Source organism: Bos javanicus, chromosome 10 (genome assembly GCF_032452875.1).
Source record: "Bos javanicus breed banteng chromosome 10, ARS-OSU_banteng_1.0, whole genome shotgun sequence".
NCBI classification, from domain to species: Eukaryota; Metazoa; Chordata; class Mammalia; order Artiodactyla; family Bovidae; genus Bos; species Bos javanicus.
In genome coordinates, this window is record NC_083877.1 from 78,883,458 (window position 1) to 78,950,352 (window position 66,895).

At 48.8% G+C, this 66,895-nt stretch overlaps 1 protein-coding gene across 10 annotated transcripts; it reads right to left on the minus strand.

The window, feature by feature from the left end:
* Positions 1 to 6,335: 6,335 nt before the first annotated feature.
* On the minus strand, positions 6,336 to 48,640 carry TMEM229B (transmembrane protein 229B). Of its 10 annotated transcripts, XM_061429195.1 has the most exons (6): positions 48,201 to 48,289; positions 19,758 to 19,939; positions 15,870 to 15,968; positions 15,486 to 15,554; positions 15,119 to 15,273; positions 6,336 to 10,177 (listed from the first exon to the last, which is right to left on the minus strand). In XM_061429195.1, the coding sequence occupies exon 6, from the start codon at positions 10,160 to 10,162 to the stop codon at positions 9,659 to 9,661; it is 504 nt and encodes a 167-aa protein (XP_061285179.1). In that variant the 5' UTR covers positions 10,163 to 10,177; positions 15,119 to 15,273; positions 15,486 to 15,554; positions 15,870 to 15,968; positions 19,758 to 19,939; positions 48,201 to 48,289; the 3' UTR covers positions 6,336 to 9,658. The 10 variants fall into 10 exon arrangements, with proteins under 10 accessions (XP_061285179.1, XP_061285177.1, XP_061285176.1 ...); XM_061429193.1 differs by lacking the exons at positions 15,870 to 15,968; positions 48,201 to 48,289 and adding an exon at positions 48,553 to 48,640; XM_061429192.1 differs by lacking the exon at positions 15,870 to 15,968.
* Between the last annotated feature and the right edge of the window lie 18,255 nt (positions 48,641 to 66,895).

Consider the following 66,895-nt stretch of genomic DNA (forward strand, 5'->3'; position numbering starts at 1 on the left):
CTGGTGCTGCCAATTATAGTCCACATGCTCTCGAACCTTAGTTTGTTATCTGTCAAGTGAGAATTTTAATACTTGCCCTACTTGTCTCACAAGGTGAGAACTTATTTACCCCACTTAGTGTGATATTTATAGGTTTCCTGTGGAAACAATAATGTGTTTGACTACGGGGTGCCGACTCATAACTGGTTCAGGTGTTACAAAATATACAGCATTTAAATGTTATTATTTTTCTGAAATCCAGAAAGTCTCACAAAATCCCATGGGTTTAGAGTAAGGAATCAGGGACCTGTACTAAGTGTTTAGACACATAATTTTATTTAACTTAATTTTCAGAATAATCCTTTAGAGTACGTTAGATCATTCCCACTTTACAAATGAGAAAACTTGTGTGTATAGAGGTTTATGTGCTTTTCCATTGATAATAAGTGACCCAGTTCAGATTGGGAGCATTCAAAGCCCATGATTTTGGCCACCATGACCAGATCAGCACATATTCCACCCAGAAATATGTGGTGGAGTGACATCTGCTTGTATTTGACTTATGAGACCAACAAAGAATATTTCTTCTCATATGTGACATCAACTGCATGCCAAGCACTTGACAAATATTGTCTCATCTGATCCCCATGACTCTGGGAGGTGCAGACTAATATTAGCCCCATTTTCAGATGGGAGACTGAAGCATAGACAGGTTACATCACACATCCAAGTGAGTCAGGGCCCTGAGATTCAAACTCAGGTCTAATGACTCCAAAGCCTGGGATGTTGCATCTTCTGCTGAACAATTAGAAAGGTGCCAGGGTAACACAGAGTGCAGATGGTCACCTTCTGGAAAGAGTGAGAAAGGGCCTGGTTACAAATAGTATCATGAATGTAGAGTGATCTGGTCTTTCCATGTCCTGTTCTGAGCTTTCCCTCCCCTCTCCCTTACCTTCATCTTCCCTCCTCGTGGACAACAAGGTCAGCAGGCATCTCAAGGACATGAAATGTAATCTGGGATTGGGTCCCAAGTGCCTTCAGCAGAGTCATAGGAAGGAAAAGTATGGATAGCTAGACAGGATCACAGATAGGTCAATCAGAAGGAGACGAGGATTTGTTTCTTAGGGTCGCCAAGGCCTGCACAGAAGCAGAAATGATGAGATATTCCTACAAAAGGTACCATCTGGTCCTGCTGGTCAACAGGCCTGAGACCCTAGGGGAACAGACCGAGTGAAAGTCAGCAAAATAACACCTAATGTCATTTTGTTCTCATTTCTCAAGTGATCCAAGGAAGAGACTTGTTCTTTGGTGTTGAAGTGGTCTAGACAAGGTTCTGTCTTCTGCCTTGACCCTTGACTTTGGTCCAGCAAGAGAGACTGTCCCAAGGAGCAGCCCATGGGGGAGCCAGGTGGGCAATGGGCAGTAGATGTCCTTACCTGTCCACCCAGAGGTGGCGGGCAGACTTGTGCCTATCTCTAAAGGATTTAGAGATCTTCAGTTTCCCCATCTGAAAATGGGGCTAATATCAATTCAGAGCCCTAAAGGTTTCCTAGAGACCCTACTGCAGATGAATCCCAACTGGAACAGGTCTGAACCCTGGAATATGCACAAAATTAGAAAGACTGTTATTTGCACTTCTTAGTTTATAAAAGAAGGGCCTAGTTTGGGGCACTCCCATGTTGGAGCTTCCTCAGCTTTTAGCAGTCAACCTAAGTCTCCCAGCAGGTGCAGAGCTGGCAGGCATAGATTGTCATGGGTGAGGTCTCCTGGAGGTGGGGTGCAGACTGGATAAGGGGGTATTAGCTCAAGGCATGAGTAACATCTCACGAATCAGGAAGGAGGAGTGTGAGGGCTAATGATACGATTACAGGTGACAGCTGATGCTTAAAAGAAGTCAGGTGTGTAGCAGCGTTCTTGACTGTCAACATAGAAGGTTCTCACTGCTTTGCAGAGAGTGGGAGAAGGGTTGGTTAAAAGCAACAGAATCAACTAACACAAACTAAGAAGGGATTAATCGGAAAATTGTGAGGGTCACCTACGGTGTCAAAGGAAAGGCCAAAGAACACTTGGAGAAAACAACAGGAACCCAAAGTCCTCTGGGGCTCCAGGGGACAGGAAGGGTTTATTGGACGGAGATGAGCATGTTTTGTTCACTGGTGTGTGTAGGCCTAGCACAGGACCTGGTGTGCTGCAGGGTGAACGAATGAATGAAGGTCTGCTGCGTGGACAGCTCCGGAAGAACTGAGCTACTGCTGCTGGCAGCTGTCACGCTGAGGGTTTCCAGGGAGACAGCTCCCATCCTGAGTCTGCCTGAACTAAATCGAGAGCTGGGGCCAGTGAGAGCATGAAGTAAACAGAGACCAACCATGTTGGCTATAACTGAGCTCATCTGTCATCTAGTTGGGCTAAGAGAAGGGGTAAGAACATTCCAGGAAGAGGAACACAGGGCTGAGGGCCCAGAGGCAGTGAGTGGGGACATGCCAGGGGAACCACAAGTCATTCTTCCTGGACTGTGCAAGACTGAGGTGAGAAATAAGGCCAAACCACAGAGGGTTGTGTAAGCCTCGCCGAGGCGGTGAACTTGATCCTAAAGGTAATGGGAAATCATTAAAGAGTCTGGAGTAGGGAGTGAAGTGGTCAGGTCTGCATCTGAACAGAAAACCCAATTGCAGCTACAGGCGGTCTTGGGATGGACAGCTCCAATCCCAACCTAAATGTCTGAGTTCTGTCCCAGGTTACCTACACTGCACTTCTAGCTCTTACTCTTAATGGAATTCCTCACGTGGGTTTAGGATACAGGGCTTCAGAAGAAATCTCCCTCCTGAGCCCTTGGGTGGCTCCCCAAAAGACCGTGTTGTTGTTGATTTTTAGTCGCTAAGGCCTGTCTGACTCTGTGACCCCAAGGACTGTGACCTTCCAAGCTTGTCTGTCTATGGGATTCCCAGGCAAGAATATTGGGAGTGGGTTGCCATTTCCTTCTCCAGGGGGTCTTTAAGACCCAGGGATCGAACCCATGTCTCCTGCTTGGCAGGTGGATTTTTTACCACTGAGCCATCTGGCAAACCCCTTCCCCAAAAGAGAGAGCCACATTCAAATCCCTGGAACAAGTGAATGTGACCTTATTTGGAAAAGGGGTCTTTGCAGATGTAATTAAGTTAAGGATCTTGGGATGAGATCATCCTGGATTACCTAGATGTGCCCTAAGTCCAGTGAAAAATGTCCTTAGAAGAGGAGAAGACACAGACGGGGAAGAGGCCATGTGACCATCGAGGCAAAAACTGGAGTGATGCTACCACAAGCCTAGGAAGCCAAGACGTGCCAACAGCCACCAGAAGCTGGAAGAGACAAAGAACGATACTCCCCTACAACCACCAGAAGAAAGTCCTGCTGACACCTTGATGTCAGACTTCTGACTTCCAGCGCTGTGAAAGAATAAATTTCATTATCTTCAGCTAGCTAGCTTGTGGTAATTTGCTGCAGTAGCCACAGGAACGAATACAACCTTATACTGTAACTAAGAAGAGTCGGCCTTCATCATCAGTGGACCCTTATAAACCAGAACATTTTCTTTCTGTTTGGAAAGTGTGATTGTGACAGAGGCAAGAAGCCAGACTAGACTAACAGTGTGGCACCGAAAGGACACCTCTGCCCACACCAAGAAAGCATATCACCAGAATGAAGCAATGGACAGGTTGGTGGAGCTGGGTCTTTGGCCAAGGACCAAAGACTCTGGGAGTGAAGCTGGAACGCTGGCAGGGCCCTGCAGGGACTGATGGTTTGGAAACAGAGAGGAGGGCAGTGAGCTGCTGTATGGCAGTGGGCACAGGTACGGCAGGGATGACTGTTACCCAAACAGGATTCCTAACTCCAGGTTCCCAAAGGGGCAGGGGGTGCCCTGGAACATCCAGCCTGGCCTTTAGGGTGGGCTTACTAGGTCTGACATCCTGGAAGACTTCATGCATCAAGAGTTCCTTAAAGCACCCACTGTGTGCTGGCTTTGTTCTACCCATCTAGGTGTCTCACAAAACACAATCAACGTCCGTCTTTCTGGACAGTAAGAAGTCAGCCCACCGCTGAGAGCATCAGCACTTGGCCTTCAGGTCTGTGCTATGTGTCTCTTCCCTGGGGAGTCCTCGCCTATCCCTGTAGATGAGTCAGCTCCTCTGTCAGACTGAGGCTTCTCTTTTGGAGGCCTGATCAGCATTGTACTGATACAACTATCTGCATGAAGGAACATTCAACGCCTGTCTCTTGACAAGCTGTGAGGACCCCAGTAACTAGCCTGGTCCCCAGCTCATTGTAGGTGTCCAATAAGAAGTTGAAGAACTAACCAGGTCAATTCTCAGGCCAACTGAGTTTTCAAAAGGAAAAAGATTTCACCTGGTGGTGAAGACCTTGATGCTGGGAAAGACTCAAGGCAGGAGGAGTAGGGAACGACAGAGGATGAGATGGTTGGATAGCATCACTGACTCAATGGACATGAGTTTGAGAAAGCTTTGGGAGTTGGTGATGGACAGGGAAGCCTGGAGTGCTGCAGTGCATGGGGTCACAAAGAGTCAGACACAACTGAGCGACTGAACTGAACTGGTGGTGTCAGACCCTCTGAGAGCAACTACAGCTAGGGACTCAGGCTTAATCTCAAGAGAAGGAAATAGGGTCAAAGGTGGAAGGCCCCGGGAATAAATAAAGCTGCATGTAGAAGGGAGAGATGGTGTCAGCCCTAAACCCAGGTTGCCAAAGGCCAAAATCTCACAACCCTCCTCCATGAGGAGCCATGAGCCAGTTGGTTTAAGTCTTGGCTGAGATGGTATCTCATACTTTCTTCTTTATAACCCCATCTTTCCCCCGAAATCTCTTCCTCCTGAACATTAATTTCTCTTCGTGGATGGCCTTTGGAGGGGCTGGGCTCTAACAACATCCAGAATCTCATTAAAGCACAAAAGAGCACCTGAATCATCACAAATTCTTGCTAAAGAGAAGGGTCTTCTGCTCACATTGAAACAAAAAAGTGATGTGGTAAATCGCAACTGGAGACTGGTTGCCCCTAGACCTCCTCTGTAAGATAGGGAAACAGCAAAGCTCATCTAGGATGGGAGAAAATTCGAGAATGAGAGTGAGCATTCAGTGCGGTGCCTGAGTGGTCACAGCTGCAGCACCACCAGCAGCAGCAACCACAGCTGTTGTTCTTCTAACCTGTGATGTGATGAGCCAGAAGGTCCCTTTGAACTGGGTAAGGGTGGGGCAGAGGAGGTAAGGAAGGAAAGTTATCCAGAAAGGAAGGTATCCACTGAGTAGAGTACAGAAGGAACTGGCCAATGAAGAAGGGTCTCAAGTCCTTTCAGGCTCTTTGTTCTGGGTCTTACCTCTTGCCTCTTCTCCATCAAGTAGACCTTGTTCCATGAAGCTTGCCTCTTTCTTTTGAGAAACACCTGCTCTAATGAACTAGTCTTACAGGTTTGTTTGTACTAACATGTAAGTGACTGTTGGGGCTTTGCTCATTCGTATAAAGGGAGAAGCTTTCAGTTACAGCAATGAATACCAGCAAGTGAGGGGGGTGCGGGTGGAGGCTGAGGGCCCTCTCCATGATTCAGAAAGCTCACTGCCTGTTCCATCCAGAAAACCAACAGGTATTTTATAGCCTAGCTGCGGCAGTGGGGGGCGGGGTGGGGTGGGGTGGGGTGGGCAGGCGGGACATCTTGGTTTGGTTAAACTGGCTGAGCAAATTCTGAATCCTCCCTCCTCTTCCCAGAAGTAAGAAAGTAGGCAGGAGCGTGGTGGGAGGAGAGGAGGACAAGGGGGGCTAGACAGAAGACAGGTACACAGAGCAGGAAGGGATGACTCCCTCCAAACGCACTTCTCGGGGAAAACAGCACTGCCGGGGGATGTGCAAAATTCTGTTTCTAAATAGCGTGACTCCCAAGGCAACGGGAAGTAAGGGAGTCTGGCCTTCCAGCTCTTTGGGGTACCCTCAGACTCTCTCCATGGGCCCTCCTGCCCCATGAGACATGGCAGGTTATGGCTGGCATTTTGAGAGGAGCTCATCTCATGGGCAGTAACTTACAGCCAACCTGGATACTGCCTGAGCGGTTCCATCTGCCTGGCAGTCTGGGCCCAAAGTCAGGACTGGACCAGACTGTGATGGGGAGTGGGAGGGGCTGGGTGGAGAATTCAGGTTACCAGAGCAGGTCAGCACAGAGATTGTGGATAAGACTGGTAGAGAGGGCCATCTGCCCTTCCTACAGCACGGCCCTGTCCAGCATGCTTCAGGACAGTGTGACGCCAGTGTGTGCAGGGCCAGCAGCCCCTAGGGATGGGGCTCCAAAATATAAGAAACAGAGATGGGCCAGAGTCAGTCCTGGAACACAAACACCAGTATATTTTATCTGCACAAATGTGAAAAGAAAGAGACAACGAGACCAATGGAGACAGAGCAGGCAATGGGCGCACAAACCAGTCATGTGTCCTTCGGAAGAGCTGCCATAGCTGGGAGACAGTCCCACCCATGAAAGGCCCTTTCGCAGAGCAGGGACCTGCAGGTCCTCCAGGCCTGGGGCAGCCTTGGAGTGGAAGCTGCTTTCCTTGCCTGAGGCATAACTCTCCCAGGCCTGGGCCTCCTATTTTTCTGCATCCCCTTGACGATGTCTGCATAGCCCAGAGTTTCATAAATACAGGTTCTCATGACCTCATCCATTCAATGGCTGCCTCCCCAGGAGACCCATGCAGAAGGCGAGGGACCAGGACAAAAGGACTTTGCGGGCACCCCCTAGGTATTATTGCTGTGAATAAGCATAGGCCATTGTGACTCACTGGCACATCAGAGGGGACATGGCACAAGGGACAGGATGCCTAGCAGATGTTGGAAGCGATTCAACCATGCAGGGCAGCACATGGCGACCTGTGACTCAGAGATGCTGCCATGGCCAGTGGGGAGAGGCCCAGGACATCAGAGGTTCATGAAGAGTGAGTAGATTCTCTCCTGCTTTGCAGGGCTGGATTACTCCAAACTTCTGAGTCCTTGGGCACTAATGGATTGGGGCCCAGAAGATACCCAAAAAAAAGCAAGACTTGAGGTCTGGTTGACCTCTGGTGAGCTCTGAGCCTGCAGATCCCGGTCACCTGGAGTGAATGTGAGAGAGAACAGGAGCCTTGGGGCACCTGGAGGAAGCAGAAGCATAGTGCTCTGCATGCTGCCAGGCAGGCAGATTTACTCGGGGACCTTTCGCACTTGGGAGTTTATAGGGCCAAGAGAGATGGTACCAGGGAGCATGTGCAGGGCAACCTTCTGGAGCAGACAGACCCGGTGGGCCATCCAAGGGCTGGCTCTGGGAGAGAATCACAGAGGCCTTGGGCTGGGAGACATCAACAAGCTGACCACCAGATTTCCATCCTGGAGGAAAGAACAAAAGGTGAGTGGTGTGGTCTAAGGGCCCACTAGGGGGCTTGGAGGGGTCAGGGGTGGGTTTCCAGGAGACTGAGATAGCATGGAGCAAGGGGAAAAGACCAAGGAGATGACTACAGGGCAGAACGACTACAGGGCCGTCGTAGCAGATGACTACGGAATGGGGGACCAGGCAATACTCTTCCTCTAGAATCCCCTCCAATAGTAGATGGAAAGCAATTGGCCCCCACTGGAAAGTTGAGTCCCTGGGAGCCCCAAAGCCCTGCAACTGGAGCCACATAAAATCAAAGAGAGGGTTAATCCCTGCAGAATGTAGGTCGTGCCTGGACTTGAGGAGCCTGCCCAGGACAGAGAAACTGGGGATCACCCTTTATCCTGTCCTGGACAGGGTCACTGCAGAACACAACCCTGCCAAAGGCAGAGTCTCCCAGCCTTTCTCCCAATCCGGGACACCACACTACCCACCCCCAGCACCCACACCCCGGCTTGCGCCCTGGCTGGTACTGTCTGCAGAGTATACTTGGAGTAGTACAGCAAGAAGAGGAACTTCTCTCCACAGGTGGTATTACCACTTTTAATGTTCTATAAAAAGGGAAAGGCTAATTTCTACCTAAGAGTCCTAGGGTGGTCAAGAAGAGACCGTGTTCCGCAGGATAGGCTGCGTTCGCTGGAGCCCTCCCCTGGGGGAGGCGGCAGAGCTGGAAGTGGGCTGCAGTTAGGATCTCTCTGTCCACTGCCAGCAATGGACCTGTCAGTGGGGAAGGTGGGGCAACTGAGGTGACAACGCCCATGAGCATGGCAGGCTTAATCCTGTTTAAGGAGCAAGCTCCGTGGGCTCGTCTCTCCGGGAGGGGGAAGGAGACGATAGATCTAAGGAGGTTTTGCTGCAGGGCTGGGGCTATGGCAGAACCAGAACTAACTCATTCCTGCTACGGATGCTTTGAGGACCCTCCCAAAGTCAAAGTGTTAGTTGATCAGTCGTGTCCGACTCTGCGACCCCACGAACTATAGCCTGCCAGGTTCATCTGTCTGTGGGATTCTCCAGGCAAGGATACTGGAGTGGGCTGCCGTTGCCAAAGCTGAAAAGCCCCCTTTTCCTCCCTTAGTCAGTCTCCATGACTCTTCAGCACTGGATACCTGCTCCTCCACCCTCTGGAAAGCTGGACTGTCCCTAGCTGTTTTGAAAATAAACCAGCCGGGTGCCTTTACTGCCCACCTCCCCCTCCCCCTCCCCCTGCAACTGATTTGTCTCTCGGTCCCCATTGTGGATCTGTGGGGCACATCTTAGCCTGACTCTGCGTTGGGGGTGTCATTCAGTTTTCAGCCACTGCAGGGAGGTGAGCACCAGGGGCCCTGCCACTGTCCCTCAGATAAGGGGGAGGGGAGCCATAACAAGGAACTTCCCAGGAATCAGGCCAGTGGCAATAGGGGAGGGAAGGCTGCAAGAGGGCGGGACGGATCTGCTCAGGGCTCTATCTCTGGCAGCTGTTGGGTTGGCTAGGGAGAGGGGGTGGGGACAGGTGGGGTGGCTGACATGGATACAGGGGGCTGCTAGCGGTAAAGGCTCTGAAAATAAGAGAAAAGGGGGAAACGCCACCGAACACACAGGGATTGAAACCTCCCAAAGCCCAAGGTTGGTGGGAATCCAGCACCAGGGGAGAGCCCCAGAAGGCCAAGGGAGCAGCGTGGGGCCCTGGGGGAGGGGAGAGGAACCAAGGGAAGGCCTCCCAGCCCTTGCAGACCAGCAGTCCTGCCCAGCAGCCTCCTAGCTGCCCAGTCTCTTCTTAGGCTGCAGATCAATAGGCCTTGGGGGGAGGTATTGGTTGCAAGCAAGCACCTGAATATTGCCTAATGGAACCAGCCCAAGCCCAACTAAACCAGGTGAGAGGGAGGGAGGCAGCGGCGGCTGTACCCGCCGACAGCTCCTGCAGGCCTTGCCTCCCACCTTCTGACTCCTCAGAGTACCTTCGCCAAGACAGGGCCTGCTGCCTCCAAAGTCACCCACATAAATCCAGTCGCTGCGTAACCACAGGCCTCCCGCCTCCGGCCCCTGAGCTGGGCTGAGATCCACGCACTCTACCCCAGGTTCCTTTGCCGCCCCCAACACCTGACCGTGCCTCCAACCCCGCCCACAGCGGAGGGTCCGGGGGTATTCCGTGTGCTCCCCCATTGGGCGGGGCTTGTGCTGTACAGAGGGGGCAACCCCACCAGCTTGGTACCCTTGTCCACAGGGTCCATGAGAGCCCCCGGGGGCCCCAACCCAGCAGCTCCCCCCGCAACTCAGTCAGTCTTGACGTGGCCATTGGCCAGGGCCAGGGCACCGCTGGGCTCCCCGGGCTCAGCATCCTTGTCAAAGCGGAGGCGGAGGGTGTTGCGGATGACGAACTGCTCCACGAGGAGGGCCCCGCAGAACCAGGGCACAGCGTACTCCAGGGTGATGAGGCCCATGAAGTCAAAGTCGAACTGGGAGTAGTCCCAGGGGCAGGCGTTGAACTGGCGCAGAATGAAGCCGGTGGTGAACTCCCACAGGTAGGTCCAGAGCGTGTAGATGAGGCAGCGCAGCAGCAGCGGGCAGCGGCCACGCAGGCGCAGGTACATGCGCTCCACGATGAGGATGGACGTGCCGTAGATGAAGAGCGCCCACACGCTCGTGACCCCCGGGAACTTCCAGTTAAAGTTCACCACGAACTCCCAGGCCGCCGTGAACATCACCTCGCAGAAGTAGCCGTGGATGGCGTACAGGTACCAGCGGGACAGCGCCGTCAGGGGCTCAGCGGAAGCCATGGTGCCGACTGGCCGCTGGGGATCAAAGGACACACAGGTGAGGGAGGCGCCGAGGGGCTGCCACCGCCCGGCCCAAGGGTCTGCCGTGGCCAGCCGGAGGGATTTCAAGCCTGCTTCTGCCTTTCTCTTTAGTCAGCCATCGTTTTCCTAAGCCTGTTCCTTGTCCCTTACTTCAGTTCATAGTCCTTACCTGAGCCAGGGAGGCAGGAGAAATAAAAGAATACAAACAGCCCCCACTGGCTTCCTCTGAGCCAACTCTCCTCAAGTGCTGCTCAGAGGGAGGTGGCTAGCACACCCCCCGTCTTAACTTCTTAGGATTTATTCGTGGTCAGTGAAAGCGGCGGCTATCCTGGCCCAGAATCACCCTCATTTCCAAGCTACTTGCTCATCTTTTGCCACTGGGGTTCCCATCTCTTCCTTCACTTCTCAAACATCTCCACATCATGTTTCTGAGATCTAAGGAGCCAGTAACGTTTGGGTGTATGTGTGAACATATAAAAGTTACCACTTTACCTTGTGTTAAGTGTACACTGAGTGGAGTTCACCACCAGTCATCTCCAAAACATTTCCCCCATTCCAGACTGAAACGGCACACTCATTAAACGCGGACTTCCATCCCCTCCCCAGTCCATGCAACCACTGTTCTACTTTCTCTTTAGGAATTTGACTTCCACAGGTATCTTATAATTTAAATGGAATCATACAATATCTGTCCTACTGTGACTGGCTTATTTCACTGAGCAGAACATCTTCATGGTTCATCCATGTTGTGGCATGGGTCAGAATTTCCTTCCCTTTTGAAGGCTAAATAATATTTGATGCTGATCTATCTAGATATATTTTTTTTAATCAATTCATCCTTTAATGGGTGTTTTTGGTTACTGTGAATAATGCTGCTCTGAACTGTGCTTAGTCACTCAGTCGTGTCTGGCTCTTTGCAACCCCATGGTCGCAACCTGCCAGGCTCCTCTGTCCATGGGGATTCTCCAGACAAGAATCCTGGAGTGGGTTGCCATGCCCTCCCCCAGGAGATCTTCCCAACTCAGAGGCACAACCCAGATCTCCGGCATTGCAGGCTGAGCCACCAGGGAAGCCCGCTGCTCTGAACATGGGTATACAAATATGTATTCCAGTCTCTGCTTTCAATTCTTTTGGGTATACACCCAGAAGTAGACTTGCTGGATCATATGGCAATTTTATTTTCATTTTCTGTTTTCCACAACAGCTATACTTACTATATTACATTCCCACCAGCAACGCACAAGAGTTCCAATTTCTCCATATCCCTGCCAGCACTTGCTAGTTTCTGGTTTTGTGATGATGGCCGTTCTAATGAGTGTGAAGTGGTGGCTTGTTGTGGTCTCGTTTGTCTTTAAGTGCTCTGTTAAGTGGGGTTTTGGTGTTTAGTTTGTTGAAAGGAAACCAGTGGGCTGACAGAGGAGAGAATCCTCCCTTCTACTTCTTATTCCCTTCCGTTCCTCTCTTTTAAACCCCACTGATCTTCAAGGTCCCATTACATTTCCCCAAAGACTGGCCTGGCCCTGCGCTGGAGACTGTGTGGACCACTCATTTGGTCCTTTATTCAATGCTACCCCAATTTACTATTTTGAGGCACATGCCCTCTTGATCCCACCAGCCTGTGTACTCTTTGAGGGCAGCAACTACCTCCCAGGCCTCTGGCCTGAAGCCTTGGCACAGACCTCCCCTGAACAGGCATCTCTAAATGACGTGCAGTTTTTATGGAGGGTGGGATGAGAGAGTTCATGGTTAAACCGAGAATGGGAAGATAAAACACGAGAACATGAACCACAGCTCTGCCAGCTGCCAGTAGACTCAGGGCTGACACCTCTGGCAATCCTCTCTTCAAAGTGCTAGAGGGGACAGAGGTTAACAAGATGACATCTGTAGGGACTTCCCTGGTGGTCCAGTGGCTAAGTTTCCGTGCTCCCAGTGCAGGCGGCCTGGCATTCAAGACTCTCCAGGATCTCACTCCAATCTATGTTTTCAGCCTAATTCTCACATTTCCAGCTCTCCCTGTCTTACCACCATCCGATTTATTGTTTTCTGTGTGTTTGTCTTCTTGCCTCCACAAGTACAAACCCAGCTTATAGGTTACCTCTGGTATAAAATCTTTTGCATCCTCCCAACCACAAATCCTTTCTTCCTCCTCTGAATATCCACACCAAGTATTTTGTCTCTCTTTGGTACAGATGATTTTGTTTCACTATGCTGATAATTTTCAATCTCCAGCCAAACATCTTTCCTGTGTTCTATACCTATTTATCCTATTCCTTTCTGACCACCTCCACCCAAGTGTCCTATGGGCACCTCATATTCCTTTCCTTAATCGAACTCATTATCTTCTCTCCAAAAGTCTGTTTTCCTCCTATGACCCCCATCTTGATTAATGGTACCACCACGCACCCAGTTAGCAGACAGAGGTCCTTCTTGCTTCTTCTGCCGCATTGTCCCTTTAACCTGAACTCCCTGAAATTAAGGGTTTTGTCTGATTCAGCACTGCATCCCCAGATGCCAAGAATAGTGCCTCGAACATAGTAAACACTCAATTCAAGAATGAAGACATTTTTATCACTCAGCAAGTGCTGCATAACAAATCATCCCCAAACTTGGTGGCTTCAATAAACTCTCATTTATTATTACAACTCACATGCCTGTGGATTGGCAGATCTTGGCTGGCCTCAGTCACGAGACTGTGAGTCATCTAAGGGCTCTGTCTGTCCTATGCTTGGCCGGGATGGCTCTGCTCCACTTGCCTCTCGCCCCTTCCCTGGGCCCAGTGGACTAGCCTCAGCAAGTTCTCATGGCAAGAGGCAGAGGCCCAAGAGCAAGCAACCCAACTGCACCAGTGCTTTTCAATACTGGTTAAATGGTTAAGTCACGCCCCCTAACATCTTACTGGTCCAAGCAAGTCACATGGCAAAGCCACCAAGTCAGCCATTAACTCCTATCCATTCTACCTCTTAAATATCTTTGAAATCCATCTCCTCCTCTTCTTTCCTCTTTCTCATTCCTACTCTAGTTCAAGCCTCATCATCTCTCACCTGGATGACTCCAATAGTCTCTCAGTGTCCCAGCCTTGCCTCGCTCATTTCAACTCACCCAGCACACTGTGAAAGAGTGTATAAAAACAAGTCTTTCTAAAATACAAACCCAATGGTTCTCTCCACTTAAAGCCCATTAGTGGATCTTCAATATCTGCAGAGTAAGGCTCAGCTCCTAGGCATGACTGGCAAAGCCCTTAGTGATACACTTCTGCTTTGGAGCCTCTCCTCCTGCTCCCTCCATTGCTGATTTTGTTACCCGGGGTGCCCTTCCCAACTGCTGCTGCCGCACAGGTCACCCCCCATCCCCGCCACCCACCTAACCCATGGCCCGAGAAGTCATAATCCTTCTTCAAGATCCACGTCCTCCTCTGTGAATGTTTTCCTAAACCCTTGCAGCTCCAGAGCTGTCCACTGCCCTGCCTTCCTCTGCACCCCATTTGCTTCTGTGACAATAGACAGCACTCAGCTTTGCCACAATTTGTTTGCAGGCCAGCACTAGTAGCCACTTGATGAATGTTTGTTTAATACAATATTAAGAGAAAAAAAGCAGGCTTCGAAACAGAATACTTAGTACAATTTTGATTTTGCAAAGGCATGCAGTGTGTGTGAGTCACTCAGTCATGTCCGACTCTTTGCAACCCCGTGGACTGTAGCTTTCAGGTTCCTCTGTTCATGGAACCCTCCAGGCAAGAATACTGGAGTGGGTAGCCATTCCCGTCTCCAGGGGATCTTCCTGACCCAGGGATTGAACTCGTATCTCTTGCATTGGCAGATAGATTCTTTACCACTGAGCCACCTGGGAAGCCCCAGTTTCCTTATATGTGAGAATAATGAGTAACTTGCTCCAAGGTTACAGGGCCAATGGATGAGCTAAGAGAAGTCCACTATTAAGGATATAGCGAATGCTCAAAAAAAGGTGGCTTTCATTTCTGGCACAGAGCCAAGCTTTGGGTCAGCTTCTCCCTCCCACCTGTAGCAGTGTCTTTCTGCCTGTCCTTGCTAGCAGCCGGGCAGCCTTCCATGCCAAGCAAGTCAGGTCTTTGCCCCCACCGAGAGCCCCAACCCAGGCAGCCAAGCTACTCGTGAAAATAAAAATCATACCACAGCCCACAGGAGGACAGAAACTCAGCTGAGGAGGGTCAACAGGAGCTGAAAGCTCCTGTGTGGCTGAGGAGGTTTGATGGAAGGGGAACGGTCCCAGAACCAGCCCTGTGAGGTCCAGGCTTTAAAAGAAATGTGAGTGAAAAGGGCCAGCATTCCTGCACAGTTCCTCAAGCTCTCATTTTATCCTGAACTCCCAACAGGTCCTAAGCTCTGCCCAGAACAGATTGGGACTCCAGTGAAACTCACTGAGGAGCGAGGAGGGGTCCGTGGTCTGAGGTGGGTGGACGGAGGTGGCCTGGAGACCACTCTGCCTCCCACCTGACTCAGGGTCCCCTGAACTCAGGTCTCTCCACCTGGCCAGAACTTGTACCCCTGGCCCCTCTGTCCCACAGGACCCCAAGGAAGGGGCTTCTTCAGATGTGTCCTTCAGCAGCCTCATGTAACTGGTGGAGACATCACTCAGCTCAGTCCCCATCTTGATGCTGATTTTAAGACCCTGCTCTCGTTGCCTCTTGGTCTCATCTTTTGTGGCAGCCAAGAATGGCTTCCTGGCCAGTTACACATCAGAGGCTGCAGCCCCCACCCCCACCCTGAAGCAGGTGACATGGAAGAGATGGACCCCCCCAAACCCTAGGGAGCAGAAGCAAGATTAAAGGAGTAGCTGTCAAAGGGTAAGAGGATGGTGGTGGAGAGAGAACAGGGCGAGCCCAAGACCTGGATTCCATTTTTAGACTCTTCCATGCCTGGAAGAATACAGGTAGGTTGGGGGCGGGAGAAAAATGCATACCTAGGTGAGGTCAGGCCACGTCTGAGAGGTTGTGCCAAGATTGGTCCACGGAAGATGAATGGGGAAAGCTGGAAGTCCTGGCCGGGCCAGAAGGCAGGGGTGAGGACAGGGACGGGGATGTGAGGCGGTGTCGTCAGCCGGGATGGCAGCTCACACTGTGATGGGACAGATGCTAAAATTAGAGGCGGCCAGTGGCCGGGGAGGATTTTCAGAACTCCACTCCCCAAATCCATTTCTAATCATCACCGGAGCTATGCTTAAACTTTGAGCTAGTACAAGCTCTCCCTCCCTCTGCTAGGCCCAACAGCCCCCCATCCCTGCCTGGCCTCCCTCCACCTGAACCCTTTGCCCCAGGCCCTTCCAGTACCTCCTGTTCTGCCCCAGTCAGAATGGCATCAAGAGGAACCAGCAGCTCATGAGATGTTGCTTCTTTCTCCTGCTGACAAACAGGACTGTGACACAAAGATGGGACAGCCCGGCAAAGAAAACTCGGGGCGGAGTACAGCAGAGAGGGTGGGCAAGACTGAGAAAACAATCTGGAGAGCAGTGGATGGTTTCACAAGCAGGATTCGGGGGAACAGCACACAAGTACAAGAGCCCTCGTGTATGATGAAAGAATCTGGGCACAAGGAGCTCCCGCAAAGGACCAGAGCCAAGAGTGTCCAAGGACAGGGCACCACCCCTCCCAGGAAACAGGTGGGGCAGGGGGGAAGGCTGGCTTTCCGAGCCTGGCTCCCTAGGAGAATCTCACCTGCTATTCTCAGAACCTGCTGAGCTTTTCCTTAGGTGGCAGAGAGCAGAGTGAGTAGTTGAGAGAAGTGAAGAGAATACCATTCAAGTCCAAGATGGGCTGGAGGCAAAACCAGATGGGGTGACTGCTCTTGGTTTTGCCCAAAACTCCCATTTTGCCCAAAACTCCCCTCTTGTTGCCAGAAGCTAAGGTACTACAACACAATGACTCTGGGAGTTTCGTCCAGTGGAGCATCTTGCTAGAAAACTGGGATTCCCCTTCCATGCAGACAGGCTCTTTCACTTCATTTACTTCCCAAATTTCACTCCCCATCCCCAGGCAACAAGGTAATTAATACCACTGCTCTGGGGAGATGCACAAGCCTTCCAGGGGCCCCTGTGGGCAAGGGATTTGGGGCATGGCTTGAGCAACCCTGAGTCTAGTCTCCTGGTAGGGGAGTGGAGTCACTGAAGGGTGGGTGGGTGCCCTGACAGCTGGGTGCCAGATGCAAGTTCTCAAACAGTCCTGAGCTTCCCCTGTGGTCATCAGGTTGAAGGAGAGGAAAACCGTGGCAGGGAGGGCCTTCAGGGCCAGAAGGGAAGCAAGTGGGGGAAAATACCTGTGGTCACTGGCTGGCCAGAACGCTGTACAGTTCCACCCTCTCTTGCTGTGGGTGTCCCCCAGGAAAGCTCCCAGGGATGGTCCACCTGCCACTTCCCAAGTCACACTCTTCACAGTACTTTCCATGTGTTAACTCAGATAATCTTCAAGCCCATTTCACAGATGGGGAATTTGAGGCAGAGAAAGGCTACAAAATTAGCCCAAGTTCTTACGGTTGTACAAGGTAGCCGTCCGCTGGGACTCAAACCCAGCTCCAGAGTCTTCCCTCCTGATCAGCGCGCCTCACGGCCCTTAAGCCTGACTGCAGTCTCCTCTAAGGCACTACATTTTCTGAGTTTCTGCTTGTGGCAGGCTGAGATGGTATATGGAGAGACAACAGGAAAGCAAGAAGGACAGGAGCTTCTAGGTAGATCATCAGTGAAGCTCAGGTCTGGTGTCAGAGCTGCTGAAGGCGCTCAGCCTATCCTGAGAGGCCAGGTTCTATTCTGAAGCTGCATTCTGGCAGGAACTACGTGAAGGTCCTCCTGGGTCATAGCTGACCCTCCCAGGACCATCGCAGCAGCACATGCCATTCAAAGACCTCTCACCAGGACATATATTACCCCGAGCTTCCCTGACTGCCAGCCTACCCCAGTGCTGCCGGGAATCTTAGATGCCCCAGCCCTGCCATGGCAGTGCCAGCCAAGAGCAGTGGAGGCTGCCCAGAGAAGCCTTGTGCCTGGAGCAGCAGCAGCCAGAGTATCAGAAACAACCGATCCACACAGAGTGGCCGGCAGGGGAGGATTCAGATGGCCTCGGATGCTAAGCAAATCCCAGCTGGCAGGTGCGGGGGGGCAAGTGGGCCTGGGGCATAAAGTCAGGGTGGCACAGAGGCTCACCAGGGCTCAGGCAGCAATGGACAGCCTGCGGGTGGTGCCTGCAGGCTGCAGGACCCCCCTTCCCAGACCTCCTGAGGCTGCCTCTCTGTTGTCATTCAGATCTCAGCTCATCCATTACCCCTCAGAGGATTCTCTGATCTCTGATGCAAAGCAGCCTTCCCCTCACTCACGGCATGCCATTTTAGTCACAGCACTTTCAGTTTCTGCTATTTTGCTACTTGTTCACTGTCTGTCTCTCCCAATTAGAAGGAAAGTTCCACAAGGGCGGGGCTCTGCTTTGTTCATTCCTGGGTAACCAGTGCCTAGAACAGTGCCCAGCAGTGAGATCCACTGGCTTTATCTGTGAATGAATGAGTTGATGATGAGTGAATGGGCTCAAACAGGTTCAGGTCCTGTTTAGGAGCAGGTATAAAAAGTTAACCAGCTCAGCCTTTCTCTTCAACTCTTTCTTGGGAAATATAGCCTTTAAAATTTTTTTTTATTTCTAGCATTTTAAAGTCATTTTCCCAATTACAAAAATGACATGTGCTCACAGTTGAAATTTAAACATGACAGAAAGGAATGACATAGAAAGCAGAAGTCCCCCATCTTCCCACGTCTTAGAGAAAATCACTTTTAAAGGTATGGTGTGTATGCATCCAGATTTAATTTCATTTTAAAAGAAACAAATTCATGCATCATAGAAAAGGCATTCATAATTCTAGCAACTAGCAGCCATTATCATCTCCCCTCTACAATCTTTTCTCATGTGTTTATTTTACAAGTTACTGTAATGTACTTATCCTGTAACCTGACACTTCACTCATGACATCATAATCATTTTTTTCAAGTTGTTATATTTCCCATGTCCTCCTCATTATAATGGCTGCATAATATTCCACCAAGTGGGGAACTATAATTTACTTAACTGAGATGCTCAACAAAGGGAGAACAACTGTTTTCCATATCCACTCTGACAGTGACACCACAAGAAACATCTCTTTTATGCCTGTGCCAGGAAAATTCAGCCCTTGTCTTTGCTGGGACTATTTCCTAACGAAAGAGTTCTCAACGATTCCAGAAGTGGGATCACTGGACGAAAGGGTATAACCATTTTGTTTTTGTATTTGGCCACTCCACACGGCATGTGGGATCTTAGTTCCCCAACCAGGGATCGAACCCACACCCCCTGTAATGGAAGCACGGAGTCTTAACTACTGGACTGCCAGGGAAGTCCAGGGCACAGCCGTTTTAAGACTGATGAGTTAGGGTGCTCTGGGGAGTTCTGTGTAATGCAGGGAATAGGTCTCTGTCTGAGTGGCTGCATTTCCTATAGTGGTCTCTGCGACCATCCATCCACCCCAAACCCCCTCCCATGGCCCAGGCTTGCTCACACCACTTTGGCTATAAATCAACACAGTAACACCCTTCCTGAAAGACTGTCCAGTCACGAACTGATTTTGTAAGCCTCGGCTGACTGAAGAGTAAATTCTAGCCTTGAATGTTAAACCATCAACTAGCAGTGGAGTCAAGAATTACCTAAAGCCGAGAAGTGCCCAGTTGCCCGTGCCCTCTCTCCTAAGTAGAATCTAAGGGCTCTGGGCTCACATGGACCAGTCCAACACCTCCTGGAAGCCTATCCAGTCAGGAGTGCAAAAGCACCGGCCCTCCCTGCCCTGCCTTCTTGGGGAGCTCTCGACCTGCTGGCCCCGAATCCCTCAGTGGAACTGACTGCCCTATTCAGACAGATGAGCCTTTAGGCTGGACAGCCTCTGGGTAAAGCAGCCAATTGTCATTTTTAAAAGTGTCATCAATGAAAAGCCAGAGGCTGAGGCTGGAAAGAAAGGCTGTGTGAGGACAGAGGAGACTCCACAGCCAGAGGACCCTCACCCTAGAGGCCGCTCCTCTGGACTAAGGAGGAGATGTGGCTGAAACACTGCGAAGCAGTGGAGGACTTGCTCCTCTTGATGACATTTATGGCAGCCAAGACGCCACAAATCCCTCCCCATCCAGTGCCCCGGATGCCCTACCCAAGCCACGTGATCCACTCATGGCTTCTGGGCAGAGTCTGAAAACCTAGGTAAGATCCAGTTCCCACTGCACAGAGGTGAAGCCCAGGGCCCAACGCATTCATGAGACTACAGATGAGAACGAGAATTGGAGGAGTTGCCATCTCCTGAGGGCTGGGTGTCTCCCATCACTTAGCTCAACTGGCTCTGGCCTGGCTTTTAGAAGCCATGTAGCTGTAAGATGGCTCGAGCATGTGATATGGCCTGAAACTGCTGGAAAACCCCCTCTCATTCCAAAACCATAACCCTGTGACAGGCCCTGGGATGGGAAGCAGGCTCAGAAGTGGAATCTCCAGATGTGTGCTCGTGCTGCTGAGGCAGGAAGGGCCAGTGATTCCCCTGGGAGCCAGTAACATACTCACTTATCACACCCTTGAGTGCGCGGCTCTGAACAGACATCAGGATCACTGGCCACGAGTGTCCCGGGTTAACCTTTGTCCCGGTGCCTGGCTGGGCCGCAGTGCCATTCTCAACAGTGTGAGCAAGCATTAGCCCCAGGGCTCAGCTGATCCTTGGCTACTGGGTGGGTGGCTTCCATTTATCCCTGGAATTAAAGAGGAGGAGTTCATCAGCTTAAACTGCTCCAGATCTGAGCTACCAGGCTGGTCAGAGAGGCGACCTCAAGGCAAACAACTCCAGGCACTGGCTCAGCACCAGACTCGCATCACACCCAGGCCTCGGGCCTTCTCCTGGAGCCACATCCTCCCAGCCATCCTGCTCGCCCAGGTCTGGTTAATCCGGTGATGAGAACACAGCAAGGATCCCAGGCGACTCCCACGGGGGCTAGGACTCAGCGCTTCTTGCGCCATGAGTGAATGTGTGCACACTTGTAAATCTGAGTGGGGATATAATTTTAGAATCCAGTTCCCTTCTCAATTTAGCTTCAAATTACACTCTCACCTTCACCCTGTAGTGGGTACATCTGTTCTCAAGGGCAGTCAAGAACCTCACAGAAGACAGACAACATAGGACATTTGTTTTTAGCATTTGGGGAGCCAAGCACAATTACAACTGGAAAAACAAGCACACCAACACAATGTGTGCTAAGCCCTCTCCTTGCACCCCACTCACTCAAATTTAATTCATTCTGTTGTTTTTATTATTATTGCCAGACTGTTCCCATTAACATCAGTAACTAACTACAAGCCAATGTAAATCTGACTTCATAACATCCCTTGCCACACACATATTTTTAATATAGTCCTAAGACTTGACCATTTGGTAGAGATTTCAACATTTATTTTTGTTTCCTGAAGGAAATCAACCCTGAATATTCATTGGAAGGACTGATGCTGAAGCTGAAGCTCCAATACTTTGGCCACCTGATTTGAAGAGCTGACTCATTGGAAAAGACCCTGATACTGGGAAAGAGTGAAGGCAGCAGGAAAAGGGGGAAGCAGAGGATGAGATGGTTGGATGGCGTCATCAGCTCAATGGACATGAGCTTGAACAAACTCTGGGAGATACTCAAGGACAGGGAAGCCTGGTGTGCTGCAGTCCATGGGGTCACAAAGAGTCGGACATGACTGAGCAACTGAACAACAACATTTTTGTTTTAATATGAAGGTGCTGAAGCTTCCACTGAAAATCCCTGGGACACTGCCCCTTCTGCACGAGCCCAAGGACAGAGCGCAGATCCAACCCAGCCCTACAGAAGGAGGGACCAGCTGCTCAGAAACTGAGACCAGTATGTGACTGGGGGAAGCTGTCACCATACCCAGTGGACATCAAGCAGGGTGAACACAGAAGCACCACCTGAGCTGCTGCCCATGGCCCCCCTCCTCCTTCCCTCTACTCACCCCCCAGGCTCTCTGAGCAGGGGTGACTTGGGCCTCTGCTTCCAAAGCTGACAACCTGCAAGGCAGCAGGGAGGGGAGCCAAGAGAAGTGAAAGGGCAGGGCTTGGGGAACTGAAATTCATTGTGTGCGCATGTACTTATGGGTAGGAAAGGTGTGCACCCCCAGATCTCTCCCCAGAGCCTCTCACTGAGAGAACTGAAGGATGAAGGACAGAGGGGGTGAGGGGCTGTGGGTTGCTATGCTCTCCTGGCCTCAGCCCCTCCCCATCTCCTCCACAAACAGGAGGGCCCCTCCCCACTCCCTTCTCCCAGCCTGCCAGACCGTAAGCAGGGGTCACCCTGGCATGTACCTGTCATCAGCATGTCAGCACACCCTCCACCCCCAGCATCACCATGGCCCAATGTCTGGGGAGTTTGAGTCCCCTTCACGGGCACTTCCCCTTCTCTGGGCCCTAAGGAGGCCCAGAGATAGCACAAGTCAAACCCAAACAGAAACAGAAACCAAAGCCCACATCCTGGCAGCACAGCCTGCCTGCAGTCAGCCCTGGGAGCCTCTCACTGGCTGTGGGGCTGCCCCAGATGAAGTGCAGCAGTCAAAACGGGGTCCCTCTGGGGCCCCTCCTCAGGCTGGAGCCCCCCTCCTTCCTCATCTGCAGGCTCTCCCTCTGGGGAGCCAGGGGCAGGTGGGGGTGCTGCACAAGGACATGATGGGCTCCCACCTCTGCCTGCAGCACACCACCTGTCCCCAGACTCCTCCGACACTCCCTGGCCCTTCAACTGGGTCCCAGGGTATAGAGGGCATGCTCCCTTGTGGACAGCATGACCTGAACCAGAAGTTTCTGGAAGAGAGGAACGGGCGAAGAGCCCTTAGATAACTAACATGGGGGTAGAATTTAAACTTTTTCAAGTGTATCATCTCTCATGATTCTTCCCCAAACTCCTGCAGGGAAGGCAGGAATTAGTCTACCTCCCACCCTGTCCACAACCCTGCTGCGTTTTAAAGATGAAAATACTGAGTTTCAGGACATTAAGCGATTAAGCCAAATCCACACACTTGATTCAAACCCTGGTCCTAGGGCTCCAGAGTCACCCCTCTCTCCACACGGCATTCCTTCCAGTTGCTTCCCACCCCAGTCTCATTCTCAAGGCCCATGTCCGCACATGCTCCTCCTTCATTGAGTGTAATCTACTTAGTCTGTTCCGTAAGCCGCTTACTCGAAAACATACAGCTGAGTCTGTCCGTCTAGCTTCTCCTTCAACCCAACCAGATGCCCCAGAAGCTTGAAGGAGTAGAGACCACGTTCAGGTTCAAGCTCTCTCTAACTGCCCTCCTCCGCAGCCCATCACACCCACGCCTCCTTTGAGATCCTGCCCCTCTTCATTCTTTTGACAACATCCTCCCACAGTCCCCCAGTTATTCTATCACGGATGTTTCTACAGGGCATTGAACATCCTCCCATTGAAACATATGGTCCCATCTTAAAACGATTCAGTGTCTGTTTCCCCCTTCACATGGTGAATCCCTTGAATCCATGGACCTTCTGTTGGATGGAGGGACAGGCAAGGTAGAGAAAGCTCCAGCTAAATTATTGGGTGATTGCAATATCCAGTGTTAATAATCAAACATAATGATGCCTGAAAGTGTTAAGTCATTCAGTCATTGTCTGACTTTGCAACCCCATGGACTGTATGTAGCCCTAGGCTCCTCTGTCCATGGAATTCTCCAGGCAAGAATACTGGAGTGGGTAGCCATTCCCTTCTCCAGGGGATCTTTCCAACCCAGGGATTGAAGCCGGGTCTCCTGCATTGCAAGCAGATTCTTTACCATCTGAGCCACCAGAGAAGCCCCGTATGTTCTCTAATCTTTAGGCCACCATCACAGAAGGGTTCTTTCCCACAACGCACGTAAATATTGGTTTACAATGGCCAGGGCTGTCTCTGCAGAGGAAAGAAAGAAGGGTACTTGCTATCCTTTCCCCTACCTCCAAAAGCCATCACCCAGCCTAAGGTGAGGAGAGATGGGGTGAGTGCCTGGGGTCTGGACCATACAGAAGACGTGAGAGGAGAGATGGGGCTGGAACAGCGTGTCCTAGGCATCCTGGGAGACACTGCAGGCTCTCACGTAGGTGAGAGGCCAAGCTCAGGTTCAAGTCAGAGAATACCAATGCCTATTCTGTTATTTCTACAATGTGCTGGCACTCTCAAAAGGCGCATCCAGTTTTCATATACGTAGGATTCATCTCCCAAAGAGGTTTAACCAGCAGCTGCTGGCAGGAAATTCCCACCGCAATGCTCTCTCTCCTCCCCTGTAACTATTTAGGGTAAGCTGGGCTTGCAGGATTGAATCTCTGCTTCTCCGACTAGAACCTCAAAATCCAATCTACCCTCCCCCACAACCCTTCTCCATGGCTCAAAACCTAAGACTGAAACCAGGAAGCGGCAAGCAAACACTATGCCTTTTTCTTTCCTATTCTCTTCCACAGATTCCCTCACTCAGGTGCCCATAAAGTAAAGAGAGGATGCCTCAGAGACCCACTGGAGTTTGCTCTGGTTATGCATATCCTCCCCAGTTCTTCCCTTTCGACCCAGAACAACTGCTTTTACTTGTCCTGTAGTAAGACCAACCCTGAACGCAAGTGGATTTGGCAACTTCCCAAACCAAGGAGTGACCGCTCAGCTGCAAATGCAATAGGAACTCCAAATTCCCCTGGGATGGGGCAGGGAGGCTGAGTGTGGTCAGCTCTCTCTGGGGAGCAAGGAGCCCCAGGCCCTGGGGCCTGTCTGGCATGCGGAAGAAAGGGTGGAGATAGGGGATGGGTTCCCCACTCCACCTGGCCATGTCCTTCCACTCCATTCCCCTCACCCTGGGCTTGGAATTTGGGTTTCCCTGCCTGCCTGCTGGACATCTCACCACCACCACCCACCCCCCGCCCCATCTTCTGTCTCACCTGCAGACCACCCTGTCCTGATAACCTTTTCTTCTTCCTTCCTCCTCCCCACTCTCCAGCCCACTCTCCCTGAGTCCCCCCTCCCCTCCTCCCCCCAGAACCAACCCTGACGGCCTGCCCACATCCCCCTACACCTTAGAGAGTGGTCTCTGACCCTGCGCTCCTTGCCTTCCCTCCCATCCCGCCCCCTGGCACTGGGTGGCTGCTGCTCACTGCCTGAAAGGCTGGACAGCTGCTGGGCTCTCTAATTAGCTGCCTGGCCGCCGTCCCAGAGTGAGGTGTATGTTACTGTACAGAGCTGCCTCCCCTCCCCTCTGCCAATAATCCCCTATGCAGATCCCACCGGGTGGCAGCTGAGGGGCCTGGGATCCTCATCATGTGACCCCAGCAAGGTTCCTGCTGTCAGCTGGAGAGGAAGAGAGGACAGTGGCCTCACAGCCTCCCCCACACACTGAGCAGGAATTCATCTCTCTGGTTTCTCCCTATTACTGCTCACATCCTTAGGAGTTCCCACAGGTAAATCCACCACACCCTACCTTTGGAGCAATGGAGACCCTGCCCCTTCGTCACCTCCCCAGCGGAGGCAGAAGAAGCCCAGGGCAAGGACAAGTCTGGACGTTGTCAACAGCGTGACACCCAGTGCCCTACTTTTCACAGCCTTCTGCAGCCAAGCCACCCCCGGAGATTTCTAAAAAACCAGGGGACTGGGTCCAAGAAGTCCTGTGGAGGCTGGTTTCTTCATCAGAGGTGTCGTATTCCAGCAGTCAACAAATATTGACCAAGCACCTGCTGAAGGCCAGGCACTGCACCCACTGTGAACAAGGCAAGGTTCCTGCCCCCTTGATGCTCGCGGCTCTGTGGGGAGACAGACAATAAGGAAGCCAGCCAGCACATGCTGTAATGTCTGATATCAGGCCATGAAGAAGGGAAAAGGCCTGGTAGGGGACAGAAAGAAACTAGATGCCTGAGGGTGAGTCTTAAGCTTCTCTAAGGAGCTAGCATCGGGCATAGGTCAGAAAGATGCAGAGAAGCTTTGCAAAGGGTGTCAGGAAAAGCATTCCAGGCAAAGGGAACAGAAGTGCAAAGATCCTGAGGCAGAAACAAGCTAAACAAGCTTCGTGTAATTAGGGGTCTGACGTTCCCTGCCCCCAGAGTCCTCTGGTGATCCCTACAGGGTCTACTAGGTCAGGGCAAAGTGCTCAGGTGCCAAGTAAATACAGCCAGCCCACTGAAGACTCTTTCTGTGGTCAGGGGCTGGAAATTGTGAAACCTTCTGCTGTTGCTTGGCAATTGTATTGAACAATAACGGGAAGACAAAATCCTTTGACTGATGGCTTAGAACTTCCACCTGCCTCTGATCAAAAGAATTTAAGTAACTTTACCAAATCCTCTCTAGTCCGGGTGTTTCACCTTAACGAGAAAGTAGATATTCCTTTTTACTCCAGTTAGTTTGTTAGATTTTCTGTCACTTGTGATCAAGAAAATTCTGACCAGCACAGGTGGTTTTCCCTCATCTGGAACGTACCTAGCTGGCATGAGAATCACGTACCTGAGCACCACCTACCCATCTCTGCTGCTGTGAAAACCAGTGGCTTTGGCCCCTGCAGACTGTAAGGGGGCAGAACTGCGGAATAAGAAGGTCAGATGCCCAGCACAGTCAGTGAATCTCAGCAAGATGGCTATAGCTCTGGGGGTTCCAAATTGCCCTTCTGGTCACTGATTTTTTCATTGCCCCTTGACTCACCTGGCCTTTGCCAACAGCACACTCAACAATCTTCTCCAAATGGGACATGTGAAAACTAGTAGCCTAGAGATGAGGCCCAAGCCAAGAAAAGGAAGTACTCAGAGATGAATTTTCTGAAAACTGCACAACTGCACTAGCCAGTCTGATAGCTACATATAGCTATTTAAATTTTAACTTTAATTAACTAAAAATGAATAGAATTTAAAAATCCAGTTCCTTAGTCACTGAAGCCACATTTCAAGTGCTCAGAGCTACATGTGGCAAGTGTTCACCATATTGGCCAGTGCAGAGGTAGAATGTTTCCATCATCACAGAAAGTTCCACTGGACATTGCTCTCGGAATTACCAAGGGTGACCAAAGGCTGGCAAACTTACAGACCTAAGGCTGAGCTTCACTTCCTTGCTCTTGGAAATCTTTGTTTTCTGAACAGACACCCTGCCCTCCTTCTCTCCCACAGACTCAGACCTAGTCAACCAAGGCTGCCATTGTGAGATTGGGGAGAATGAACCCTTGTTCCAAGAGAGTCACTGTCTACTGTCTGAAGAGTGACTTTTATCCAAGAGGCCAGGAGAGGGCCCTGGCCATTGGTGAATGAGACCCGTCCTTGCATCTTTGGCTGTAACTCAGTGTAGGGGCTGCTGCTTGGAGTGTTTTTTAAAAAATACTTCAAACCATTTATTGAGTACCCTCTACATGCTGGCCAGTTGCCACACAGGTTGTCTCGTGGGTCCCCTCCATAAGCCCATGACGTGGATTGACTCAGGAGGCAAGGGAGGCTCAGAGGTTTAATGACAGCTGGAAAATGGGAGGACCAAGGTTTTCATCAGCATTTCCCCTCCATCACTCATGAAAGATGCGGATGTGTGGACAGGAGTCAGGGCACTTAATTCTCCTATGGCAACAGGCCACCTACAGCTGCCCTTTCATTCTTACAGCAAACAATCTCATATGACCTGCCCCTTCCAGCCTACTCAAGCCCACCCAGGGGCTTGGGAGAGATGCCTTCCATGGATCTGCCCATGAAGGCCCAGTTATTGAAAGACACCTTAGAACACATCAGAACCAAAGGAAGGTCATGGTATAGAAGATAAACCCTGGAAGGGGGTAGGGGTCAGAATACAGACATGTGACATTGCTCCTGGGCAAAGAGGAGAAGGGTGTGATCAAATTTTTGGTTTTGGAAAGACATCTGGACCATGGGTTCCTTATCTTTGCATCCTCATGTCCTAGATAAAACTTGACATACAGTAGGAACTCAAAATCCAAGTACTGGATGGGATAAAAGGCAGGGGGCAGGTCCCCCAAGAGTGAGAGGCTTGGCCAAGAGGATCCTGAAGGGCAGGTGCACTGGGGGGAAGACTGAGCAATGAGCTGTTCAGGAGGAGCTGTGGTGGTTGCTGTTTGCTCTGTACATGACCTGATCTGACCATCCCTTTAGGTAATGGCCCAGAGGAAAGGCCGTCATACACGAGGCTGGGCGCTGCCTGCAGCCAGGCGCTTCCTCTGTGGGCCTTCAGCCATGCAACCCTGGTCCCTCTGGACCAGCTTCTCCCAGACAGCTCCATCCACTGTGAAAGCACCGAGCCTTGCAACACGTTCAAATATGGTTCCAAACAGCACTTAGGCAAGAGTAATTAAAGGGAATGTTATCTCAGTCAGGCTCTCATTAGCCACGTAATTAGACTGCTGAAAATAATTAACATTCCTTTTGACAAAGGAAGCAGAGGACCCATTACATTCATTAGGACAGCCTCAAACCAGCCTGTGGAAGGCCCAGAAGAGGACTCATCGCCTCCCAGGCCCGCACAAGGCAGAGTCAGCATCCAGGATCCCAGACCAGGTGCAAGTCCTGCCCTGGGTCAGGCTCCTGGTGAGCAGAGAGAGATGGCAATGGATGCCTTCATGCACATATTACAGATGATCATAGTAAGACACTCACTGAAGAAGGTTTGAAGGAAATGTATCACTGTATCAAGATGGCAGACCAGGGGCAACTATGTACCTCCCACAAGGCCCTTGAAAATGACAGAAAAGACATTTTCCAAGAAGAATAAATCCATTAGAGCACCAAAAAACAAGAGGGAATTCTATCCTCGAAGATGGAAGCAAATGAGAATAAACTGATAGAGAAACCACAATCCCCCCCCCAAATAAAACCATGAAAAATAATAACTGACATTCATACAGCACATATATATGCTGTATGAATATATCTCATTGAACCCTCACAAAAATCCTTTGAGACAGAGACTATTATTTTCCCCACTTTACAAATAAGACCCAGAGTTACATAGCTTTCCCAAGGTCATAGTGCCAGTAAGTCCCAGCGCTAGGATTTGAACCCCAACAGGGTGGCTAAGGATTCTACATTTGGGGGAATGGCTCTGGGAGCTCCAAGTTTGGAGCAAGCAGATTAGGGGTCCAGGAGAGGCCCTGAGTGGTTGGTCATGGGATCTGGAGCGGCCAGGCAAGCAGCCCTTGCCCCACATGTCCACCCAGGTATCCCTCCACCAGGGACATTAGGGCACTGAGGCAAAGGGACACCTAGACAGCTCCTGCATCCCCAGCAGGTACATCCCACCCTCCTGTCCCCAAACAGTGGTGGCTGGCTGGAGAGCATGTAATTGGGATTCATACAGAGGTGACTGAAAACGTCAAAATACAGAGAGAGAAACACAGCCAAGACTCACCAAACATTTGACAAAAACCAAAACATCCAAAGAAGCACCAAATTAGAGAACACAAGTTCTAGCTAGAAAACAAAATTAATAAAGTCAATAGACTGAAACATTTGTCACAGTGTGATTAATATCCTCTGAGGGACAAGAAGGGCTCCTGAATCTATGAACCCAAATGAGCCATTGCCAGAAGAATGTCAAAGATCTCAGAAATGAAGGAACCACACCACGGTTAACTGGTTATCTCTGGATGAAAGAACAGAGTGACTTCATTAAAATTTTTCTTTGTATAGCTCTACTTTTCTAAGCTTCTTACACCACACATGTATCACCTGTAGAATCAGAAAAGTTTTTTTTTTTTAATGCCTGGTATGAGGTAGGTGGTCAGTAAGGGGTAGATCCTGCCACCTACAGCAACCCTTGGCCCCATCCAGGCTGGTACATAACTTGCCATCCCCCAGTTGCTCCATCCACGCTCTCATCTCTGGGTCTTTGTGCACACGGTTCCCCTCCTGGAATGCTCTTATTTCTGTTTTCCCAGATTTGCCTGTCCTTCAGTGCCCACTCAGAGATGACCCTTGTAAATGAACAGTCCCCCCATCAATCTTACCTAAACCACTCTGATCCCTCTCCTCCCAAACCCCTAAGAGCCTCTAATTCTCCAGGGTCACAGGATAACTCTTGATGAGTTGTCCTGTGGGGTCACAGTACTGAAGACTTACATGTCCTTTATCTTTCAGTGACCAAGTCTTGTCTCCCCAACTCAATGGTAGGCTTCTTAAAGGCATCGAAGAAATGACCTTTCTTTTTATACCCTACCGTGCCCAAATAAAGCTGTGAAGCTTTCGTAAGAACATAGTTATGTGTCAGTTGAGTGAATGACGAATGAGCTTCTGTTTCTGGTGGGAGCAGGAAGAGGGAAATTATCATGGCGATGTGGTTACTCAACAGGGCTGGGTGGCACAACCAGGCCCTCCCTTGTGGGTGAGGCCCTCATAAATAGGTCACCTGGCCCCAGACAGCTCGACCTCCCATCCCTTGTGTGGGATCCTGAAATACCTGTAAACCCGGTGTGGATGATTGCTAAGTCTTGGGGCAAAATGTAGATGAGGAGTAAGACATTCATATGGTCTTGTCTCCCCACAGACGGCTTATTAGTAGTGAGGAAAAATCAGTAAACACACAGTGAAGAAACGGGACACCTTGGCCAAGTGATCAAACTTAACATCACACAAAAGTGGCGGAAGGACATCTGGTGCCTCTGGATGTAACGCTGAAAAAGACACAATATCATTCCTGTGCGTCCTAGCCGGGAAGGCGCAACTTGGCCTCTAAACATAAACCAACAACAGACCAATCCAAAGGGAAGAGTCTTCCATTTTTTTTTTTAAGGTGAAAAGGAGGCTATCTTCTCTGAACATGTCAATGTCATGAAAGACAAAGAAAAACTGAGGAACTGTTCTGGATGAAAAGAGACTAAAGAGACATAACAAAGGCCATGTTGGATCCTGAACTGGAGAAAAATGCTGCAAAGGATGTTATTAAGTTAATCAACAAATCTGCAATAAAATCAGCAGATTAGACAAAGTGTCATATTAAAATTCAACATACTGCAGATATTATGAAACAGTATCCTTATTCTTAGGAATCCACACATGAATTATCCAGACAGAAAGGGCCACCATGTAGGCAACTGACTCTAAAAAGGTTCAGAAAACAGAGAAAGAAGGAGAGAGAACATAAATGATAAAGCAAAATGTTAAAAAATATTGAATCTGGATAAAGAGTATATATGTATTCTGTGGGCTTCCCAGGTGGTACTAGTGGTAAAGAGCCCAATCCCTGGGTGGGGAAGACCCCCTGGAGGAGTGCATGACAACCCACTCTGGTATTCTTGCCTGGAGAATCCCATGGACAGAGGAGCCTGGGGTCTACAGCAAAGAGTCAGACACAACTGAAGTGACTTAGCATGCATGCATGTGTGTTCTGTACTATTCTGGCAACTTTTCTGAAGTTACTTCTGAAGTAAGTCTGAAATTACTTCCAAGTAAAAAGTTAGGAGAAAAATAATGACAATGACACAGGAACCCCTGCCATTAGGGGGTGGGATGGAGTAGAGCAGACATAGAGGGTGAATGCAGGGAGGACACTGGTCATCACCTGTCTACCTGGGCCCCAAATTCTAGCCCTGTCAATAGGTACCTCATAGACACATTTCCTCTCCAGTGGGGCCTTCCCCTTCTCTTACTTCTCTACCCGTTTACTCCTCTCTCTCCCCAATATTAGCAATCTTCCAGGAGACCACCCTATCAGGACGAGAGGACAGGATTATTTAGATCTATTCTTGGACGTAGTTAATATTTGCTGGAGATGTTTTCACACTTGTTTTATCCACAAGCCCATACTAATGAGCCAGTGTATGTTTGTGAAACCACAGCCTCCGAAGTATTACCTGGTATTTCAAATAGCTGTGAAAAGAAGAGAAGCGAAAAGCGAAAGAAAAAAGGAAAAATATAAGCATCTGAATGCAGAGTTCCAAAGAATAGCAAGAAGAGATAAGAAAGCCTTCTTCAGCGATCAATGCAAAGAAATAGAGGAAAACAACAAAATGGGAAAGACTAGAGATCTCTTCAAGAAAATCAGAGATACCAAAGGAACATTTCATGCAAAGATGAGCTCGATAAAAGACAGAAATGGTATGGACCTAAAAGAAGCAGAAGATATTAAGAAGAGATGGAAAGAATACACAGAAGAACTGTACAAAAAAGATCTTCACGACCCAGATAATCACGATGGTGTGATCACTGACCTAGAGCCAGACATCCTGGAATATGAAGTCAAGTGGGCCTTAGAAAGCATCACTACGAACAAAGCTAGTGGAGGTGATAGAATTCCAGTTGAGCTATTCCAAATCCTGAAAGATGATGCTGTGAAAGTGCTGCACTCAATATGCCAGCAAATTTGGAAAACTCAGCAGTGGCCACAGGACTGGAAAAGGCCAGTTTTCATTCTGATCCCAAAGAAAGGCAATGCCAAAGAATGCTCAAACTACCACACAATTGCACTCATCTCACACGCTAGTAAAGTAATACTTAAAATTCTCCAAGCCAGGCGTCAGCAATATGTGAACCGTGAACTTCCTGATGTTCAAGCTGGTTTTAGAAAAGGCAGAGGAAGCAGAGATCAAATTGCCAACATCCGCTGGATCATGGAAAAAGCAAGAGAGTTCCAGAAAAACATCTATTTCTGCTTTATTGACTATGCCAAAGCCTTTGACTGTGTGGATCACAATAAACTGTGGAAAATTCTTCAGGAGATGGGAATACCAGACCACCTGATCTGCCCCTTGAGAAATTTGTATGCAGGTCAGGAAGCAACAGTTAGAACTGGACATGGAACAACAGACTGGTTCCAAATAGGAAAAGGAGTTCGTCAAGGCTGTATATTGTCACCCTGTTTATTTAACTTACATGCAGAGTACATCATGAGAAATGCTGGGCTGGAAGAAGCACAAGCTGGAATCAAGATTGCCGGGAGAAATATCAATAACCTCAGATATGCAGATGACACCACCCTTATGGCAGAAAGTGAAGAGGAACTAAAAAGCCTCTTGATGAAGGTGAAAGTGGAGAGTGAAAAAGTTGGCTTAAAGCTCAACATTCAGAAAACAAAGATCATGGCATCTGGTCCCATCACTTCATGGGAAATAGATGGGGAAACAGTGTCAGACTTTGTTTTTCTGGGCTCCAAAATCACTGCAGATGAAATTAAAGATGCAGCCATGAAATTAAAAGATGGTTACTCCTTGGAAGGAAAGTTATGACCAACCTAGATAGCATATTCAAAAGCAGAGACATTACTTTGCCAACAAAGGTCCGTCTAGTCAAGACTATGGTTTTTCCTGTGGTCATGTATGGATGTGAGAGTTGGACTGTGAAGAAGGCTGAGCGCCAAAGAATTGATGCTTTTGAACTGTGGTGTTGGAGAAGACTCTTGAGAGTCCCTTGGACTGCAAGGAGATCCAACCAGTCCATTCTAAAGGAGATCAGCCCTGGGATTTCTTTGGAAGGAATGATGCTAAAGCTGAAACTCCAGTATTTTGGCCACCTCATGTGAAGAGTTGACTCATTGGAAAAGACTCTGATGCTGGGAGGGATTGGGGGCAAGAGGAGCAGGGGACGACAGAGGATGAGATGGCTGGATGGCATCACTGACTCAATGGACGTGAGTCTGAGTGAACTCCGGGAGTTGGTGATGGACAGGGAGGCCTGGTGTGCTGAGATTCATGGGGTCGCAAAGAGTTGGACACGACTGAGGGACTGATGTGATCTGATGCTGCCCAGATTTGTGGTTAGTCCTATTCATACTGCCTGACTTTTGGTCTTTAGACCATGTTCATCCCTTTTGAGATCTCACGCAGGCACAGCCTCTCCCCCCCAAGTACCATGTCTGTCACAGCTGAGTGTGGCCACTTTATTTGTTTTTTTCTTCTCTTTTTTGGCCACACCGCATGGCAGTTCCCCTACCAGGGATCGAACCTGTGCCCCCTGCCGTGGAAGCATGGTCTTTTAACCACTGGACCACCAGGGAAGTCCCAGGGTATGGCCACTTTAAATAACACACCTCTTTAAATAAGGGGCAGGTGATGGAGTCTCTTTAAGCAGCCTCACTGCAGGAAAGGGAATCAAGCAAACTAGCATATTGTGCAACTTCATTTATTTATTAATTCAGAAATCCTCATATGCATCTTTTATGTACAGACTACTCAGTGCTAAGTGGGTTGAAGTAAGAAAGCTGAAGCACAAGAGTGGCGCTGATTGTCTTTAGAACATTGTAAATATACAATCTTGGAAATTCTACTGTAGCACCAAATACGAGAAGCCTAGTAATGATAATAACTTCGACAGGGCCTTTTACTTAAATGAACCTACTTCAAGTTCATCTCATTATTCATGCACTCATTCACATGTTCCTTAAACAATTACTCCGTATCTATGTCATGCCACCAAGTACACAGAAACACCCAAGAGGCAAAGACCACAGGCAAAGACACCTCAGGCCACAGGTGGCTGACATTCTAAGTGATCCTGGAGTGTCCAAATGGCCCATGAGACACACACTTAGGGCCACCAGCCACACAGGGGCACCAGAAGAAATTATTTTAAAGGAGGGCAAATGAGAGAGATTAAAAAGGAAGCTATGAGAGAGAATAAAAAAGAAGCTGCAGTGACTTTGGTATACAAATAAGTTTTGTTGTTTCTGAAAACATTATTTTATATTATAATTTAGAATGAGGTTAATTTATTTTTAAGTACTTAGGAAACCCTAAGCCCTTCCGTGCCAAGAGCCTCTAGAGACCTTAATCCAGCCAAACAGTAAGTACAGGTTGCAATCCTAAATGTCAACAAGGGTTAGGCAGCCAACTCACATTAGCAAAGACTCCAGAACTATTAAGAAGGCAGGACTGGAAGGACTCAGTGAGAGATTTACTGCAGGTGGGGCAGGGGGCGGGAAGGAAGGAGGTGTGAGAGAGAGAGGAGAATGGCACCCATAGTTCTGACTTAGGCAATGGTAGGGTCATTCACTGAGAGAAGAGGATGCAGGCAAAGGTGTGCATCAGAGGTGATCCACAGTGAACTGTGTTTCGATGCTCTAATTTTGAGGCCCACAGGATTCTAGGCTGGAGGCAGGTCTCAGCCCCCACTGGCTGCAGTGGTAGAGAGGAGGGGCCTGCTGGGGAGGAGGTGCAATAGGTGACCTCCCGGGCCCACAGAGGGCAGACAGATGAAGCCTGTGGAGGGGCCAGGGAGGGAGCAGGATGCCCAGGAAGGGGTCCTCCCGGGGAAGTGGGGGCAGGAGAGTGTGAGGGGCCATGGACAACCGCAGAGGCAGGCCAAACGGGGACTGAGGGGAGTCGGCAGCAAAGAGGCTCCTGGGGACCTTTGTGACTGGGACAGTGTGGACAGGCAACTCTCGAGAATTTTGCTTATGAAGGGAAGGGGAGAGAAAAGCTGCTGGAGAGTAGAAGGGATTTTGCTTATGAAGGGAAGGGGAGAGAAAAGCTGCTGGGGGCAGGGGGAGGTGTCCTTTCTCCCTTCCTCCTTCCTTCTTCCCACATAAGAGAGGTGTGTGTGTGTGTGTGTGTGTGTGTGTGAGTCACTCAGTCATGTCTGACTCTTTGCAACTCCATGGACTGTAGCCCATCAGGCTCCTTTGTCCATGGGATTCTCCAAGCAAGAATACTGGGTGGGTTGCCATTCCGTTCTCCAGAGGATCTTCCCTACCCAGGTATTAAACTTGGCTTTCCTGCATTGCGGGCAGATTCTTCATCATCTGAGCCACCAGGGAAGCCCTAAGAGAGACATAAGAAAACCACAGTGAGGGAGAGCTGTGTCTGGGACATACACCGTGGGATACATATGGATGCTCTGGGCTGACCTGAGGTCACGGAGGGAGCACCGTGAGCCACAGTCCCAAAGACCACGGACAAGCGTGTCATTATATTAATAACCCCTTTACAGAGAGGAGACCCAGGCAGCCAGAGTTAAGGTCATACAAGTACTAAGGCGCCTCGACCCGAAAGCAGACCTCCCAGTTCCTGGTCCTCCTGCTCGTTCTTCCAGACCAGTAGTTCCCAGTGGGGCCGCCCCTGGAAATGCGGGGGATGTGGGGGCCCTGTGGGGAGCGCTGCAGGTACTTATTAGTGGGGACCTGGAATGCCGGACGCCCTGCAGTTCCCACAACAACCCACGAAAGAACCCTCCCACATAACTTAGAACATGCCACTGGGCATTCACAGAGGGGAAATGCCCATTCATAGTTATCAGCATCTAGAACCAAACTCCTTTCTGAAATAAACACAGGAGATTTTTGCACAGTTTTAACATATACTGAATTGACCAGGAATACCACTGGAGTGCAAACCAAGGGGATACTGTACTTTATGTTTGGAACTTTACTAAGAGAGGTTCACCGACTGGAAAAACCACATCAACTTCAGGGGCGCCTCTCCTGGTATCTGAGTCACCCACACGACACACTTGTATCTTGTGGGTATTTGTGGCTGAGAACGTAACATTCTCAGTGATTCTATGCACAGGTTCAAGCACCTGGCTCCTTCCTTCTGGTTTCTGTGTCGTTGTGCCCAAGCAATCCATATTGGAATATGTAGTATTGTATTATAATTAATTTTCCCTTTAGTTTTCTTTCAGTTTAGGCATATTGATTTTTAAATTTATGTATACAGGTATGTCATATTATCTATAAATTTTAATTGGGATAATCGGGAGGCATTACAAATAATTGTTCTAATAAAAAGGGACACCATCCTAGATTGTGCAGTGCAAGGGAAATTGCAGTGCTGAGGGAACTGGAGGTGAGTAGAATCAGGGTGGCTTCATGTGATCAACCCCAGACAGGAAGTTCAATGGTCTCTTACAGATACTGACACGAAGTTCCTGAATGATGGGTACACGGTGTGATCAAACCTTGGGGCCCTGAAGACAACTATACAATTGGGGGCCTTTGGGAAATTTCATCTCCACAAATAATTTAAATTATACTATACTGCAGCATTTTCCAGCACGTAATAATAGGTAGAAGACCGCATGTCATCTGCAGGGCCCAGGGAAATGACAAACAGTTGAATGTCTGGAGGCAGAGGTGTGTTTAGATGAAGTCAAAGAACGAGGTGCCAGGCTTGGTCTGGTGAATATCTTCCTAATGGATGAGAAGATGAGTAAACAGTAGGTAAGAGGATGCTTAAGGATATTTATGGAAATGCTATATCACGAGGAATCGTGAACAGAAATAGGGATAGAGAAATGATCTCGGAGCACCTCCAATGGGTTAGAAAAACAGGCCAGAAATACTTACGGCTCAGAATATAAGAGGGGCTGGTTACTTAATGGTAGGGGAAAGGTGACCTCAACTCCCATAGGCATGCCCATCACTTCCAAATAGGTACGAAGCGTTCAAAAAAAGTGTCTTTCTGTGTATACCTATGGCTGATTCATGTTGATGTATGGCAGAAACCAACACAATATTGTAAAGCAATCATCCTTCAATTAAAAATAAATAAAATTCTTTACAAGTGTCCTTCAATCAAGAGATAGCTAACTGATTCATGTATCCTCCCCATCTGAGGTCACCCGGGGATGGGAAAAAAGGAAAGTCACAGCCTGCTGGCTTGGACACTAATGGAGGGCCTGGAAACAGGGCTTTCTGAACTTTCCGCAAACCCTCACAACTCTATTATCTCTCCTCTTGATTCCCTCATCCAAAAATGAAGAAAACACAATAAAACACTTTAGATTCCATCACCGTACATTTTCCTACTGTTCTGCTGTTCTTCCAGGAGCATTTGTGTAATATATATATTTTAATTTTAAAATGTCAGGTTGAAGCAGCTATAGGGATTAACAAGAAGAGTGATTCTCCCTTCTCAGAAGGTGGTAGAGGAACTTGGCTGACCTGGGCTCTGAAGAAACATCCAGGTGTAGGACTTGCATCCAAGAACCAGTTTATAAGTCTCTCTGCAGAGCTGACTTGGTCAAGGGCCAACAGCCTCTCCCCCACTCCCACACCCACCCCCAGGATTAGAGTGAAATGCAAGCACCCAGCAGGCACTCCCACCTGGAGGACACACCAGTTCATTGAGATGAACCAGGAAGCCTTCTTGGTTTCCTGGGTTGAGGCAAGACTGATGATGTACCTAAGGTGCAGAACTGAAGGAGGTGCCAAAAAGAATCTTAGCAATCAAGATAAAGGGTATTGTATGTAATACAATATTTTAAAAAACCAAATTGGTAACCCAAGGCGTGGGCTATTATACTGGAACCAGGACCGAGATTAGGACAATGTCAAGAAAGCAAGGTCGTGTGAGGGTCTGTGACGCTGGCATTGTCCTGCATCCAAAGGACCTCTCCACCTGTTACTGCAAAATAGCACCTCTGGAGAAATACTGCCCAGAACCACAATCTCTGCTCCCAAACCCCTGACATTCAGAATTGTTTAGATTTTTTTTTTAAGGTAATGTACAGCGCATCCAGTAGATTACATAACCCCCCACAGCTGGGTCTGGGGGCAGCATCCCAAACACACGAACATCTCTACAGCCAAATCTATGAATATGCTAGCTCTGCGGATAAAAGAGACTGCCACTGGCCTCATGTTCGTCCAGGTCAGGCTTTGCCATCACATGAGTTTAAAAAATCTTTTTGGTTTTAGAATGTTTTGGATTTTGAAACTGCCGATAAAGGAGTGTGGGCCTGAATAGCATTACATTAGGTCTCTTAAAGAAAAAACATGGCAGATTGGACCCAAAACTTCTGTTACCAACTTGTACAAAAAAGAGAACTCCAAAGGTCCTCATCAGTGACCACCCCGAGGAAGGTGATTTCTAGAAGTTAGTCAATCCCAAAGCAGACTTACAGCCTTCCCTACCTACCAACCAACCAACACTTAAATACCATCTGCATGTAAAAGCTTGGGCAGAGTCCTGGGCTATACTGAGAAATCCAAGACACAGGTCCAGCCCTTGAGAGCTGAACAGTTAGATGAGGCTGAAAGGCAACTATAAACCATTGTATTTTGGAAATCAAAAGGAGCAAATCCGCACCCATACTTTAGGAATGATGAAACCAAAGTTCAGAGTGGGTGAAGGCCTTTCACGTATTAGCAACAGGAAGTGAGTGTCAGGGACAGTTCAGACTGGGGTGTGCTAACTGCCCTTCCCTACGCTCTGCATAAAGGCACATAATAACTGCCATTTTAGTGAGGAAATGGCAAGAGTTGTCAAAGATCCTAGCAGAAGTGGCTTTGGTCAAATACACCTTTGCAGCAAAGATGGGTTCCCTTAAAAGGACTGTAATGTAGGGAGGGAGCGAAGAGGTGAGGGGCCTCCTGGCAGGGAAATAATGAGGTATGGGGCGGGTGCCATGTGGCAGGTGAGCGGGCATGTGGATTAGGCTTTGGTGAAAGGCATAGACGGAGTTGCTGGGAAAACAGGTGGAGGCGATGAGTGGAGAGCTCAAATGCCAGGGTGAGGACTCTGCAATTAGGTCCTAAGGCAGGTCCTAACTCAATCATTTGAGTTCTGCCTTCATGACTATGGCTTTCTACTACCCTTGTAGGAAGAGGCAGATCAGATCAGATCAGATCAGTCGCTCAGTCGTGTCCGACTCTTTGTGACCCCATGAATCGCAGCACGCCAGGCCTCTCTGTCCATCACCAACTCCCGGAGTTCACTCAGACTCACGTCCGTCGAGTCAGTGATGCCATCCAGCCATCTCATCCTCTGTCGTCCCCTTCTCCTCCTGCCCCCAATCCCTCCCAGCATCAGAGTCTTTTCCAATAAGTCAACTCTTCGCATGAGGTGGCCAAAGTACTGGAGTTTCAGCTTTAGCATCATTCCTTCCAAGGAATCCCAGGGCTGATCTCCTTTAGAATGGACTGGTTGGATCTCCTTGCAGTCCAAGGGACTCTCAAGAGTCTTCTCCAAAGAGGCAGATAGAGCGATTTAAAAGAGACCACTCTGGGACTTCCCCGGTGGTCCAGTGGTTAAGAATCCGCCTGCCAATGCAGGGGATACGGGTTCGGTCCCTGATCCAGTAAGATCTCAGACGCCTTGGGGCAACTAAGCCTGTGTGCCACGACTACTGAGCCTGGCCTGGGAGCCACGACTACTGAAGCCTGTGTGCCCTAGAGCCTGTGCTCTGCAACAAGAGAAGCCACTGCAATGAGAAGCCTGTGCACACAACTAGAGGGCAGCCCCTGCTCTCTGCAACTAGAGAAAGCCCACGGACAGCAACAGAGACACAGCACAGCCAGGGAAACAAAAGAGCCCACTCTGGGGTCACAGTCTTTCCATCTGAATCTGGGCTCTGATGCCAACTGTGACCTTAGAGAAGCTCTCTTTGCCTCTGCTTACTCATTTGTAAATTAAAAAATAATACAAGTACCTCCCTTGTAAGAGTTACATGAAAGAGTGTTTTTGGTTATTCAGTTGCTCAGTCGTGTCTGACTCTTTGTGACCCCATGGACTGCAGCATGCCAGGCTTCTCTGTCCTTCACCATGTTCCAGAACTTGCTCAAACACATGTCCACTCCCAAAACAGCACCTGGCATTCATTATAAGTATTCGATAAATGTTAGCTGTTGCTAACGTCTTGATTTAAGTTAAATTTGTAGTTACGTATGTATTGTAGCCTTATCCTAAGCAATAATATTCACGAAATCCTGGGTTTCTTTTGACGTTATAATTCTGATGACACACAAAATGAGAGGTTCAGTCAAAAGTCTTGCAAATCTTAACTAAAGCACTGAATACAGCAGGTCTGATGCTCCCCAGCTGGTGCGAGGGCCTCCAGCAGAACCATTCAGGAAATCTGATATCTGAGCCTGCAACTGAGAGGGCGAGGTGGACTGGCATCTGACTGTACCTGAGACACACAAGGTGTGAGACATGAGCTGCCCATCTGCTGTGGGTGGAGCTGAGGGGCCAGCTGAGCTGGGGGCGTGGGGGTGGGCCCGTGTCCTCAGGTTCGCTGCAGGAGAGGACAGTGTGATTGCTTCCGGGCTAATGTGGGCCACATGCAAGAGAGGCTGGCTCCAGATCAGAGCAGGTCTTATCCAAGAGGACCATTTGGACAGATGGAAAGACCTTAGCCAAAAGAGGCTAGAGGTGAATCGCTGAATTTTCAGGGGCTGAGGAAAGAACAGTGATCTAGAATAGAGGATAATTTGCTCCTTTCAAGACAACTGGAAGTAAACAGTCCCCACTTATGGAGGAAGAGTCTCTGAGAAACCCATGACCGTGGCCACAAGAAGAGACTCAGCATTAGGTACCTGCCAAGCCCAGGAAGCTGGGAGCTGGCCGACAACAGTGCTGGCCAAGCAAGCCCTTTCCTGTCCCTCTCAGCCCAGGGGGAAAGGACTGGATGTATTCAGTACTGAATTGAGACAGTTTGTGACTTAAAATGACCACAGGACCTTCTACTGCCTAAGATTGACCCGGATCATTCGTTATGAGGCCTGACGGAGTTTTCCTCCTGGGGCAGGGAAACAACCAATCCCACTGAATCAACATAAAGGGACAGCGGGAGACAAAATCAAGTCGTATTATGAGTGAATCCCAATGAGTCATGTTTCTTTACACTCATTAGAAACATAGCTATTAAAACAAAATGTTTGTCCCTGGACCAACTTAAATAATTTCTCAATATCCCCAGTGGTATGGTAACCACCATTCAAAATCACTGCAATAAGGCAATAAGGAACTCAGGAAGAAAGCAAGGTAGGCAGGGACAGAAAAGATTGGTTTGGTAGATTCAATGGCAACTCATTTGCTCCCCAACCTTGAATATGATGAAATTAAAAGATGTACCAATGGAGAGCAGAATCCTTGGATGAGTGGCTTGTTCAAAAGGAAATCGAGGCAGCCTGATTCCTTCAACAGAAAAGCTGTGACTCTCTGGATCCCTAGGCTGAGCTTACCATATGATCTTGTTCTTTTAGGAGGAGCTAGGGCTGCAGCATTGGAAAAGGCCCTGATGCAGGGAAAGATTGAGGGCAGGGGAAGAAGGGGGCAACAAAAGACGCAATGGTTGGATGGCATCACCAACTCAATGGACATGAGTTTGAGCAAATTCCAGGAGATGGTGAAGGACAGCAAAGACTGGCATGCTGCAGTCCATGGGGTTGTAAAGAGTTGGACACGACTGAGCGACTGAACAACAACAACAGCAAGGGCTGCAGCGGGGGATACATTCTCATTGACTCTGAGTCACTGGGAAAGCATCGGCCAGTCCCTAGGTCCTGGAGCTTTGGGAGGATACTGGGCTGAACCAGAACCTGTATCTGCCAAATCCAAGCACTGACTGTAAGACATACACCAGTGCACGACCTCTCTGCTGCCTTCACTTGGGGACAGTAGGAGGATGGGGGGTGAAGATTAAGTTTTAAGACAAGATAGGGGTGTACTTCATCATCAGGCGATGATAACAATAAGGGTGAACAGAAGCCACCTCTTGGCTCCCCATTTTAACAAGGAGAAGTGACCCAACCCAGGCCTCCTTCACAAGACTTAGCCCCCTAACTTGCAATGTGGCTTCTTTCTCCTTCAACCTTACCTCTATTCTCTCAGCTGTGACTTCCTCCTGCTCCAGACCAGCTTAGTTATCGCCTGAGAAAGAACCAAATTATCCAGATTGTAACATGTCTGTGTGCATTTAGTTCCCCAGTCGGATCTGACTCTTTGAGACCCCATGGACTGTAGCCTGCCAGGTTCCTCTGTCCATGGGATTTCCCAGGCAAGAATACATTCCCTTCTCCAGGCGATCTTCCCGACCCAGGGATCGAACCCACGTCTCTTGCGTTGGCAGGCAGATTCTTTACTGCTGAGCTACTAGGGAAGCCCCAGAAATCTACTAGATGACCCAAGCATTATTGCCTGGGGGAGATGTTAGAGAATATCTCTCCCGACACTCCTATTTTACAGATAAGGAAACGAATTTATGTCACATGCCCTGAGTCATTGAGTTGAGACAAGAACTGAAGTCCCATGACCTCAGCACAAGGCTCCATTATACACTGTCATGTCAACTCTCAAAAGGGGGTCAGCCCCCCTGCTGCAGGCCACCACCCAACCTCCATTCCTCTTCCACAAACATCTCAACAATGGTAGAAAAGCCCCAGAGTTAACTTTCCTGGAACAAACAAGAAAAAAAAAAAAGATGAGAACCATCTCAGTGAACTAGCTGGTCATCTTTGAATGGAGTAATCAGCGGCCACAAACACTTTCTCAGAAGGACAGGAGGGTCCAATGCTTGCTGTACCCTAGAGAGTATACCTGAGATCCAGAGTCATAATCAGGGTCTCCACAGCTGGACTATAATGATGGGCAGGGGAAGGCCCAGAAACTAGGTTGGAAGATGAGGCCTGGAGTCCAGAATCTGCAAAGGACTTCCCTGGGGCTACAGTGGATGGGAATCCACCTGCCAATGCAGGGGACACGGGTTCAATCCCTGGTCCGGGAACTAAGATTCCGCAGGCCGCGGGCAACTGAGTTTGTGCACCACAACTACTCACCCCATGTGCCTCGAGCCTGTGCTCCACAAGAGGAGCCACTGCAATGAGAAGCCGTGCACGGCAACGAAGAGTAGACCCCACTCACTGCAACCGGAGAAAGCCCACACACAGCAACAAAGACCCAGCACCACCAAAAAGTTAGGATTAAAAAAGAATCTGCAAAGATACTACGATGACTAGAAGAGGTAGGGTGATAGAAGGAAAATGCTGCCCAAATAGCCGGTTAAGCAAGAGAAAAATTTGGCTTGTAAATGAAATGGGGTTTATGAGATACATTCTCACGCTAAGCAGAAAGTCTGTCCTCTTATAGTAACTCCCAGGCCATCTGGTCTGCTTCCCCACTGCAGGGTACTGACCTCTCTCTTCCCGAACATTCGAACACTTGTCAGGATATTGTTTTTCAAAGGAGAATCTCAATTTCCATCTCCTTTTAGCTAGCTGTGTTTAACCCATCCCAGCTTTCCTACTTACACTTTAACTGCACTCCCTGCACTTGACTTTCTCCCCGACGTCTGTTCCACCATGCGATCCAAGGCTACAGAACACAGTGGAATCAGACAGATCTCAGTCCAAATTGCAGTTCGGACTCTTGCTAACTGTGTGGCATGTGCAGAGATTTTATCCTTTATCAAGTGCTCAGCCCAATGCCTGGCACCGAGTGAGTATTCAATAAACAGTGGCTGTCGTCGTTATTATCGCTAGGTTCACAGAAGCCAGCTGGAGCTCCACGGGTGGAATGAAATCTCAGAGGGCTGAAGTGGGCTGTCCAAGGTCACACAGTGAGTCAGGGAGGGATCCCAGATTTCCTAATCCCAGAAGCCTTTGCCAGTCGTCAGCTCCTACACAAACAGCATTATTGCCCAACGACCTCGAAATCTGGGTATCTGATTATATCCAGGTACTACAGCTGATGATTAAATAGGTACTCACCATGTACTAGAAACTTGGCAGACTATATGAAAGCTCTAAGGCATCTACAGATTAGCACAGGAAGGCCATCTCCTTGTTTGTGACAGCCAAAAACACAATCGCAAAAAAAAAAAAAAAAAAAAAAAAACACAATCGCAATACAAAAGTCTGGAGCCACTGTTGCGTTGCCCAGTGGTGATAATATTTCTCATCCATATTTGTTTTCAGAAGGTAGATGAAAGGAAGACCAATGCCCTGGCTGCCCCAATCCTGGCTTTTAGAAAGACTTTTTCAATTGAGAAAGAGAAAGGGAGAAGTCCTCAGGACTCAAAACTAAATGGGTCTGACCAAGGACGGCTATGAAAAACAAGATGGGGGCTGGAAGTGGGCTAAAAATAGGTCCCCACCATTGATTCAAGGAATTGCGGTTATTTTCTTCAAGGTGGGCTTCTTGTTGTACCAGGACCTGTCTCTCCACTGACTGTGCAAACGACAAGACCGGGGAGCCCCAGGAAGCACACTTCATCTTAAAGTATGAATCACCCTCTCAGAACTCCAGAAAAGAATCCTCTCTTTGTGGCCCCTCACTCTCCTTCTTGGCTGGCATCCCTCGCTCCTCGGGGCTAGTGTCAAGGCCTTAGGATAAGATAACCCAGGGCAAGTGACCTTTCTGATGGAGGCAGATCATTCCAGAAACTCATGAGACAGGAGTGCCTCTTAAAAACTGAAAGGAAACAATGAATGAATGAACCAGCTAGAAGGCCTTCATTATTCAAGTCCCACTGCAAAAGCAGTCCCAGTGCATCCTGAATGCAGGGCTTCTGAAGTGCAAAGCAATGGTAGAAAGAGGCCTCTGCAATTATGCTCCCTGATCTAGTAGATCTCCCAATGGTAAGTTAGGATTTGACAATGCCATGTCTGATTTTTTTAAACTGCCATACATCTAGAGGGTGGAGCAGCAGAAAGGAGCAATCTGAGGATCCAAGTCCTGCCACGTAGACCGTCTGCCCTAATTGCAAGGATGCTGTCCCATCTACAATAGCAGCCACATGGAGAGCCAAGAGCCCTGAAAGGATATCAAACTCCCCACTAGGGATTAAGCAGAGTAAAAGACAATGGGGACCTGAATGTTCAGAAACAGGAACTGGCAATGACTTTGGTTACTCTTCAAGCTGCCAGACTTGATTGTGACCGACCCAAAAGGCAGAAACACCAACATCAGTAGAGGGTGGAAAGTAACCTTTCAGAACCATCCTCTGAGGAAACAGGGAGCCAATATCACTCATTCTGTGGCTTTGACCTCACCAAATACCTAAAGGAACTGATGGATGTTAAAATGAACATTGGAGACAGCCTTAGGGTCTGGGGGTGGGAATCCACAGCTGCAGGATGGTGTGAGCAAAGGGAAGGGAGCAGGCTCTCCCTTTTGTCTGCGAATGGCATAGATTCCCTATCCAGCCTCAGTTCTGTCTATGGATGTCAGTTGCAAGGGTGAAAACCCCTTCCATTCTCTTGAAGCACAGCAGCATGGCACATCCCACAGCACAAAGTCTAAGACAAATGTATATCTGAAATCAAACATGTGGGTACCTAAATTCTATCAGTGCATGTCTATCTCATAACAAAAAAGTATAACCAGTGGATCTCCGGTACTAGATTCTAAACACTCTTAAATCCCAGGCAAGAAAAACTTCCCCAACACAGGCATTCACACATACCATGGCCAGCATGCTAACTCACAGTGTGACTCAGTTTCCCTCCACAGGAGCCACAGTCAAGAGTGCCACCTCCTAGCCCTTCCCCAGAAATCAGCTTGGACTTTACTTTTCAAATAGAAAGCCTCTATGATTTCTGAGAGGTGGTGGTGGAAGAAACAGAAGCCCTGGCCAGTCAGGCTGAGTTCCTTCCTGCTCGGAGCATCAGAGTCCCTCTGACATTCCCAGGTGTTGCCACAAAGGGAGTTGAGAGTTTGCCAAGTCAGAAGTTATCCACACCTTAAAAGGAAAGTTCCTTGAATAATTATAAAACAGAAAAACAAAAAAACCAAAACCACCTTGCCTGTAAACTGGGAATGGGGGAGGAGGGCGAAGGAAAGTAGAGAGACAAAAATTTGTAAACAGTCAGACAGGGCCAGGGTTAGATTTCCCTTCCCTCAAGGACAGCCAGATCTGATACGGCTACTGCTAAGGCCAAGCAGCTTCACTTTACTGCCCTTATCCAGGTCTCAATTTGTAACATCAGTGTTCCCAAACATCATCAGAGACCCTTCTGAGAGCATGGAGGGGGATTGTCACTGACATCCAGGCTGGACAACATCTACCAGAAAAAAATCCTACTAGGAAGGAGCTCAAAAGGCTTCCGGAGAGCAGAGGCAGACAGAATAGCACTTGCTGCCCGCAAGTACCTTTCTGATGAAAAAAACTACACTTTTGAAACCAACACTGAGCTTTCCCTATCACAGATGCTGTAACGTAGCCCTTTCCTGCAAAAGGACACCTTTCCCTTTAGAAACAATATGTGAATCTGATACAAGTGAAATAAACACAGTATAAGTATCCCTAGCTCATTAAACATCTTTCATTCAAGACTTCAAGGCACTTAAGTCATTTTATAAATGTAAAAATTCATGCTTCATCACTTTAAAAGGGGGAGTCGGAGGTAGTATCATTTCCCCATCTTACGTTCAGTACATTTGAGAAACAGTCCATGGAAAAGCCCCTCTCTCCCCATTGTAAGTGGGGAGGTCAAACCTCTCTATCATTATCCTCAGTTCGGAAAAGCTTGGGATAAACCCAAAGGAGAACTGAGCCATAGCTAAGAGGGGAGAGGGCCCTAAAAGTGGGGTTGGTGGTGCTCTCCAGTCTCGCACCTGCATGTGACTTCAGCCACAGGTTCCAGGGCCATATAGAGCTATAGCTCAGGGGACTTCATTTTTCCTGATATCCTTTACTGCATCCTCCCTCCTGTACCTTTAAGTGGCCAAAGTTAACACTAAATCAGCTTGTTATTTCCCTCCAAGGACCAGATAAATAAGTTGACCCAGCATCGACTGTTTCCCCAGTTACTCAACTCTGTCCCCAAATATAAAGCCTTGGGGAGGAGGGCCAAGCCTTATCTCAGCCCACCCCTTCATGTGTCCGACCAGGCCCACCTCTGGCCCAACCACTTACAGCATTAGTAGTTCATTTACAGGAGCAGACAGAAGAGTCACCCGGCCAGCCTGCCCCCACCCCCGGCAACGCCACCCCCAATCCCACCCAGCGCATTCTGTCTCCACAAGCAAGCAGATGTAGCTTTGCCTTGCAACCAGTGGATAACCCGATTCTCAAAGGGCTGTCCTTTCTAAGAAGGCAATGGGCAATCCTGCCACAGGATGGAGCCGGGGGTCACATGCAAGGGGCTCAGAGCTGGAGGCACCTTCTTCTTGGAGACACAAGGTCGGGGACTGGGGACCTGGAAACTGGCTCATTTGCTTTCTATAGCAAAAGAGAAAAAGACACTCTATCCACGCCCCCCAATCCCCAGAGGGTGTTCAGCCCTCCCCTTGACCCCTCTCCCTGCTTACAGCAAAGAGAAAACCCCAAGCCTCCCGACTCAAGTCCCAAGGCCAGAATAACGGCTCATTTGTTACTGGGTGCTGAGAAGGCAGGAGACTTGTGAGCAGAGCCCCCAAGGTTACACTGGCGCAGCTCCCCAGGGTCCTGTTCTCTTCCTTCTGGGAGGGCTCCCAGTGGCATCAGAACAACCTGTCACCCTAAGCAGGTTGTACCCGAGGCAACAAAACAAACATACCCCCGAGGAAACTGAAGAGAAAGAGGGAGACATAGTCCAGGGAAGGAAGGAAGGGGGTCAGTTTCGACTGGACATAGAAAGAGGGAAAGGAAGACACCTGGGAAAGAGGCCAACGTCTCCCTCCCCTTGCGGTAATGGTCCCCATCCCAGCCCCGCCTCTCCCACAGAAGACCGGAGATCAGGGTGGGCAGATGGAAAGCCAGCAACCCGGGGGCTGGGCTGGGCTGGGCCCCAGGGCCGGCCCGGGGGAGGGGAGGACTAGGTGTGCAGTCCACCATCGCCTAGTTTTCCCATGCACCCTGGAGACAGGGTTCATCTAGGCACAGCTTCCTCCCCTTCAGAAAAGTCCTCAAACTCAGGAGGGCCCGTGGTTCCCACTCCCAAGCCTCTCTAGCTTCCACCCAGACTGACGCCCCCTCCGCCCTCCCGGGGCTTCGGGGATGCTCTCCGCGCGGAGGAAGAGGGGGTGTCAACCTTGTGCTGCCGGAGATCCCCGGCTGGCCCCTCTCCTCGCATCTCCCAGATGCCCCCTTTGTTTCTGGCGGTGAAAGTTGCCAAGGTGCACCCCTTCCCAACACGCCCCCCTGTGCGCCCATCCCCCGCAGGGAATCCAAGCCCGGGCGCACCATCTAATCTGCGGCTCTCTCTCTAGCCTGGGCACCGCAACGAAATCGAAAGCAAAGAGCAGGCGGGATCCGGCAGCGCCTCCAGCCTGGTCCCCCGGTCGCAGGGTCTTCCCCATCACCGCACCATCGCCCGCGCCCCCCGCAACTCGGCGCTGCCCGCCCCGCGTGGCCACTTCTCCCGGCGGCAGAAAGGCCTCTCTGCGGGCATCGAGGGCACCTACCGGTGCGGGGCCGGGATCGCGAGCCGGGGCAGGGCAGGGCCGGACGCCTGCCGGGCGCAGGTGCGGCCAGGAGCGCCGTCTCCCGGGCTCGCTCCCGCTCCTCCTCCCGCGCCGGGACTCGGGGCGCTCTCCTGCGCCGCCTGCTCCCCGCCCCCACGCCCGGCGTTCGGGCTCCCCCCGCGCCGATTTGCCGCTGCCCGTGCCTCCCCCACGCCGCCGGCCCTCCGGCGCCGCGCCTAGTCCCGCATCGTGTGTCGGCGCCCGCCGCGGCGCGGGGGTCGGAGGGCTGCGGCCGCCGCTGCCCGGGCCGAGCGGAGCCCCCGGCGGCGGCGGCGGCGGCGGCGGCACTCACCCATAGTATGGATGCGGTGCAAACTGCACATGCTCGCGTCTGACAGGCGCTCTGCCTCCGGCCCCGCTTAACTCCTTGCTCGCCCGCTCACCCGCTCGCCCTCCGGGTTCGCGGCCCGGCCGACTCCCTCGCCCCTCCCCCGCCTCCGGGAGTCGGCTGCGCCCCGGGCGTCTGGAAATGCGCCCCCCGGTCCCGAGCGCGGCGCAGGGGGCTGCAGTGCAGAGCTCCTCTGCCTGCCGGGCCCCTGCCACCCCGCCTGCGTGTACGGTGTCTGAAGGAGCCCCGAGGAGAGCACCAGCCGGGACCCCTCACCTCCCTGCTTGTAGGAGTTGTGGGGGCACAACGTCCACTGTGGGTGTCCTGTGGGTCCCCGTTCCCCGAGGGCCACGGGCCACACGGCACTGCAGACCCACCAGATGTCAGCGCTGTGTTTTGTGCAGTCCATTCGTTGAAATAGGCCTGCAAGATGGGTTTTATTATCCCCATTTTCAAGATGGGAAAACTGAGGCCTGTGGAAGTTAAGGAATCTACCTAATGGAGAGCCTGAACTTCCAAGGTTGACAGTTTGGTTTATACCACAAAGATTAAACAGAACATGTTCTTTCTTAAGTCAGTTGGGATCCTTCTATTGGAAGATGTAAAATAATGGATGCCATCTAGAAAACCTGGAGATTCTGATACGTGGATCAGTGGGAAATCCCTGACAGGAGGGCCAAAACTTGAGACAGGCCCCTCAGGTGGGTCCTAGGTCGTGCAGCAAGGCTGGGAAGGGAGTAGGAAGGCAATGCAACTACGTCAAGCATTTGGGTTTGGTACTGGAGCTACAGCCAAGAGGAAAGGACATTTTTACAATTTAGGGGTATCTTTTTGTCAATTATCTGTCTGGAGGGGGCACCCTTTGCTAATTCTCACAGGGACCCTATGTGTGCCGAGGCCTGATCAGAGAGGTCTGATGGCTGCTTCTCTCCTAGCCCTCACTCCCTTTTTAATCACATGCCACAGCGACAGAGAGTTCTCAGGGGTCCAAAGCAGCACAGAATCTTCTAAGGAAAGAAACCATCCAGCCAGTCTCGCCCCACTCTGGATGAGAAGCTGAGCTGCTGTTCTAATCTGACCCGAAATTGTGGGTTTCTCAAACCTGCAGAGGAAGTGCACAGTCACGTGGTGCCAATGGCAAGAGCTCTTGGCTTCCCTGAGTTAGTTTCCTGCTCTGAGATGGAGGTAGTATGGCCTGGGTCATAAGTATATTGTGATGACCCAATAATGAAATGCATGTAGCATCCTCAGTACAGAAGGCCTTCCATAACAGGAGAGTATTTTCTGCTGAGGGCAAAGCAGGGCTGGGGAGAAGGGATCAGGGCTACATTGAAGCCATGGGCTGTCCTAGGACACTGTCAGAGAGGCAGAAGACAGGCCCCTCTCAGGAACACCTTGCAAGAAGATACTTCAGTCAATCTGGCAGCAAAGCCCACCTGCTGAAGATGGACCTCCCTGGCCGGCCCCTTGCCTTGGAGTCCCTTTCTGCTCTGGTTTTCGATCTCTGGCTGGTGGCTGATTCCACTCCCTTCTGGCTCTGGGAGGCAGCATTGCGCAGAAGAAAGCATAACAGGCTGTTAAGGCGGAGGATCTGAATTGGGGGTGATTTATCCCTTAGTGTGCAGGGCTGAGCATCCACAATATTTTTTTTTTCATCCACAATATTTTTAGGGCCCATAAAATTTTCTGAATTTCTTTTAAACTCAGAGGCAAAAAATAAACTTTGAGGTCAAAGAAAATGTTTTCCTATATAATTTTAGTTTAGAGGCCATAGTGTATGGAAGCCAATGGGCCAGTTATAGAAAATAAAAGAAGGAAGAGTTAGGAACTAAGGCCCAAGATTTGGCGTCAGTCAGTCTCTACTTTATCCAGCTCTCCCATGGACTTCACTCCATCATCATGAGGGTCTTCCTCATTCTGAAATTAGGAATCATCTCTTCCTAACAAAAACATATACAATGCCTTACAGTTGACTTATCTTGTTTCTTGGATTGATCATTAATCCCCACTTTATAAATGAGGAAGTCAAGGCTCAAAGAGATTATATGGCTTGGTCAAGGTTATGTTGCTAGTAAAAGTGGAATGTATTTCAAACGCAAGTCTTCTGGCACCCTATCCAAGATCCATTCCATCTGTACGCCAAGTAAAGATCAGATGTGTACAGGACAGAGCTGTCTGCTGCAGAAGCAGACCTAAAAATACCATCTGTAGCAGTGAGTGGGTCCCCGGGCTTTTCACCCAGAGAATGCTGAAACATGCATTCATTGTTGTGAGAATGAGTAGAGAGGGTGACCCTGGGTGAAGGGAGGCACTGTATAATGGTTCTAGTCATTCAAGTACAGATTCAAGGTGGAGGGCCGTGGGACAAACCAAGCCCCACTGCACCAACACACACACCAGAGGATGCCAGCCCCTTTTTTGACTTCTTGTCTTATCCGAGCAACCTGGACCTGAGTTCAGACTCCACATCCTACTCAGGTGTCTTAAGGCAGTTTATTTAACCTTTCTGAGCCTATTTCCTCATCTGCAAAATGGAAATGGCAATAAAACGCAACTCCATGGCTGTTGCAAGCATAAATAAAGATGATGAACACATACAGACTTTGAAGTCCCTGCCACCACAGGCATTTAACGATCGTTCTCTTCACATCTCTCTTCTACCACTGGGTAGGAAAAAAGAGAGTCTTTCAAATGTCTTTGTAGTCTCTAAAGTACCTTGAAAATGTTAGGTCCTTAACCATATTTTCTGAAAGACAAGAACTTTTCTGCCCTTCTACAAAGCAAACCATCCATAAAGTGGTAGCTCTTGTCTACCGTAAGTCATTTTCTTGATGACTTTCAAGGGGAACCAGAAAAACTTCTGCATACTTGTTAGAAAGGGTTGGTTTCCTGGGGGTTGCCCTCTGACCACAAGTCAGGAGAGATGTTGCTCAAGAGGGTGATTTCAGTGAAGGGACTGGGCCAGCAGCCAGAGCAGGAAGGACTTGGGAGGGGACCGAGGCGTGGAAACTGGAGGCCAAGAGATAACTGTATATGGCGTGTCACAGAATGCTGTGATGAGAAAAAGAGAAGTGAGGTAGGACAGAGGAAGCGCTGAAGTCAAAGGCTATCTTGAGCTTAGAGTTATTTGGAGCAGCTTAAAGGAAATTGGGCTTCCCAGGTGGCACTGGTGATAAAGAACCTACCTGTCAATGCAGGAGACACAAGACACACAGGTTGGGAAATCCCTGGGTGGGGAAGATCCCCTGGAGGAGGGCATGGCAACCCATTCCAATATTCTTGCCTGGAGAATCCCATGGACAGAGGAGCCTGGAGGGCTACAGTTCATAGGGTCACAAAGAGTCGGACACAGCTGAAGTGACTTAGCAGGCACGCACAACAGGAAAATAATTTGGGTGAGAAAGAACTGGGGAACCTCCCCCCCAGGGAACCAGTCTTCCCTTACAAGCATACAGAAATCTTCCTGTTCTCTTTGAAAGTCATTATGAAAATTACTTATGGTAGACAGGAGCTACTGCTTTATGGATGGTATGCTTAGTGGAAGGGCAGAAAACTTCTTGTTTTCCAGAAGATACAGGCATGGTCTAGGCAGTAAGAGAGGAAGACAAGATCTGCTGGAGTCTGAAAATGGGGTGGGGGGAGGAGTCTGTTTGTAACAGCCTTTTTTTCAAATAGGAAGGAAAGAGGCATAAAATTTAGAGGCGTAAAGAGCCTAACTGGAAGAAATATGAACCTGGAACTTTTAGGATTCTTTGGTTGCAAGGAACAGAACCCAACTTTAGCTGTCTAAAAGGAATTTATTAGCAGGATATGATCAGATGGCCCACAGATTTGGAAGGAATGCTGGCTAAACAGACTTGAAAAACCAGGACAGATTTGGGAGCCCAGGGAATTGGAAGTAACTGAGAGCCTCCTGGGGCTCAGCTGCCAGAACAATGGGACTTCAATTATTTTTATCACTTTTATCTGCTCAAGTGCAGGGTTAAGTTGGTGAAGTTTACCTAAGCTGAGTCTTGGATCCACCTCTCAGCCAGAGAAAGGCCAGAAGAATACCCTGATGTAAGCTCCACCAACGCCGCACATCACAATCCAGAGGAAGACAGGGAAATTGAAGTGTTATTATCCCAAGGGAGAGAAAGGCTGCTGGGCAGCCCCCGAAAAGAGGGTGTCCACGGTGTATGGGGGGGAGCAAGCAGCACAGGGGATGTGCACCTGACTCGGGGCCCCGTTACGTTCTCCGTTATGAGAGAAGGTGAAGGGAGAAACAGAGAGGCCTTCAGAAAGCAGCAGCAAACTCTGAAAAGTACCAGGACAGGCAGGCCTAGATTGCTGACTAAAATCACTGCTCGCTCTAGGGTGGGTATCGAGCTGGAGACAGGCCAACACTTTCGGGACTTTGCACAGCTACAAGCTGTGCTCAGAAATGGATGAACTGTAATAGGGAAGCAGGTGCAATGGGTTATTAAGGACGTCCTCGAATGTTTGTTAAATGCTTCTGAGGAGTGGAAAAGTGGTACCAGCGGAGGGCTAGGAGGCATCAGGCCCCAGGGAAATGGTCAAGTTGACTACAGGTTTATCAGAAGGTTTGCTATTCACATGTCCATGCGGGAGAGGGGTGTGTGTACTTTCACCGAGCTCTCAAAATAAGGTATGTTACTACTTTAGGGATCTTTAAACGTCATGTCCTCTCTCTCTCTCTTTTTTTTTTTCCCAGTCATCAAAAAGAAAACACAGTGGATAAGAACTATGCAGTATTCATGAACACCTAGAGCCTGAAAATGAGGAACTCACTATATTCTGTGATAATGTGAATTCATCCATAAAGCATTAAGACATTAATGTGTGGGCACTAAGATAGCCCAGAAAATGAGCACAGGTTCATGAGACCAGCAGTAGATTAAGGGGGGGGGGGGGGAGGCCAACGCTCAAAGAAATCAAAGCGAGAATATGAACATACATGGGAACTACACAACTTCATAGTCGTTAAGTGCGAGTTTAACTGTGACGGTGGGAAACTGGAGGAGGGGAGAAGCTAGAGTTGATTATGAAACTTGGGAATCATGGGGAGAGCCGTCCCCATCCCCAGCTGCTCTCATTTCCGACTCAGCAGTCAGTCCAGGTGCTGGGCAAATTTGAAAGAATTTCTACCCTGGAGATTAGAAACCAAACTCCCAGCTAGTCACCTCCCCTCTGTGCCTCCCTCTGCCAGGATACAAGGAGCTCAGTCGTCTGAGGAAGGACAAAGGAGTATTGTTAAGGCGAGCCTGGTTAGGAGAAGGCTTTGCAACTAAAAGCTTTTATGCTGCTATCTAAGCCCTTCAGCCTGGGGGAGTGGGGGGGGGGGGGAATCTGTGTGCCTGTCCCAACTTCACTGGATCAGTTCAAAGAGAAATTTCAGCCTGAAATTTTTGATTGCAGAATAGCTTGGGATTCGGCAGCATTAATAGGTTAAGAATTTCTATCACAACATCTCATCCAAGACCCAATTCCTGGTCCCATTATGTCCTGAGATGGGTTAGAGTGGCAAAATCTTTTTTTTTTTTTTTTTAAGATTTGCGTTAAAGAAGTTGTCCCATAGGAGCTGACTGAGAGGCAGCCCAGCTTGGGGGTGACAGTGTGGGTAGATGGGTGGGGGTGTTGGGACTGTACTACCTAAGGTAGGATGTAACCAGTATCCATTCTTTTTACGGTCTTTGTCCTGCCCCTTGTAGAACTCTGCCAACTTCAGGAAGGGCTGCACAAGCCTGAGGGGTGGATGATCTCAGGGATTCCATCTTGTCTGACACATGAGTTCAGGTGAGGTGTCCCATTAGTCTCAGATGCTCACTAATTAATAAGTTTTATATCTATTCTCTTCTCTGGTATTGTGCTGTCATGAGGACTGGACTCCTGATTTGCAGAAAATTGTTACTCAGTTCAACAACCATTAACACACATGCGCTGTGTTCAGGAGTAGGGTCATGGAGGTAAAAAGATTGAGACCTAAGCGTTTGGATATGGGGACACTACACAAGGGTCTCTAACAGGGACCCCACACTCCTAGGGACTTAAATTTTCTCCCTCCCATGGAGTTCAGTTCAGTCCACTCAGTCGTGTCCTACTCTGCGACCCCACGGACTGCAGCATGCCAGGCATCCCTGTCCATCACCAACTCCCGGAGTCTTCTTAAACTCATGTCCATTGAATTGGTGGTGAAAGGCAGTGATTATTAGTGTTCTAAGATGGAATTGTTTTCTTGCCAGGCTTTATCCCTACAGCACTTGATTTGTAAAGCAACTTTCAGGCACTGGCTCAATATTGACTAGTATTTGCAAATTTGTACATTTCTTTCTGTCAAAGGACCCTTTGCCCTTCTTTCTTGCCCATGACTTAGGTCAAAGTTTGCTTTTGTTTAATGCCCTTCAGCAAGATACAGACTTGGGACAGGGCACTGACATCTTTAGTGGGATTTTCCATACATATGAGCCGTAATGATGTCAGGTATAGAGCTGTGACCTCCCTGGAGAATACAGCAGAGGGATCTAGGGGCAGGGAAGGAAGAATAGTGGGGTTCCCCAAGACTTAAAGGAAGACCACAGAGGACTGAGTGCTTCGTTATGGACCTCCGTGTGTGTTCTTAGCATCGTCGAAGAAGGGAACTAGTTGCTCCAGGCCTCATCTTAACCTCGTAAGTGCCCTTATGGGCAGCTGTATGATAGGAGGTTAACACTACCCCATATCCTAGCATTTTTACTATTGAAATCCAAATTCATGTTGTAGGAAGACACTGGACCCAGTGGATCCCACCCTCTAGCTTAACTGAATGGAGCTGGATGATGGCCCAACACTCTAAGAATGTTGAAGGAAGGGTCATGAGTGTCTCTGGTGCTGCAGTCAAGGAGCGTGGATGAGCGTAGGTGGGTGTGGAGGAACGAGAAGAGTAGAGGGAAGGAACAGGGGCTCCAGACTTTCTTCCTGAGATCATGCACCATGTTGCTCCCAGCCAGAGGCTCACAAAGTCTATCCTCTGGACCACACCCAACTAGCTTCACAGTCCTTCTTCCCTCAAGTGGACACCAGGGCTGAATGCATCATTTCCCTTGCAGGATGTAAAATGGGCTTGGGTTAGAATTAGACCCAACTTAACTCCGTCCCCAGACTTGTGTCTGCTCCTTCAAGACCTGGACAACTTCCAGACCACAAGAACACAGTGTATAAGAGGAATCCAGTAATGCTGTTGTGGGCATAGCTTAATTGCTCTGAAGAGGTAACAGGATCCGGGCAATATCAAAAGCATGTGAGTCCCCTCTGATCTCAGCATTGGTCCCCAGCTCCTCCCCTTGTCATACCCCTGCCCAGAATCTTCACCAACTGGAGACAGTGAGTTGACATTAAACATGAAGGATGGGAGGTTATGAGGCAGGTTCTTTGACTGGTAGATTGTAGCTTTCTTGAGTTAGTTGTCAACTTCCCTCGACTTTATACTTTACTGATGAGATCCATATTTTTTAAACATCAGATAATCACCATTAATGTTTTGGGGAAAAGCTGTCTACCCATATTTATTTATGTATAGTTTTATATACATATATATATATAACTAGAGATAGATAAATATATACAACTCTATGTGTGTGTGTGTATTTACATATATATATATAGGCTTCCCAGGTGGCTCAGTGGTCAACAATCTGCCTGCCAACACAGGAGACACAGGAGGTTCAAGTTCTAACCCTGGGTCAGGAAGATCCCCTGGAGAAGGAATTGGCTACCCACTCCACAATCTTGCCTGGATAATTCCATGGGCAGAGGAGCCTGGCAGGCTATAGTTCATGGGGTCGCAAAGAGTCGGACATGACTGAGTGACTAATCACAGCACATACATAGTTTTACATAAAGTAAATTATATTAAACATACTTTTCTGGAAATTGTTTCACTTGACATTAATAATGAATTTGTTCCGTGTCAATAAAAACAATTCTTCAACATAAATTTTAATGGCTGCATAGTATTTTATTTTCTAGACGAATTTTAATAATTTATTTACTGGGTTCCAACTGATGAACATTTAGGTTGTATCCTTTTTTCTTTACTCTGTTATTTTGCTGCTATAAATATTTGGGGCAACACAGTCCTTTGAAGCATCCTTCTCCTAATGACAAAAATACTAAATGATGTAGCTTGAGAAAGGGCTCAAGACTCATAAAACCCTGTCAGTGAGAACAGCAATTTGGAGTGGAGGAAAAGGTCTTAGAAAATATTTAGTGATCCTCACCTGTATAAATGGTTTCCAATCTTATGTATATTACTACATATGTACATGACTATCGCACTGGCTTAAGTGGCAAGTTTATTTAGAATTATTTCTCATTCTGAATATCCAGTGAATTTATTTCAACACTAAAACTTTGCTTCCCAAAAGAACTGTGTTCTTCCCAAGAGAGGCTTTGTTCCGGAGATCCTGCATCCACGTAAGTACAACTCCCTGTGCCCTGCAGGGAGATTCCTTCTTGCAGGGTCAGGCCATTCCAGAAGCCATCTGAATGTTTCCCCAGTGGCCAATGGGGCGATGCATAGTGTTTGGAAGGAGCAGCAGTCACATGTCACCCCTACAGCAATGCCTGTTGGTTTCCCATCATAGGAGCCTGTGTATTCTGCTCCCTTGCTTCAGTTCAGTTCAGTCGCTCAGTCGTGTCCGACTCTTTGCGACCCCATGAACCGCAGCACGCCAGGCCTCCCTGTCCATCACCAATTCCCAGAGTCCACCCAAACCCATGTCCATTGAGTCGATGATGCCATCCAACCATCTTATCCTTTGTTGTCCCCTTCTATACCTGCCCTCAATCTTTCCCAGCATCAGGGTCTTTTCAAATAAGTCAGCTCTTCGAATCAGATGGCCAAAGGATTGGAGTTTCAGCCTCAACATCAGTCCTTCCAATGAACACTCAGGACTGATCTCCTTTAGGATGGACTTGTTGGATTTCCTTGCAGTCCAAGGGACTCTCAAGAGTCTTCTCCAACACCACAGTTCAAAAGCAGCAATTCTTCGGCGCTCAGCTTTCTTTATAGTCCAACTCTCACATCCATACATGACCACTGGAAAAACCAGAGCCTTGACTAGACAGACCTTTGTTAGCAAAGTAATGTCTCTGCTTTTTAATATGCTGTCTAGGTTGTTCGTAACTTTCCTTCCAAGTAGTAAGCGTCTTTTAATTTCATTGCTGCAATCGCCATCTGCAGTGATTTTGGAGCCTAGAAAAATAAAGTCAGCCACTGTTTCCACTGTTTCCCCATCTATTTGCCATGAAGTGATGGCACCGGATACCATGATCTTAGTTTTCTGAATGTTAAGCTTTAAGCCAACTTTTTCACTCTCCTCTTTCACTTTCATCAAGAGGCTTTTTAGTTCTTCTTCACTTTCTGCCATAAGGGTGGTGTCATCTGCATATCTGAGGTTATTGATATTTATCCTGGCAATCTTGATTCCAGCTTGTGCTTCTTCCAGCCCAGTGTTTCTCATGATATACTCTGCATACAAGTTAAATAAGCAGGGTGACAATATACAGCCTTGACGTACTCCTTTTCCTATTTGGAACCAGTCTGTTGTTCCATGTCCAGTTCTAACTGTTGCTTCCTGACCTGCATACAGCTTTCTCAAGAGGCAGGTCAGGTGGTCTGGTATTCCCATCTCTTTCAGAATTTCCCACAGTTTCTTGTGATCCACACAGTCAAAGGCTTTGGCATAGTCAATAAAGCAGAAATAGATGTTTTCTGGAACTCTCTTGCTTTTTCAATGATCCAGCGGATGTTGGCAATTTGATCTCTGGTTCCTCTGCCTTTTCTAAAACCAGCTTGAACATCAGGAAGTTCACGGTTCACATATTGCTGAAGCCTGGCTTGGAGAACTTTAAGCATCAAAAAAAGATACCAAGGGAACATTTCATGCAAAGATGGGCTCAATAAAGGACAGAAATGGTAGGGACCTAACAGAAGCAAAAGATATTAAGAAGAGGTGGCAAGAATACACAGAAGAACTGTACAAAAAAGATCTTCATGACCCAGATAATCACGATGGTATGATCACTCACCTAGAGCCAGACATCCTGGAATGTGAAGTCAAGTGGGCCTTAGAAAGCATCACTACAAACAAAGCTAGTGGAGGTGATGGAATTCCAGTTGAGCTATTTCAAATCCTGAAAGATGATGCTGTAAAAGTGCTGCACTCAATATGCCAGCAAATATGGACAACTCAGCAGTGGCCACAGGACTGGAAAAGGTCAGTTTTCATTCCAATCCCAAAGAAAGGCAATGCCAAAGAACTCTCCGTTGCTTACCTCCCTTCAATATGTACAAGACCTGTCTGAGGCGCTACCTGATTCCTTAGGGTGGACTCGATTCTGCAAGGGGAAAAGAATTAGTGCTCCCTCTTCTGGGCCTGGATCAGGAAATTGAGAACCTGGAAATGTGGCTATCCTCTTTGGAAAGGTACACTATCCTTAGGACCTCTCCAAGAACTCCAAAGCTCACTTTTACATGAGAAAAGCCCAGTTCATGCATAGATTCCATCAGTGTTCTGAGTCAAGCCATCTGATTCCAGCTCTGTGTCCCGTAACTTTATCTGTGGCACAGCAAAGATGATTCTTAATGCTCAATTTGCACTTTGTGCAGAAGAGACTCTTCCTGTGCCCTCCTCTTACGGCACAGTTGGGTGAGAGATGCTTGGAATAAGTGCCAAGCTGATGGTCTGTGTGTGCATGCTGGAGCCACCCAGCTGGGAGAAAGGAGAATGTTCTATCTATCTCTACTTCACCCTAGTCTTTTAATACCACTAAATTCTCCAATCCCCTTCCCTAAAAATATGTAAAACTGAACAAGGACAAAGGATACGGAATTTAAAGTTTCCACTTTAGGGAGAGCTTAAAGCCTCATGAATCACTTTTCAAAGTGTCCAAAGCCCACAGTGGTCTGATCAGAAGGGACACAGCCCTAGGTGTGGCTGGAAGCAGGAAGGCACCGGCTCAGGGTCTTTTCGGGAAATAAGCCATACCCACCACTAGATGGCGCTGAGAGATGGCCTCCAACGTCCTAGCAGGTAAGTGGCTCACACCCAGGACTTTGAGATGGAAGACAGGTTATGTTGCCTGGATTAACCCCTCTTCACAAAAAGGAGTTTGCAATAAGAGCTTCTGATAGGATATAAGCCCTGACACTTCTCATAAAAAAAAAAAAAACAACCCTGAGCCTAAGCCTGATGATCAGAAGCACAGAAGGCAAAGGTGTGATTGATCAAGGGAGACCTGCTGGTTTCATGCTAAACCACCCGGGAATGGAGGAACTGCTGCAATGACTGTGTCTTCTCATCCGTTCAGGTATTTCTGGTCTTCCTTTCTCTGTGAATTTCCCCAGAATTCAGTGTGTTGGCCCGCTCTTAACAGCAACCACATCCTGGAAGGTGCCCTGCAGGGTAATGCTGTATTCCTGAAGCAGAGGGAACTCCCAACCTTGTGTGGCAGTCCCCACCTCAGTCCAGAGGCCTGTCCCAGTCAAAGCAGCTGCTTAGAAGGGAAGCCAAGCTGCCATAGCACCTGTCACCTACTTGGACTTGGCCCCTGCCCAAGCCCTCCTGCCCACTGATGTGAGCAGCCATTGTTTTCATCTGGGATGAAAGTTGAAGGAGAAAAAAGACAGCTGGTTTCAAACCACAGTGTTCCAAGTTCTGAAATGATCTATCAATAGAATCCCAGTTAGATGGCTGGATTTACCAGATGCTCATGCCCTGAGCTCCATCAGCTCCAAATTTAGCTTTTCTTTCCCCCTCCCTGCCATCTCCTCTCCCCGATTTCCTCCCTCATCCTACCTAGCCCCCCTCCTCCTGGCTCTTTCTTGCCTTGGGAGCCCTCAGCTACACTGGACAGATCATTCCGCATTGATAAATGTCGTCATTACGTCAGTTCTACCTTGTGTTCCCCTCTGGGGCTGTTGCTGCTCTCTAAGAAGATCATTGGAACGTGGGAATATGATGTATAACAAACCTGTCAGTACTGGGCAGGATCCAGGTCCTAAGCAGCAGAAAAATACACATCCCTGAGCCTGCTGATCCCAAAGGCCAGGGCCCGAATGCATATTTTGAATAAGTGCCCCCAGGATTTTGTGGCCAGAGGCTAGATGGAGAACCACTGCCTACCTTCTTGCTGGAATCCTCCTCTACAGCCCCCGTCACCTACTCCTCTTGATAGTTACCAGGTCTTTAGTTTTTGCATATCTTCCTAGTCCTCTACCCCTTTAGATCCTCATGTTCACTCCTCATTTAACAACACTTGTTAGGTGTCTATCATATGCCAAGGATGGGGCTAGACCTTTACCTCCACCCCTCAGAGCAGGTAAGAATCCTGCCCCCTGCCCTCCAAATGCAGAACCCCACCCCTCCCCATCCTCCACCAGGCTTCCTCTGGCTTCAGAGCCCACTGCTGCACTGGACGGATGGGTCATTTTCAGGGACACAAGCGGTAACTGCATCAGTTCTTCCCCATGTTCCCCACTGGGAAGAGCGTGGATTAACAGCAGGTATGTCTGCTTCTGAAGCCCGTGTCCCGCGTTCACCACACTTGCCTGGAAAACAGGAAGTGCTCCATAAGTATTTGTTAGGGAGCAGCTGAATGAATAAATGAGAGAAGGATCCACATTCGATCTTAGGATACTCCCCCAACACACACACACACAGACACACACACACACAGACACACACACACATTCTGCCTCTGGGCCGTCTCATGTCCTTCCTGCCCTGCACCTCTCTGCATGTCCCATCACTGCCTTCCCAGCCCCATTTGGATGATGACTGAGCCTCCATGACCCCAGCCCATCGTTGCTCTGGCTGCTCCCAGAGACTCAGCAGTAGAAATAGCCTCCTGATTTCTCTGTAACCCCAAAGCCACCAAGCTTTGCTCCTGAAGCAAAAGGCTGGACAGGGACTGGCCCCTGGGCTCCTGAGACTCCAAGGCCCCTCCCCTCTTCTCCTCTTTGCTCTCCTCTCCCCCCTTTACTCTCCTTCTTACAGCAAGTGAGAATCAAGCTGTGAAGGCAAAAGGGTTGCTTTGATTTGATAAGGTTTCTGTGAAGCAGGAGGGCTCTCTTTGGAGCCTAGAACCCTGCTCAGAGAAAACAAGTGGGGTTGGGAAGTGAGGTCTCTGGAAGGCCCAGGACATGCGGAGGACAAACTGCCAAGCATTTCACCAGCTCTCCTAGAGTTATTGCTGTCTCTAAAGCTATCTTGCTTAACTACTGTGCTGCAATCTTACAACAAAGAGAATTCTTTGGAAGCAGATAACACTTCTGGACCTAGTAGGGGAGGGATGTGGTAGGGTAACTAGTAAACACTAGACCTCCAGCAAGTATTTGTTCAAGAATGCATAATAAAAGCTATCATTTAGACAGCACTTGCTAAGTGCCAGACGTGTGCTATCTCACTGAACCCTCTCAAAAAGCCTAAGCTTCAAGAATTGCCATCACCATTTTACAAATAAAAAATTAACTCAGAAAGCTTACCAATCGTCCCAAGGTTACATCAGCACATAGGTAGTGAAGCTGGGACTTGAACTGTGGCCTGGCTGGTTCCAAGGTTCCCATTCCCTTCCACAGTGCTGCCCAGGGAACCAGGCACAGCCTGGGATACTGTTGTATTGACTCTGGAGGAATTTCTTTTTTAACTCTTTCTGTCTGTGTAAACATTGTGGTGTGTGTATATGAACAGACTCTCCTCTGACTCCTAGAGTGGTCAGTTACTCTGAAGAGCCCGAATAAGGAAGCTGCACTTACAGCACAGTTACATAAACACTTCAAATGCTACTAAACGCTACACAAGCGGGCTGGATGTGCTTGAGGGATGCTAGAAATAATCTCTCACTGGTAAGATGAGTGGCTTTCGAAATATGGAGGTAGTCAGAAAGATGATCTGGGCCCTCGCGTGACAGACACGTGAGAACAAAACCAGGCCAGCTCCCGAAGTCCCGTGAAGCAGGTTGTGGGGCTTTTGGTGCCTGCTTGCCAATAAATGTTTGTGCATTTGGTAGGTTCTGGCCTTGGCCACGTTTAATGCTCCACCTGCAGGAAGTAATGGAAAGGGGACACGTGGCCTCCACTCACCTCTCATTTCCAGTGGCTGCAATATTGGGTTGGCCAAAAAATTCATTCAGGTTTTCTGTAAGATGATACAGAAAAACTCGAACAAACTTTTTCACCCAACCCAATAGGAGACCTTGACTATCGCCAAAGGACCAAATGGGTTCAGAGGTGTTCACAGTGGGTGCTTATCCAGGCCTCATCCTCCTCTCAGAAAGGTGAAAGGAGGCCTTCGGCTTCTGTGGCCCAGCTGAGCCTTCATCTCCGGGCACGTGATAGCTTTCTCCCCTCCTCTGTTCTGTCAGGCCACCTGTAATGATAAGCTAACATCAAGCAGAAACAAGCTTTAGGTGTGGAGGGTACCCTCTCTGTGGACCCTTCAGGGTGTCTGGAAGTTCAGAGCCTCTCTCTCAGTTCCATCCAGCGCTGCCTGCTGTCCTTCCTCTCCCACGATGGCACCGGCCCAACGCAGCTTGTTATTATTATTTTTTTGCCTCAGTTTTTCAAAGGTTCCCCTCTTCTGTAGGGACTCCCTCATAATCCAGCCTTTTCCTCCAGCTCTCAAATATCATGATCCAGAGGGTAGCTGTGCAGAGGAAATAATTACCCCACTTTGTTGTCGTTCAGCTGCTAAGTCGTGCACAGGATGAAGTGAGACAGGAAGCAAGGAGATAAGTTTATCCAAGCTTATAGCTGGGCAGCTAATAGATTCCCTGGAACAACTTGAAAGTCAGCTACCACAAATGAACAAGTGAATGAATGAATGAAAGGGTGGGAGAGAGGGACAGGCATCAGCAGATACTGTCCACTGATTCAGTGATAGCCACGGTTTGACTTTGTCTCAGTCCACGGAGGGCTACATAAAAAGTGCTTTTCTTTTTTTTAAAAATATTTTCAATGCAGACCATTTTTAAAGTCTTTATTGAATCTGTTACATTATTGCTTCTGTTTTGGTTTTTTGGCCAAGAGACATGTAGGATCTCAGTTCCCCTCCCAAACCCCCTGCATTGGAAGGCCAAGTCTCAATCACCGGACCTCCAGGGAAGTCCCAGAAAGAGCTTTAAGACAAAAAGACTGTGGGAAAAAGACAGTGTCTCAGACATTCCAACCCTGAATCTCAGAGTTGAGTTAGGTGTAGGCCAGCCTGAAGGTCCATAAGAATCCATCCTTGGGGAGGTGTGCCATGCGAGCTATGGCTGAGGGCTCCGCTGGGGAGCCAGCCTCATTGAAGCCTGAACAGTCTGCCTCTGATGATTGGGGACCAATGAGGGGGCCAGGGAGGAACCCATCCAGAGTCGGGGGACAGTGGGCAGGACCTCTCCAGGCTGCTAGCATGGGGGTGGCTGGGGTCAAGCAGAGGAGGCAACTGCAGCAAAGGCTGGTGGGACAATCTGTAGCATCAGATGGGAAACTGCTCTGCCTGTGCACATTCCTGCTGGCCTGGTTATTGATTACCTGCCAGGGTCTGAGGCTGTGGGAGTTACTTTTTCCCCTAGAGCAAAGGAGGGGACAGGCCCATTTCCTCCAGGCAACCATTCACCTTGGGGAGTACTAGGTAGGGATTAATAATAGTAAATAGAAGAGCTATAAAACTGAGGTAATATTGGGACAATTGGGGACATTTATGGCCTGTTCAGTCAATGATGGTATTGTGTTGATGCTAAATTTTATAAGTGTGATGATATTAGGAAAACATGCTTGTTCTTAGCAGGAATATCCTGAAGTATCCAGGGACAAAAGGTCATGATGTGTACAACTAAGTCTCAAATGGAAAATACACACACACACACACACACACACACACACATGGAGAGAGAGAAAGTAAATGCAGCAGTGTGTTAACAATTAGTAAGTATAAGTGAAGAGTATATCGGTGTTTAATATACTATTTTTTACAACTTCTCTAGGCTTGGAATTTTCATAAGAAAAAGTTGAGGGGGGAGCAGAGCTAAGAGAAGAAGAATAGCCATCACTTATCAAACGATTGGATTTCAAAATTTAGGTAACTCTAATATCTGATTTAATCCTCAAACCAACTCCAGAGGGAGACATTACAATCCTCATATTAAAGATATGGAAACTGAGTCCCAGAGAGACTAAGGAACTCACCCAAGTTTACAGAGCAGGGATTGAGACAGAGCCCAAAGAAGGGGAGGTCTCGCAGGGGAGTGTGGCTGGGAGTCTGTCATCTAACACTTTTATTGAGCCTTTCTGCATGCTGGCAACGTTTTAAAATCGTCCATGTGTTTAACTCGTTTCATTCTCCCTTCCTAAAAGCTTTGCGCTTAGTGATAAATCACTTTATCATTGTGGGTGGGAGGGAACAAAGGAGCACTCAAATGCATCGACAGAAGTGTTGGTTGCTGCAGTCTCCTTTGAGGGCAGAGCGCAGCATCTATTGAAATTTAAAATTCACATTGTGTTTACATCCTGCAATTCCACTTCTAAGTGTTAAACCGTAAAGATAGTCACATATGTGGACCAAGAAATAGGTATAGAGATACTCACTGCAGCAAGGTATATAATAGCCAAAGACTGGAAATGTTCTAAATATCCATCATTAGGCATGCTAGGGAACCATTTAAAAAGTAAGGCAAATGAACAAACATAACAAAACACAAGAGTTATAGGTACAGAGAACAAACAGGTGGTTATCAGAGGGAGGAGATTGGGGAGAGGAAAGAAATAGGTGAGGGAGATAAAGAGGTACAAACTTCCAGTTGCAAAATAAATGAGTCATGAGTATGAAATGTACAGTATGATGAATATAGTTAATAATTATGTAGTATCTTTTTTTGGTGATGTATCATAATAACCAGTAGTTAGAACTGAACATGGAACAACAGACTGGTTCAGTTGGAAAAGGAGTGCGTCAAGGTTGTATATTGTCACCCTGCTTATTTAACTTCTATGCAGAGTACATCATGTGAAATGCCAGGCTGAATGAAGCACAAATGGGAATCAAGATTGCCAGGAGAAATACCAATAACCTCACATATTCAGATGACATCATCCTAATGGCAGAAAGCGAAGAGGAACTAAAGAGCCTTTGATGAAAGTAAAAGAAGAGAATGAAAAAGTTGGCTTAAAACTCAACATTCAGAAAACTAAGATCATGGGATCTGGTCCTATCACTTCATGGCAAATAGATGGGGAAACAGTGGAAACAGTGACAGACTTTTTTGGGGAGGGGCTCCAAAATCACTGCAGATGGTAACTTCAGCCATGAAATTAAAAGATGCTTGCTCCTTGGAAGAAAAATTATGACCAATCTAGACAGCCTATTAAAAAGCAGAGACATGACTTTGCTGACAAAGGCCCATATAGTCAAAGCAATGGCAACCCACTCCAGTACTCTTGCCTGGAAAATCCCATGGAAGGAGGAGCCTGGTAGGCTGCAGTCCATGGGTTCGCTAAGAGTTGGATACGACTGAGTGACTTCACTTTCACTTTTCACTTTCATGCATTGGAGAAGGAAATGGCAACCCACTCCAGTGTTTTTGCCTTGAGAATCCCAGGGACAGGGGAGCCTGGTGGGCTTCCATCTATGGGGTCACACAGAGTTGGACACGACTGAGGTGACTTAGCAGCTTAGCAGCATGGCTTTTCTAGTAATCATGTATGGATGTGAGAGTTGGACCATAAAGAAGGCTAAGTGCCGAAGAATTGATGCTTTTGAACTGTGGTGTTGCAGAAGACTCTTGAGAGTCCCCTGGACTGAAAGGAGATCAAACCAGTCAATCCTAAAGGAAATCAATCCTGAATATTCACTGGAAGGACTGAGGCTAAATCTGAAGCTTCAATACTTTGGCCACCTGATGTGAAGAGCCAACTCATTGGAAAAGACCCTGATGCTAGGAAAGACAGAAGGCAGGAGAAGGGGACAACAGAGGATGAGATGGTTGGATGGCATCATCGACTCAATGGACATGAGTTTGAGCAAGCTCTGGGAAATGGTGAAGGACAGGGAAGCCTGGCGTGCTGCAGTCCATGGGGTTGCAAAGAGTCAGACACGACTGAGTGCACATACACACACACACACACACACACACACACACACACGCATACACACACACTAGCGGACAAGGGACAGTGGAGGAAGAAGACTTATTCATTGTTAGCCCTTTGGTATTATTAATAATTCAAATTTATACTATGTGAATGATTACCTATTCAAAGTGAGTGAATGCATGCATGAATGAGCATAAG

Excerpts from the sequence above, each read along its gene's own strand:
- TMEM229B (XM_061429193.1), bottom strand. The coding sequence starts at position 10,162 with ATGGCTTCCGCTGAGCCCCTGACGGCGCTGTCCCGCTGGTACCTGTAC.